Source organism: Miniopterus natalensis, chromosome 2 (assembly GCF_054644295.1).
Source record: "Miniopterus natalensis isolate mMinNat1 chromosome 2, mMinNat1.hap1, whole genome shotgun sequence".
In the NCBI taxonomy this organism is placed as follows: domain Eukaryota; kingdom Metazoa; phylum Chordata; class Mammalia; order Chiroptera; family Miniopteridae; genus Miniopterus; species Miniopterus natalensis.
In genome coordinates, this window is record NC_142082.1 from 27,323,130 (window position 1) to 27,395,218 (window position 72,089).

Genomic DNA, 72,089 nt, shown 5'->3' on the forward strand with positions numbered 1-72,089 from the left:
CTCATATCCACAGTTATCATGAGACATATCTTAGGGATCCATCATCATATACAGGGTGTCCCAAAAAAATGTATACACACTAACAGCTGATAGCTCAATTTTGAAAATGAAATGTATTTTAATAAACACTGCCTTTATAATTATTCAAAGTGTGTGTATACATTTTGGGGGAACACCCTATATATGTTGGTCTATTTTTCTACAGTTACTAAATGTATAGTCCAAGAACCCTCAAAAAAACCAGAAAGTGATATTAATTGAGAAAGAATGAACTCTAAGAATCCTATCACTCACTATAACCTACTTTACTTTCCTCTTCATGCGAAATAAATGCCAAGGTTAAAAAAATTTAACAGTGGGTTAGAAACTAGGTTTGGATATTATTCTAACTTCTGTTAGAGGAATGCAGGAACTTCACCCTTGGGCAAGTTCCTTAGCTTATCTGTGTCTCAGTTTCATTCTTTTCAGACTGCAGGGTAATAAAGAGTAATGCCTCCCTCGCCTTATCATGAATCAGAAGGCAGGCTTTTGTCCTTTTGCAAAATGGGGTGCCTCTTTCCTCAGAAGTGTGGGAGTCATTATCAGGGTGTATATCTTAAATAGATAATTTTATTAATATCAGCATATTGTATACAAAGAAAAATGATTAAATTCTGGAGTGGATCAATCTTGAAATGCATTTATAGCATATTTCTACCTTTTTGGTCCAAACAAAAAAGTACTGTTTGAACCACTGAAATATTATTTTTTGCCTCATCAGATTATAAACTCCTTGACAGAAGACAGATTCTAAATTTCATTCATATTTCTCATTCATTAGTAATTGCTCACTGAATTGAAACACTTGCCATTTTTTCTCACTTACTTTATCTAGAGCATTTCCCAATGTGTTTCATTCACCATTGTACTCAACACATTTGTTGTATGAATAGAAAGTTGGCATTCCCTTTGTTAGGCACTGTTTCTAATTTCTTGTTTTATTAACTAATGCTGCAATGTGCTATCTTATGCATCAATATTTTCCCAGACATGTGGCTACCTAGTTACAGTTTAATTACTATGATTAGAATTCTGAAAAAGAAAAAAAAGGAAAGCAATATATACAAGGAAAATGAATATATACAAATCAAACCATATGGTTAGAAAAGTACTATAAGTAAAATATCCATAAACGTTAATAGTGGTTATTCCTTGACAGTGAAATTATCGATAATTTTCACATATTACTCATTTTCAGAAAAAAACACACACCCTACTTAAAAAAAACCCCCACGATTCTCAATCCTTGAAAAAGAATCCAGTATTTCTTTGCATGCAGCAATGTTTCTTTCTCATTATTTTTTGCTGTCAATTCTCAAAAACCACCAGCAGGCGCCCTAATTAAGACAGAAAGAGGGGGAATTGGTCCTTCGCTCCCGGACTGGGGTCTCAGATCTTAAGGAGCAGTCATCGCCCCCATAGGATAAACTGGGCGAATTACAGGCGCACGGCCGAAACCTCCCGGGGACCCGGAATCCCGCTTGCGGGGAGGTCACAAAACCCCAAACCTGAGACTCCGGGCGCTTTTTATTAAGGAGGCCGGGCTTCTCCCCAGAGGGCCCGCTGCTGGGCCACCCCCCGCCCCCCGAGGGACGATCAGGACACGGCCTGGCCAGAGACCCGGGCAGGCGGCGCGGCCAAGAGCCCCGGGCCTGCGGGCCCAGGCGGCGGCCCCGGCAGCCCCACCCGCCCCCGCTCCGAGCCGGGTCCTCCGTGCAGGGTCTTCGGTGCCCGCAGCCCAAGGCGTCTGCCCAGTCCCAGGCCGCGCCAGGCCCCGCCCACTACTCCGGGCTCCACCCACTGCTACTGGCTCCACCCCAGCCTCCTCGGCGCTGCCTCCAGCTCCCAGCCCCTCCCGCGGTCCCCGCCGCCTCAGCCCCCGCCGCGGCGGGCGTCTGCAACTTCTCCTGCCCCGCCGGCTCCACCCCCCACTGTTCCAGGCCTCCCTACAGACTCGGCGCTTCCAGCCGCCAGCCCCGGCCCGGCCGCCGCAGGTCCCGCCCTCAGCCCCGCCCCCGTGCGCGCTCGGCTCGGCAGCCGGCGGGACGCAGCGGCAGCGGCGGCGGCGGCAGCGCTGCTCTCGCTTCTTTGTGCTCGTGTGGCGGCGCCTGCTTCTGAGGTCCTCACCGGCGCGTCTCCTCGGCCCGCCAGCGCAAGCTCTTCCGTGACTGACCATGGCGGCGGCGGGAGCGTGTCCGGGCGTGGAAGCGGGCTTTTCTAGCGAGGAGTTGCTGTCGCTCCGCTTCCCGCTGCACCGCGCCTGCCGCGACGGGGACCTGGCCGCGCTCTGCTCGCTGCTGCAGCAGACGCCGCGCGCCCACTTGGCCGCTGAGGACTCCTTCTACGGCTGGACGCCCGTGCACTGGGCCGCGCACTTCGGCAAGGTGGGCGCGGGCGCTTTAAGGCGCCATTTTCGCGGCTTTCCTGTGGGGGGTCGGGGAAGATGGGGGCTGAGGCGAAGCGCTGGGGGCGCGAGGCGTGCCGGGAGCGCGGGGAGGGGCGTGGTCGGCAGCTCCGGCGCCCCTAGGGCCCGGGGAGTGCTCCGAGCGCGGGGCGGAAGCGGGCCTGGAGGCGCCCGCGGCGCTCCGTTCGGCAGCGTAAGTTTCAACCCGGGGCGGCCTCCTGGAGGCGCCGGCTTCCCAGAGGCGCTGCCCCTGGCCGAGTAAGGATTTGTGCCTGCGGTTGCGAGGGAGATTCGGGCCCACCTCTGGTTGCCTGTGGTGAAGGCCCGGGCCTTTCGCTGCTGGCCAGCTTGGGTGTTGGTGAGGAGACGAGGCCCTCGTGGGGACTCGCGGGCTGCCCGAGTCCCGGTGCCTCTGGGGAGAACCGTGGGGCCGCCGGGGCGCGAGCGCTGTGTGACTGCGGGCCCTAGAGGTCTTCTCGCTCCGGCTCTGACCCAGGGGAGGGTTACAGGCTCCGGCAGCGAAACCGTGCGAAATGCGGCGGATCGGTGGGCCGGGTTAACCTCCTTAAATGCCAAGGGTCGTCGGCGCCGAGCTGCGTCCGCGGGAGTCGAAAGGAGCCTGCGGTCTGCGGCCGTCGGAGCTCTCGCCCCGCGTGCTGGGAGGCACACCTCCTCCCCTCCCCCTGCTCCTCGGCTCGGGTCTGCGCCCTGGCCCGCGTGAACGATCGTGTGCACGAATTATCTGGAGACATCTGTTAGCTGAAGGTTGTATTTCAGGTGATTTCGGTGGTGGGATAACCTGATTGAATTGTAAAGTCATCATACCGTTGTGTAAGGTGAATGGTGATACTCCTTGAAAAAATTGGTTTTAGGGTACAGTGTCCGTATGCTTCTGAGACTCTTAGCTTGTCCAGGTTTAGTAAAATCAGTGATGGTTGTATTATTTTGCATGTAAATTACTGTAAAGGTGTTAAGTTAGGTAAAATTATCTTCCTGTGATAACTTGAGAACAGATTGCTACTTTAAATTTTTTAAAGATTAGATAACACTTTCCTCGTCTGCGCTGTAAATGGGGTTATTTGATTAGAGAAGTAGTCATGAAGTGAAATTTTTCGGTGCATTTTAAAAGTAACTGATGAAGATTTACATGCCAAAATTCAGGGACATTTAAAAATGTTTCCCTCTGAAATGAGGTTAGATAGAAATGAACGTTTTTTGCAGAAATAGGTGCAAGATAATTCGAAATAAGTTATTTTATTTTAAGAGGACCTGAACATCTTAATACTTGCATTACCAGTTGCTGAATGGTGAAGTTGCTTTACTTTGCTCTTCTTGGTGCTGCATTCAGTAATACAGTTGTGTCTTTGGGGAACAGTTTCTGGTTCCTCTCATACATTGGAAAAGTCGGGGTTTTTTTATTGAAAGAAATGAAAGGGAGTTATGATTAGTGGGGCTATGAGGCAAGTAGCTTAATCACCAGTAAGATCCCATGGCACCAGTCTCTAAAGTTGTGTTACTATAGTACCAGTTGCTGAAAATGAGCACTTAAGGGAAATCAGCTTCTTAAACAGAAGCAATAGAACCCTCTTTCCTGCCCTTCTCTTTCTATCCTTGAATGTAGATTTCCCAAGGCACTCAGTAACCTGAGGCATTATCTCCCTCCTGAGTGCATCTTGCTCTGGTTTATTTTTACATTAAACTGTAGATAACTCTCAAAGCATTGGTTCTCGACATATTTTTGTCCCTCTGTGTTTTGGGGAAAGGCACACTTGTAACAGGCAAGGACAGCTTTTTCGAAAAGCCTTCCCTGTTGATGCCCATCCTCCTTACTCTGGTAAAGTGACGTAGTATTGTAGGACAACCCAGTACATTCTGTAGAGTGCCTAACCCTCATTAAAAATGGTCATTTAGAATACTTATTTACCAACCCAAGGGTGCCTTCAGTTATCTCTAGGGATTACTAATGGCCATAACTGCTTTAAAATGGTAAGTTTCATGTCATGTGTATTTTATGACAATAAAACCGACTTTTTGAAAGTGTCTACTTTTATAGAATATGAGTAGTAGATTAACCTCAGACAGCACATGTTGTGACTAGAGGCAGTTACTCTAGTGTTTTCACCCATCTTTAATCGTTATGACTGTATAGTCTTCAATACAGAAGGGCCATAGAAAGCAGCATTCAGTCTTTGAGAAAAAGCTGTTACAACATATTAGACCAGGATTTAGTGCTATAGGTTCCCAATCCAGTCCCCCCTAAACACCCCCACGCCACTTGAAAATAGCCCTCCTTTTTTATATACAGTTCTTGGCCCAAGCAAGAGCCAATTTAACATTTAGCATATTATGAAGTATTTCCAACTTTCAAGTTTGTTTTCCTAGAAATGTGCCAATTGTGCACAGGTTACCTAACCTTTTATGAGGCTTATTTGTTCCCAGAGCACTACACATTTAAAATCTCTAATTATACCTTGCTTTTACAAGCTTTATTATTGAACAGTACTTTTTCAGAATTCCAAATCCAGTTTCCTAAATTGAACTGATAGGTAACAGATCTAAGTCCAGGGAGCTCTCAATTGATGTTAAGATGAACTGCTTTTGGCATGCCAATTGAGAAGAAGGGAGATTGGGGGGGGTATATCCATGATGAGAGAGTTATTGATCAGCTGCCTCCTGCATGCCTCCCCCTCTGGGGATTGATTGAGCCTGCAACCTGGGCATGTGCCCTGACCAGGAATCATAGGTCGATGCTCAACCGCTGAGCCATGCCAGCCGGTCTTATCCTTATTTCATTTTTGTTGGATTTAACGGCTGTTCATTTTATCACTAGTATTGGCACTTTTCTTTTTTACTGAGTACATTAATAAAGGCAGTATATTAAAATATACCAAAGTTGTCTCTTTATCAGCCACAATTCCAATATTCAGGTTCCTTGAAGAGAGCGATCATATTTTAAATCAGTGAACTCCCGCCCGGCCGGGCGTGGCTCAGTGGTTAAGCATCAACCTAGGATCCAGGCGATCGGGGTTCGATTCCCTGTCAGGGCACATGCCCGGTTTGCCGGCTGCGGCCGATCAATGACTCTCTCATCATTGATGTTTCTATCTCTCTCTCTCCCTCTCCTCTCCTCTCTGAAATCAATAAAGATATATTAAAAAAAAAAAAAATCAGTGAACTCCTAACTGTAAGAGTTCATCTCACAAAAATGTTGATTTTGGTAATGGCTGAAAGAGGATAAGAGACATGGGGTGAGATGGGAATGTAGCTATTTGTTCTTCATTTGAGGTCTTTCCTCTGGAAGAGAAAGAATTTTGGCAGTTAGAGCTTTTTCACTAATTGTGCATGGTGCTTCCTGAGCGGAAATGGGGCAGTCTGGAGTCCAGCATCTGAGGACACACCAGGTGGAAGAGTGTAAGTCTTGAGAACAACAGGCCTTCTTGGGCAGTGCTTGGCATGTGGTAGTCATTTGTTAAATGTTGAGTGTGATGAATTCTTTACCCAGAGGATAGTATAATATGGAACCTGGCTGCAAAGTCTTAGCTTGACTGCTGTGTTCCTTTTAGTCACCTGCTAGATACAGAGCTCAACTGTGCTTTCCCTTTTTTGCATTGTTGTTTTTTGGGGGGTTTCCCCCCATACAATCAGTTTGAAAAGACAAGTCCTACCCTCTCACTTTCTCTGCACATCTTTTCCCTGAGAAAATAATCTGAAGGGTGGACCTCAATTGAGTATTTATCAAATGCTGCATTGTATAAAGGTGTACAGTTGTGCAGACTGCAGAAAACAGCCTTTGACTACGAAGAGTTTACTATGGCTACCTAAACTTTTTTTAACCTACCAATCACTAACATTTTTATTCTTTAGAATAGTTTGTGAAAGTGGCAAAACCTAGTTTTGAGTGAAGTCTGAATAATCTTATTTTGTCTTTTTTCAACTGTAGGAAAAACAAAATATTTAAGTTTGGGTAGTGTCAGTCCTTTTTACTTTATATTTCCATGTGCCAATTTTTTAATAAAGAAAAATGTTCTTTTAAATGCCTTTTAAAATTTGTGTAGTATTGGGAAGGAACGACTTACTTTGTTCCCTTGAACAAAAAAATATTGGCAACAAAAAATGCCACTTAATCTCCATTGTAGAATTAGATTATTTGTGTAACATTTAATAGTATACCGACATTTATGCATGTTTTATTTCTCCTGCTGTTTTCAAAGTTGGAGTGCTTAATACAGTTGGTGAGAGCTGGTGCTACACTTGATGTCTCCACTACTCGTTATGCACAGACCCCAGCCCACATTGCTGCTTTCGGGGGACATCCTCAGTGCCTCATCTGGTTGATTCAAGCAGGAGCCAGCATTAACAAACCGGTAAGGGAGTGCCAATGATTGACTTGGTTTGTTTTCTTTTTCCAGTTATAATTACATGATGTTGAGTTTTAAATTGAGGCCTTAATTAGAGTTTGATATTTTTACCTGTGGGCTAATTAGAATTTATGTTTATTGAGCTACTGGTGGATAATAGGCCTTTCATATAGCAATACTTTCTGTTTTATAGAGTACTCTCACCTGTTACATGACTTACTGTTGATCCGCAGTGACCCATAGTGATTTGCCCAAGGTTACAGCTGTGACTGAAGGAGTCTGGACTTAAGCCCAGCTTTCCTGGCTCTCCTGCTCACAGCTGCCTTAGCCTCATTTCCACTGATAACTGTGAAAACATATCCATGCTAGCAAAAAAATGGCTGTTAATTCATCTCTGCGGTTAAGTTAGCCTTAGCAGAATGACCAATATGAGTTAATGTTGCTTTAGATACAAGTTGGGGATGATGTTGATGGAGATAAGGAGTCATTAGGAAGTGATTCCTGAACACCAAATGCAAGGATTTTGTATGTAAGCTTACAAACACGAACATGAGAGTGCCAGTGTTTAATGGTGTGTTTTCAGTATTCTTTTTGCATGAGTGAGGGGGAAAAACACCCATAAGAAGAGTGCTTAGCTTATTGGGAACTCGCTTGAACCAGGCGTTTGGTTGTAGAATACTCCATGGTAGTCTGACAGGAGCGTCCCCAGTCTTAGCACCCTGCCCCAGGATGGATTTGTCGAAGGGACTTGTGCCACAGGCTTTGCAGCTATTCTGTATGTCTTCCTGGTTTTTTCCCCCTTTATCCTATTTTTATATTCTTTTCCTACTAATAATCATCAAGGGCCTACTGTGTGCAAAGGAACTTTCATTTCGTCTTTTCTGCTTTTTCTTTTCCTAAGTTCATCCCTTAATGATAACCAGATATAAAGTAGTTGTGAGCTCCTCTCCTAAAGATAACACAGCTACCCGACCTACAAAACAAGTAATTGAGGAGGTGTTTTAGCAGTGATTTAACACAAGGATCAATGGGAAAGGGGAGCAAGGAATAAAAGGGTAATTTTTTCTCTGCACTAGACTTTTAGTAGAGAGGACGGTAAAATCCTTTACCTGTTTCTGTTACTCAACTGGAACTCAGGAAGTGGCACAATTTTTAGGCTTACTGTGCTACCTACCCCTTTCTCTTCCTTCCATCTCTGCACATGGATGCCTTTATACAGACCTCTGTGCCACTTTGTAACTTTTTTTTGTTTTTTAAGAATTTTTAAAAATATGTTTTTATTGATTTTAGAGAGGGGAAGGGAGAAAAACATCAATATCGATTGGCTGCCTGCTGCACTGCACGCGCACGCGCACACACACACACACACACACACACACCCACACCCCCCCACACACACCCCCCCCTTTTTGCTGAAACCTAGGCAAATGCCTCGACTGGAATCAAACCAGCAACCTCCTGGTGCATGTGTCAACACTGAACCACAGTGAACCGCACTGGCAGGGCGACTCTGTTACTTTTATCCACCTATTCGGGCGTTATAAGTTGGCAACTGTACATCATTGCTATGGGCATTGCTTGTCTCTCCACTTGTTTCATTTCTGATCCTGCTTTCTCTTCTCCTCTCTCTTTCTCCCAGTAGAAGGGGCACTGGGGCTTGATTCCACCCTCTACTTCCTCATCTCTCTTGCCTAGGGCAAGTCATTTACTTTGTGGCTCAACCTTCTTGTCAATAAAATATGGACAATCCATGAATGGCAGTAATTAATGTTTAATATTAATATGGAATTTAAGTACAGAATATTCTGCATGTTAATTTTCATTAAATTGTTATGTCGCATCTAATTTACAGCTAAAGAAATTGTCTAACGCTGCTTTTCAAACCTTTTTAAAATAAACTTCCTGCCTGGCCGGGCGTGGCTCAGCGATTGAGCGTTGACCTAGGATCCAGGCGATCGGGGTTCGATTCCTGGTCAGGGCACATGCCCTGGTTGCAGGCTCGATCAATGACTCTCTCATCATTGATGTTTCTATCTCTCTCTCCCTCTCCTTTCCTCTTTCTGAAATCAATAAAGATATATTTAAAATAAAGTTCCTTTTCCTATAACTTTTTTAGCAGCTCAGTATTTGTCATGGGTAAAAGTTGATGCCCCTCACCCCCTCCTCTGAGCTGCTCTAGATAGTATTGTGTGGAAATAACTCCTGAACTTTATTCCCAGGGCTAGAGTCTCTAGATCCCACTCTCTCCTTCAGCCCTCCCTGTGTTTTCATTGTTCATGTGGCTCAATATCTCCAAGTCCTCTCATGCATGTGGGTGTCACTTGGATTTCTTAAGCATCCTGGCATTGCTCCTGAAAGGATCTCAATTGGCTGTGGTCTCCTGCTGAGCTTTGGTCTGAATCTCAGATGTCATCTTGATCTGTTAGGTAACAGTGGGACTGCTATGATAGGCACCTAGTGACCCTTGAGGTCCCAGTAGCCCTTTTGCTGGCTCCTCCAACACACTGTTGACTCACCTTGAGGTAGATAGTTTTTCTCATTTTCCAGATAAACTATTATAAAGTGAGATCCAGGTTTTCTTAGGCTTTTATTTGTTTGTGTGTGTGTAACTTTTTTGAACCTAGCATAGTATTAATAACATTTTGTTAGTTTTAACTCATCTTCTGGTTTTGATCTTTTGACATGTTAATGACTAACCATTTTCTCAAGTTTAGTAGGTAATAACTCAGCCATCTTTAAGGTCAGCATAAGGGGTTTCTGAAACTTAGATGTACTGTCTGGCGGCTTAGTGTTCTAAGTTTACATAAAGGAAGTGAAGTTAGTTTTCAAGTGATTTATTTTGTAAGTCTAGAGCAGCGATTTTCAACCATTTTCATCTCACAGCACACATAAACTAATTGGTAAAATTCTGCGGCACACCAAAAATTTTTTTTTGCCAATCTAACCAGATGGCTGTTTTCATTTTTTTACTTGACAATCTACGGGAAAAGAGGCTAGCCCCTCTGACTTGTCAGGTATTGCATATTTTAAAAATTCTTGTGGCACATAGGTTAAAAATCACTGGTCTATCATAACTACCCATGGTTGTCATTTTTTGTGTTTGCAAGTCATCTCTTTAATACCCCTTCTAGAATTTTGCTGGCATTTGCTTATATAATTTCTTGTAACTAGATTAGAAATAAGATTTTTCTTTATTAAAATTCAAGGTAACTTGTTTGTCTACAGATTTCTGGTAACCTCTCCCACTTTCCTTTATTACTCAGAGTTTGTTAACAATACTTTCAGAATCAGACTACAAACTATTTGGTATTTTTGAAATGTGACTGATCTGAAATGTAACCTTAAAATGGCTCTTTACTCTTACTCTCTTGGCTGCAGTTTTCTTTAAATAGTGTTTATTCTGCCCTTCCCACTTTAATGATGTTCTCCTTGTATAACACAGAACAGGGGCAGGGTAGTTTTGCTTTTTCTCTGTATTCTGTTACTGTCCCATCCCACCATTTTCTGAAAATAGTAGTGAAAACCCTTACTTCTCCTTCTTCTAAAGGTAGCTTTAAAAAAAAACACTTTATTTTTCTTGAGAGTTTTTGTTGTTTTGCTTTGTTGTTTGTTTGTTTGCAAAACCTTATCTAAATCTGAGTTCTACTTTTCCTGGCAATACTTGTCTGTAATTTTTATTTGTCCTTATGTACCCCCACCCACTTTGGGGGAGGATAGGGATATGTTTTTGTTCTTCAAAAATCTGAGTTCAGTCAATAGTTACTTTTATAACCACATGGTTTTCTGTGTTTCTTCAAAAACGGGATTATTCTGTTTAGTACTTTATGGCATTTTTGAGCATATTTTAAAATAAATGTGCACACTTTTTCCTCCACTAAACTATCAGGTCTTTTATATTATATTTTTCTGTAAAATAACGTACCACTCTTTTTTTTAATTTTAGCCCCCACCTCAGTTTTTCCCCCTGTGAATTAATATGCGTTGGTGAGGAGCTCAAATATTGACCGAATTTATGAATGAACTGTTTTTTAAGTACTGTACCAGATACTATGCACAGTTGCCCCACTCCTGGTTTATATCTTTATCCCTTGATTATGTGGTACGGTTTTTCTGCCAAGTTCAGCTTCCAGTGACATTGAAGTGTTATTGATTCAGGAACTGTTGTTCCTTAGCCACTTGGAATTTCCCAGGCAAAAAGTCCTCAATCAGTTTTTCTAGCAGAAATAACTTCTCTTGATTGCTGTATCTTTCTTTACCTCATTTATGTGAGAGCCTGTAAATGAAGTTGTGCTTCAGATTTTTCCATTCATGCACTGTAAACTAATTCATCTTTTTGAGGGGTGACTACATTAGTGTTCAGAGTTGTTTCCCAGAGTCTCCTCACTTCCTCTGCCTCTTCCAGCATTGTATTCTGCAGCATAAATCTGATTCAAATGCAGCCTTTCTAAAAGTCCTTGAACAGAGTTGCCCATCACAGACAGTCTGAGTTATATGCGAACTGTCTGTGTTTGACCCTCGTGTTCTCCCTTCCCATCATTTCTTGACCCTTTAACTTCAACCATGTTCTCTAAAGTGTAGTCCTAATTCAAGTTCAAGATTAAAAAAATCCAAGGGAGGAACTGGTGATGTCTTGAATCTAGCTAGTGTTGTGGTTAGTATTGATAAAGTAGACCAGACATTAGATATTGGTGCTATTTCTTGGCCTTGATAACTTTTTTGTGACTTGTCAGAAGATAATTATTTCGGATTTTATTTGCAACATATTTGTGCTGAGATCCAGCATGAAATGATTTCTAAACCATCATCTCGAGTGTACATGTTATCATACATGCTATCATTGCTGTAGAGTCCCCACAGATTTTTTTTGTTCTTGATCAAAGCATTCCCTTTCCGTGGGCTGCTTTTATTTTCTCCTCACGTCTACATTTCTTTGTGTTGTGCTTCAAATTTGGCTTACCATATTGTTTTATTTCAAAGATGAATGGGGTGGTGCTTGGTGCAGGGGAGCACATCTGCAGCTCACCCAGGCCCCCTGCTCCCTGGGAGATGTGGGTGAGCTGCTGTCGCCCCAGGCACTTGGTCTATGTTAATTATTTTTAAATGTGGAAATCTTGTTAGATCTGAATATTTGTGTGTGTTGCTTTTTGTGTTTTCAGGACTGTGAGGGCGAGACTCCCATTCACAAGGCGGCTCGCTCTGGGAGCCTAGACTGCATCAGTGCCCTGGTGGCTAACGGGGCTCACATCGAGTAAGTGTCTTTGTTTATTCTTCCCAACCAAGATGTAGTCAAGGGTGTTGTGTTTAGAAACAGAGTTTAGAGCAAGCAAACGTCCTGAACTTTGCTTTTAATGTTAGTAATATAATTTTGCTTTTTAGATCAGTTGGTGTTGGTGAGCAAAATTGTGTGGGTTAAATTGACCAACAGAAGGAGCCTTAGTTTCCACAGTACTATCAGAATCCTTGCCATGAGAGAGAACATATTAAGATGGAGAGAACAGTTAACTGATTAAATTTGGAACCTAGCATCATGGACTTTGCCACTCATTTGTATCACTGTGGGCAAGTCTTCAAACTTTTCTTAGCCAAGCTGTAATTTTGAAACAAAGGCCTTGGATTGGACTTGAATATTTTCAGGCCTCTTGGCTCAAAAAAATCTTGCAGACAATTCCCTTTTCTAAATTTTTATTTCCTCATCTTAGATGTGAGAACATTGTTTTAAAGCCTATTATAACTTTTGATGATTTATAACTCCTTGTAAAATGTAACTACTTACGTTAAAGACTTCAAACTCTCTCTGAGCTTTTGATATGATGGCATTATTTTAGAATATCCTTGTTTTAGCCCAGTTTACATCAACTAGCTTATTTATAGTTTGGTAAAACAATATTAATATTTGAGTGTATTAATTTTTAAATGTTATTTTGTATGCAAATCATTAGCTAGTCATGGCATACATTTATTTTAGGTAGTAAATTCATTTGTATTTACTTTCTCTTAAAGATTTATATTATAAAAATTTTTCTTCTGCAGTTCACAGCATTAACAAAATGGATGCGGTTTTCACCCTTAAATGTTGAGTGTAAGCTATAGAGCTGTAATAACCAAAATAACTATGATATATCAGCCTTTTTGTTTTACTTTTAGTTTCTTGACTATTTCATAAAAATTAATTATAAGCCACTTTATTCTAATTGGAAATGTGAAATTTTAGACTTTGGGAGAAGTAAAACCCACAAAACTAACTTAGTTTAACCCTTTGGTTTCCACTTCATTGTTTGACTCTGTATCATAATAAATATTGAAAATGTACCCTGGAGAGCAAAACCATATAGGTTAATGCAAGACCTGTGTAATACCAGGGGCTGTCATTAGGCTCTTAGTATCTTAGCTTCTGTTTCATTAAGTATTATTGTTAAGAATAGTCATTAGTTTGGGCTTGGATCATTTACTTATGTAGTGATTTATTTTTGTAAATATGACTTGTATTAACTGTTACATTGCAGGGAACCTTGTGATTTCATATGTAGTTATGACTTCAGGTAATGTAAAAACAATTAAATACATATTATACAATGTTAAAACATTGAGAATTCTCAATGGATTGCTTTAAAACAAAGATATATATGCAGTTTTCTTAGTTGTATTTAGATTAAAAACTCATCTTTAGTAACAGAAACTTTGCTTATAAAATACAGAGTCATATAAAATAATTGATTAAATTGCTTGTCATTTATTGAAATAATTAGAAGTTGATCTTTTTAATGACTTATTTTTCTAAACAATTTTCTTAATTGGTCCTGAACATTTTATTACTAAAATGTTAGTTTTATTCATTTTAATGACTAGCTTAATCCTTTAAGCCAATAAATATCTATTGCTATGTCCTTTTAATAGGTGTCTTTTAAAAATGAGATCATTTTATTTACAATTCTGTCCTTGGTTACAGGACCCTCGAGTATCTCTTTTCCACCAAGTGTGACTGAGCATGGCCTCAAGTGCCAGTCTGTTTTTTCTTCTCAGTATAAGAGCCACTCCCTCGAGACCCTGCATTATGGTGATTTCCCTTGACTGAACTTTCAGATATTTTTTAGAAGAAATATTTAGCCTGAGCCACCTAGCCAAAAGCAATTCTTAAAATTATAAGTCTTTGGCCTGGAGATGGAGCACAAGTAATCATTATTTATTGCAATTATATGTGGGGTTATTTAGTTTTAACACCTAGATAAAATGTCAGTTTTACTAGTAAGCTAAATTGTAAATTGCTTTTTGATATTTTTTTCGGCACATTTTTATAGTTTTAACAGTTTTAGTCTACCAACAGGTAATAGTTTGATTCCCCCAAATTATGATACTTAGATCTATTTTACTTGTTTCCTATAATACTGTTCATATGGTAAAGTGTAGTCCTAGCAAATAAAATGCCTTTTTCTATTTTAAGATCAAGGGATACATAATTAATTTACTTAAAGTTACTTTTCTTTTTTCAGCTCAGAACAGGCCAGATTATTACATTCCATAATACTTAGGAGATAATATAAATTTTTCCTTTTCCCATGAATAGATTAAAATTGTCTCATATCAGTATTTTATCACACTTGGTGGGATTTAATAATTTTGTTATTAATTTCTACTTTGCTTTTTATATATCAGCTGCATAAAGTGGCCAAAGTCTTAAGTTGCTGCTTTTTGGTCATTGGGTAGATAGTGGTTAGGGCAGCTGTACCACACATCTGTAGCTAGAATGGTTTGTTATGTAACTTAACTTGTCAATGTAGGCTGCATCTGTAAGATAACGCATGTGAACTGCTGTGCATCGTATTACATTTTCTAGCACCACACGTGAGTATATTGATGGAGTTTCTTTTTCTTCTCTTATTTTACATCTTGAGTTTTGGTGCCAAGTTTTCTTTTTCATGTGAGGTTTTGTTTCTACTTGTTATATATGATGGTCATTATTATTTGTCATTGTTTAGACCTAAAAATAAAAATACACAATATTAAACATTAGTTCTATGACCAGACTAAGTGTGTACTTTAAATGATCTACACTTGTACAGATGCTTCTCATTCTCATTTTTTCTCAAGTATGACAAGTATGGAGTTTTCATTAAGTTGGTAGTCATCCTTAATTTTGCTTGTATGGCAGTTCAGTTTTTCAGTGCAGCGAATAGTTGAATGCTGCCTGATCCATATTTAGGATTTTTTGAGTGAAACAAGGGCCTACACTTGGCATGGAAAAGTTATTGCCTCATTTTTCTTTTGTGATCAAATTAGTAACAATATAAGATTTTCTTAATGTGATTTCAGAAAGAGATGCTTGAAAACTTAATATCTGCTGATAATTAAGACCTTTTTACTAACAATTTAAAGTGCAGGTTTTGAGCCTTGTATTATCTTTTAGTATTTTTGCACCTATTAATTTTGGTTACTTTATATTTTCTTGAGAGATTGAAGTGGAGAATGTTTCCATATCAACCAGATATTAAAGTAGCTTTTCTTATGCCTTGGAGTAAAAAGAAGGGGGTGTGGGTTTAGCAGGATTTAGAGTAAAACCAGAATTACTTGCATTTCAGGCAAATTTGCTAGTCCATTTTAATACTACATTATACAGGTGCCAGTGTTTAGGTTATGACAAAGTCTCACAGCTTTTTGTAAGAGAGCATTTCTGTAGAAGCCATTGATTCTGTCATAACCAGATCTTCAAATGGGCTATGTATATTTTAACATAATTATTTTGATCCCAAGAAGAACTTAACTGTAATTATCAGATAACTGAAGAAGCTTCTATAGCCTTAAATAAACAAGTTTTCAGTGACTCACTCTAAAAAATCTTTCTTGCCTAATTTAGAAAACAGGCACAGTTCGCTGTAATAACAAAAATGATCGTAATAGACTTCAGTGTTGCCAAAAAAAGTATGTTGCTGAACTTTTAGGAATTTTTCATTGAAATACAGTTGGTTTAGTTTGGTTCATAGTTGGTGGCCATATTTTTATGACTCACATTTATTTATCCATAGAACCCTCTGGAAGCAAAATTTTTATTAGGGCAAATCATGTGATGAGTGCAAGAAATTTGTTCGCAACTTTTACCCTTGGCAAAATAATCCAGGTTTACTTTATTAGCCATTCATTCATGTTTGAAATTTGTGGGTTTTTGTTTTTTTTTGTACTTTTGGTGGTTTCTTTTGTTCACTTATTCTTCAGAATAATCCAACTATGAAATATATTAGAATTATAACTCTAATTAGTAGTTTCTGATTTTGGATCCTCTGCATTCCAGTCATTCTACCTAGTGTTGCGTCCCTTACCTATTTGTCGCTGTGGCAAACTTGTCTGATCTTACTATTTCCTAGGTCTTTTTTTCTTTTATTAAAGTGTTTCGAGCAAGGTGGAGGAATGAACTTGCTGAGCTAGCTATTAAAATTGTGCCTGCTGGGCAGGAGCAGTTGGTGGGCTGACAATATTGTAGAGTTGTTGACAAATTTAGTTTAGAATTTTGATTATTTTTCATGTTTGAGTAATATATAGGTTTTAGTAGTTGTTTAACCACTGCTTTTATAAATAGTGCTTTCACATAAAACCAAATTCAAAATATATTTCTAAATTCAAATATATTTTTCCGTTGCTAAAATATAGTGGGAGCATGTTAAATATTTCATCAGAGTATTTGAATAATACTCTTATATTTTAATGTATGCAAACATAATTGGGGTTCAGTTGCAGTGTAAAAACTGTCCTCAACAATGTTGAACTTAAAATGAAAACTTGGCACCAAATTAATTCAGGTAGAAACTTTAAAAAATAGTTTCTTCCTATTGTTACTTAAAGAATATATTTAAGAAAGTCTTCATAATTATTTAAGAGTTTGGATACCAAAGGGTTAAAAATACACATTTTTCTTTTACTGAAGAAATTTTATGATGTTTGCTAATGTTTTGTTTGTACAAATGGACATTTAGTAATGTTTTTAATCTTTTTTTTTTTAATGATTCCATGTATTTGCTTATTTCCATCTAGGAATAGTTACTAATGTATTTGAGATACAGCATACCAAATTTTAAAGTAACCAGAATCGTGAGTTAATGGTTTTTAGTCCATACTGTTAAATTTTGTTGAAATATTGACATAATTAAATTGGCTTCATGCTAAAAATTATTAGAAGTGATTGAGAAGGCAGTGTTATAGAACAATAGCTTTTGGTCAAGGAGGTCACATGACTGGCTTACGCTCAATAAATGTGCTTCTGCACTTCATGTATGTATATGTATTTTTAATCCAAATGTTGCCTGCAAATATGTGATCCCTTGTTATTTATAAGTTTCCTGTTTTATGAACCATTGCCCGTTTTAAATCACACAGAAGATTCTGAATCTGTAAAAACTACACATGTCAATGTTTTACAGCTACGTAATTCGAATTGACTTGATTTTTTCAAGTAATCCTAGAAAGGGGGAGCATTCCATATAGAAACTGCTGAAACTGCCACAGGTGCTTCTCCGAAAACCTTACAGTTGTGGCATTGAATGTTCAGTATGGCTTCCTTTCTCCACACGAGGCATACTGTTGAGGTATTTGTTGCGGTGATTGGTTTTAATGCTAATCTAGGAATTCAGATATAGATTCTTTAGATTTGCATGCTTTGCTTACCCTAATTTATGATATCTACCTTTTTATTTGTAAACTAACAATAGTTAAGTTGAGATCAGAATTTTAACAGAAATATTATTTATATAAAAATTGTGGTTATCTTTCATTGTCACATGGCATTAACAGAAAGAAAACATCCTGAAGGTGATGTGACAACTCAGATTCTAAAAATTATATTTCAGGTATTTCCTGATCCGTGGTTTTTCAAATTAAAAATAAAAACTGTTCTTATTAGAATGGCTTCTCATATATTCTAATTTTGTGACACTATAAGTGGAAAATAGATGGGGGATTGGCTGGCAGCAGAGTGGAATTTGTTTTAAAGTTCTTTGGAGAGGCATTCTTAGGTATAATAAACTTTATTCTATTTGGAATTTTATTACAGAAAATACAGTATTTTAGCATTTATGTTTTTTAACTTTATTAAAGTTTAAAAAATACCAGTTTGATTTTTTTTTCCAGTTATTTAGCAGAGCAAATAATTCATAGTTACAGACTCTTCCATGTCTTTCCATGTTTTCATATTCCAGTTTTGAAAGAATACTAGGAACCATTGGAAGAAAGTGGGTGGTCTACCCAAAGATAGCTTTTCATGTTCTTACTATTTCAGGAACTAGAACCTACAGATCACTTCCATAATAAATAGTAGCATATTGATTTTACTAGCCTAAAAAATCTGATCATGTCAACTTTCACTTACTTCAACAAATCGGACCTGATTGGAACATCAAGTTGACAAATACCTGATTTCTTTAAATCTCTGCCCATTTTCAAAGATTTTTAAAGTGAATATTAGGACCAGAGAGGGTGAACTAGAGCTGTAGAGCAACTTAGTCCCATGTGGGACATCTCTTGTTTTCAGAAACGGACAAAGGAAAATTTTAGATTAGGCATAGTCTGTGTGCCCAAGTGTGTCAATTAAAGGCACTAAATTCAAAAGTGTATGTTTTAAAAATATTTTGTCTAATGTGTACACTTTCATTACTACAATTTTCATGCAAAATAACGTTTTTTGAGAGTAATTTTGAACATTTTCTTCCAGATACTATAAATTTCTCCTTGGACTAGTGTGTGTCAAGACTGCAGTTCATGTTAACGTTTGTCTTTACCAGTACCTCACTTGAGGTTAATAGGAGTGGCCAGCAGTTAGTGCAGTGTGACCTTATCACACACACAGTGAACACCTATGGATTGATTGAAAGATAAAAGCTTGACTGTTTAAAAAGTTTCAGCAGAACTAAGTACCATATTTGAATGTGAAATTATCACAGAACCTGTAAATCCTAAATCAAATTCATGTGCCCAGCTCCTGTTGAATTTTAGGAAAATAACGAGATAGCTTAGGTTTAACACCTACTTAAACTGGGAACACTAAATAGAGCTTGAAGGGTTAATGAATTGATGATACATTTTAACCAGGATTACTGTTTCAGCTCTTAAAACAGAATTTTAAAACATCAACAATGAAACATGCTTATCAAATAGGATAGCTTATATGAAAAAAGAATTTGAAGATTTGAGCTGCTTTTGTTAAACAATAAAGTGTTTTGAGAATGCTACCATGTAATGATTATTCTAGTTTTTACCTGGAAATCCACGTGATTTTCAGGCTCTATAGTTCATATGAAAGTCCTCTCTACTTATTAAACTTTAAAAAGTGGCTTTTGAGGAATTAAGACCTATAAAGACAGTTTTTACATTATTCATATTAGAGACATTGCCTAACTGAATTGTAAGACACTTAGAATATTTAATAGGAAACACTCAAATGGAATAGAATAGTTATATTCTGCATGCTCTGTCAAGGTCTTTTAGTTTACATCCTTCTAAAGTTTGCCTTTAGATATTTTTCTTGGTATTTAACGTTTTGCTATTTAACAGATTCAACAACTTTTTAAAAGTTATCTTTTTGTTTGAATTGAATAGTTCATAAAAATACTAGAAAGACTTTTTCAAGAACTCATAGACAGCTGTTAATAGAGAGTACTAGTTACCAGTTTCGTCTATTGGCTGAATGTTAACAAACCCAGCCTGATGCTTGTTTTTGAATGGCCCATAAACTAAGAATGATTTTTACATATTTAAATGGTTGACCAGAAAACAAAAGAAGAATATTTTGTGGCTCATAAAGTCATACGAAATTCTAATTTCAATACTCACTAAGGTTTTTTATAGTACATGTGAAGCTCATTTGTTTATATATATTGTCTGAGGCTGCTTTCAGGCTACAATAACAGGGTAGTTATAATTGAAACTGTGGCTTCTAAGGCCTAAAATAATTATTTTCTAGCCCTTTACAGAAAAGGTTCTCCCTCTGAATTAGATGATGCCTAACATTCCTTTCCAGCCAATTTCTATACTGTCCATTCTGTGATTGAGCACCACTTGGAAGTTTTTAAATGTGAGCAGAGCAGAATTAGGGAGTTTAAACATTTCACCAGGGTAGAGAATGGAGGAATGAATGTAGGGAAGTAGGAGAGGAGATGGCAGGGAGAACATTTAGAGGCAGAAGAGGGGAATGGTAGTTTTGGTTGTTGTGTATCAGTGTTATTAACAGATCTTTTGCTTGAGAGGAATATAAAGGCTATTAAAGTAAACTATATAGTGTGTATATTCAGTCCTTAGTAACCTGGGAAATAATATACTATAGTTGAAATCTTCTATAGCTCCCTAGAAGTAGAGAAAGGATACTTCTATTCTGATAATACTATAGGAATATTGCCAATATTATTATCTCCTGATTAATTCTCCCACAGTCGTTGAATGTTCCAGATTCTGATATCTGTCCATATACTTTATAGAATGTTTAGTCTTCCCTTTTGGATCACTCTAATTTCCGGTACCCCAAAATTATGTAAAGAATCAGTTTGACTTGTGATTGTTCTCCCTTCCTTGGTTGGTCCATGCATAGGAAGTATATAGTATGAGTTGACTCTAGTTCTTTTGAATTTTGAAGATAATACCTCACACAACCTAGAAATTTGGTTGACTCTCAGATGAGTGACGTGCAAGTGTTTGACTACTTTTGGGAAGGAAGGAGGCAGGGTAAGGTGATGTCTGGGTCTTAGATCTAGGCAGATAATTCCACACTCTCTACAGTCTGTGGATATTGGCATTAATTTGTTGCTTATTTTTCTTTAAGGTTATATTTCCTTTGAAGAAAAGCAAACTGCTATTCTAACCCATATTCAGTCTACTGTTCAATTTCTGAATGAAGAGTAAAGGAATTGGGTGTATTTGAATGTTAATCTTTTCAATAACTTCAGAACGTTGCCATGCTCCTTAAACAAGTTTTCCATGGTGAACTGGCATTTATGGTGGTAAATGCCATTTAAAAAAAATCTGTGTGCTGTTCTTTTTTATTCTCTGATCCACTAAGGAGTAATCTTTACTGTCACCTTTATTTGTTTCAATTTTAAGCAACAACTTCTCATTTCTGTATTCTTTGATTTTGGAGAGCAAGACATATTTAGCTGTAGAAACGATCATTGTGTAAAGTTTGTTTATGTTCTGGGTCTTCATCTTTTCAAATTTTGAAGAGCTAGAATTTTTTTAAAAAATTTCAGGTGGCAACTTTTACTTTTGTGTCTTCATTCTTGAAAAAGACCTTTTTGGACCATCTTCACTTACGGTATCTTCTGAAAATGAAATTACACCATTTAAAAATCAGCCAGCTGTACACTCACTTTAATGTTACATTTGAATAACAAGCTGATATTAAAAATCAATGATCATTTTGTATACATGTAATTTGCTCTGCCCAAACTTTGGTGTTTGCTTTCCATTTAATTTATTATGTATTAAAATAAAAATATTAAGAATTCTAGAATAATCAGAATTCACACCCGTGAGGTAAAATTTAAATGTCAATTTTAGTCCTCAGTAGCTGCACACAACTGCCTTATATGTTTAAGAAAATATTGTTGGTTTCTGGGACTCTTAAATTTTGTCTTTTATATCTGATAAATTTTGTCTCTTTTATATCTGATAAAATTGAGTTTGGGCTTCTGCCTTTCTTCAAAATGTATGATATATTTCTTTATCTCATTTTCTAAGAAGTGAAGACACGTTTAGTGATTGTCCAAGAATATATATAGAGAGATTTTTCATTCCTGAGGTGGAGCTTTATGAGTATAATGGCTGGAAATATGAATTCAAGGCCTGTTATATTTAAAAATGAAAAATGCTTATTTGTCCCCAATTCTCCAGATTTCTCTCTGGGAAAAAAAATTATTTTCTTATTTATTTTTGTATTAATACTAACCTAGGAAACAAGAATCAAGGGTTCTGCATTGGTTATTTCACTTACACAAAATAAAGCCTTCTTTGGCCATTCCTTTGCTCTGTTCATAGCATAGCTTGCTGAGTAAGTATGGGAGGTATCTTTGCTGTTTGGTACTTCAGCAGTTTCAGTTTATCAACCTGTAGCTAACAACCTGTTCTGCTTTTTTTACAGATTTATTTCACAGAGCAGTGTATTTTCTTGTCCTCCAGGGGAACTTCAACATGGAATTGCTTTTGTTCTCTAAATTTTTATTGTTTTCGAATTATGATCTACAAGTTCAACTGGTTCTTTTATATTCATCTTACTCAGATCTTTCACTTAGGATCCGCCACCACTTCCTCCTTTAATTTGGATCTTAGCTACTATAGAAGGCATCAGACCTTTACTTGTTAGTGCTGTTAGCCACGCAAAATGTTGATTCTGTTCTGTAGTAGGGCTCTCAGCCTAGGCCATGAGTTCCTAGAATAGTATTTGGCTTTCACAGGAAACATCCACTCAAATGCTCTAGAATGCCAATTCCTGCAAATTTTCCTAAGTAAGGCCAAAAAAAAAAAAAAAAACTCCTCAGCTTTTCATATCTCCAGTCTAATGATAAATTATTTTAATGTCAGGACATCCTTCTAAACTTCCACTTATAGTGTCACATGTTAGCATAAAATCTGGCTTGTTGGTAAGCCATTGCACACCTTTGTTTTTAGGAAGCCAATTGTTATGAATGCCATGGACAATTTCAGTACATGTTTGTTTGTTAATGATTTTACTCAAGCTAAAGGAATGGATTATTAAAATTAAGTGCAGATAATATAGAATTCAGGTTAAGTCTGAAGTTAGCATAAATTTAAGTTCTTCAGACTAACAAAAAAATGATTTTGAGAAGTTAAATAGGAAGTTGCCTTTTTTTAAAGTTTACTATATTGATTTTTAAATTATCTCCCAAATCTTGCTTAGTAATCAAATGTGCATAAGAGAGAAGTTAGTTACAGAGCTAGGATGAGTAATTCCTTCTTTAATGAAGACTTGCTGTAAATCTGTATACTCTTTCATATCACCTTCAGATAGTTAGTCAGTTCGGCAGGAGCAGAGACCAGATGAAAATGCTAATGGGATGTAATTCAGTGTTTTTGTGTCATACAGCCTGAGAAATGCCAGTGGCCTGACAGCAGCAGACATTGCTCAAACCCAGGGTTTCCAAGAATGTACCCAGTTTCTCTTGAACCTCCAGAATTGTCATCTGAACCGTTTCTATAATAATGGCACCTTAAATGGGGGCCATCAGAATATATTTCCTAATCATGTTAGTGTGGGAACAAATCGCAAGAGATGCTTGGAAGATTCGGAACCCTTTGGAGTGAAGAAAGCTAGAACTGAAGGTGAGACCACTTTGTAGGGTGGGAAAGAGCAGACTTTTTTTTTTTAACGTGTTTTCTTTTTTATGGCTGAAAGCACCTCAAGATGGGACCTTCACTTAAGGTGGCACTGTGCCTGGAGGATTCTGGTGCAGTGATGGTGGAGTTTTTCCTGTGTTACTACTTTGAAGATTGGCCATTTACAGAAAGGGAGGATATCAGGGGGCATTGTTGACAGCTCACATGTGAACGTGTGTATATAACTGTTCTGCACACCGTGGTTTACCTGCCATGAATTAGAAAGAGTTTTCTTGTTTGTTGTACCTGTTGGAAATATAACTATTAAAAAAATTTTGCCCCTGTGCCTGATTTTTTTGTTTCATGTAAATGTCCCTGAGCTTACAACAATTGTTTGTCTGGTAGTAAAACATAGTTTCACATCTGGGAATGTAGGTGTTTGCTGTACTGTTCCACTTGCACTGTAATTTGGCCTCAGCTGGTCTCAGTGCCTGCCCCACAGTGTAGTGTGTATCGTAAGACCTGGTATGTCACTTTGACATTGAGGACTTAAATCTCTAAGGTAAGTCAAGTTCTAGGTGTTATTCTGTTTTTTTTTATCTTTAGTTTTGAAGTTTGCAAATAATCAAAATCAGCTAGTAACTCTAAGTTGGGGAAAAAACCTCCCTTTTATCTAGGAAAAAGTTATATATATGTATATCTCTGTGTAAAATATCTTAATAGCTTAGCAGGACAAATTAATAGCTTGGCAAGAATATTTAGCAAACTTAGAAGGAAATTTAGAGATGACAGTGAAAAGTAATTCTGAAGTTACACGCTCAGATAAGATTTGCTAAAAATACAAAGTTGTGCCCTTTGGCTTTAAAAAAAAAAAAATCAACTATGCAAGTATAGTATTAGAAAACCCTGGCTGGCTAGAGGTTTTAGCTGATTTTAAATTTGATGTGGGTCAACATCTCTCTTCAGTGCTTTGTCTCTCTTTTTTTTTTTTTTTAAATATATCTTTATTGATTTCAGAGAGAGGAAAGGAGAGGCAGAGAGAGAGATAGAAACATCAATGATGAGAGAGACTGATCGAGCCCACAACCCGGGCATGTGCCCTGACCGGGAATCGAACCCCAATCGCCTGGATCCTAGGTCGATGCTCATCCACTGAGCCACGCCTGGCCGAGCAGTGCTTTGTCTCTTTAACCAGAGTATATCCAGACAAAAACATTTTTGTTATGACAATAAAAATTATAGTATCTACGTAACTTAAAATCTTGGTCACTATAAAAACTTGTGATTATGTGACTTTTTTGTAGAAATGAATGTATAAACTTAAGTGTAATAGTTTATCAAATTCATAGTGTTCATAAGTTATGAGCCCAGTAATCTAGAAGGTGCTATAATAAAGCACATAAGGAGGTATGTCTACACTTTAAAAGTGGTGTTTTTTAATGAAGTGTTGCTCAGCATTATCATTTATTTGTAACATGTTTCAGTATATTTTTTTTAATGTATTTTAAAATCTCTTAAAAATATTTTAAAAAACAATTAGTTTTTGTTTAATGCCTGATTAATATTTTGGAGTGGTATTAAGTGTTAGCTTCATTGTGCCCTCATGCAAGAATTGTATGAGTCTGTGACCATGAGTGTAGGCTTGTAGGATAAATCTTAAATTCTGTTTGTTTTTAAAAGGATTGTCACTTAAATTCTAATAAGATGCAGAAATGTACCTAGAGAGTTTTTAAAACTAGTTTCTGAAGGTTTTACAGTGAGCTCATTTGGCTAGCATCTCTGTTTTAAGCATCCTAGGTTTCCTAAATCCTTTTACTATATAAATTTGATTTGAAGCATCATGCAGGTTTTCAGGGCATTTTATTTTCCTTCTCAAGATAAGGATTCATTTTGGTGAACCAGGGTTAGCGATTCACATCTTGCACACTAAACTCACCATGCAGCCTTCCCAAATTGCCATTCCTAACACTCGGCCTGAGGATGTCAGTTCAGAAGACAGTGTGCTTGACGCCTGGCATTTAAGTTTGCAGGTAATAATTATGCAAACCTAAGGATGAGCACTGTTCCACATGTACATGAAGTGATAATACTCGTCACCATCACCGGAGGAATCATTGCTTGACACCAGGTGAACTTTCATAGCTCCTCTTCCAGTGTTCATCATTTGTCTACTGAGCATTATTTTAATTATTTACTCCTTAAGTTTTATAATACTCCAGTTCTTGGCAGTGGTAGTCCTAAAATTGTTCTGCATGTCACTTAAGAGAGTGTGTGTATAAGTTCATATTTGTAAGCATAGATAAGCACACCTGTCGCCACTCCTCTCTTTGGGAAAGGAAGAATTGATTTTTTTCATTTTACCATTTACTTGCTGTAAACAGTGTATTGGGGCAGTAATTCTTAATCACTAAAACAAGATTCCCCCTTCCCCCCAACTACCTGAATGTTCTAAGTGAAGTTGTTCTTGGATTTAATAGCTCTAGTTATATCCATTCTTTGACCAGGTTTTTAGCATGTAATTTTAGATTGGTTGCCTTAGTTCATTTAATTTCTGGCATTTTGTTTTGATTTGCTATTTAAATATTTGAGCTTAAGTCTCTGCTCATTCTGAATTTTTTTTTTTTTTTTTAAATCCTCACCTGAGTATATACTTAGAGGAAGGGAGAAACACTGATCAATTGCCTTCCATAGGCTCCCTGACTAGGGATTGAAGTCTCAACCTACGTGCCCTGACCCGGAATCAAACTGGCAACTGTTCAGTACATGGGGCAGTGTTCAGCCAACTGAGCCATTCCAGCCAGGCCTCAATTCATTCTTTAGATAAGTTTTTGGTTCTCATGACAAAAGTATTTTTTCCCCTAATGTAACATGCATATAAAATATTTTTTAAAATAACTTCACATGTAAAAGTATTTGGAAGAGTTTAAAATAATTTCTTTTGAAGTACAGGTTTGGCTTTTTTTATGGGTTCCTGAAATAATATCTTGGCTACATAAATGCATAGTTTGAACCACCTCTTAGAGATGTTCCCTGTAAAATTCACTCTTTAATTTTTTTACTTTGGTACCATGAATCTGAAAGTTACCTATTCTCCACAGTAAGGAGTTCAAGAAACCATTTTCAAATATTTTAAGGTAATTGGAGTGATTTTCCCTTGGAAACTATATTGATGTAAAAGAACTAAAAGGAGTAGTAATTCCTTGTCCTTTTTGTACTGCTCAAATATAAACAGTCCTTTGGAAGCAAGTTGTACTACAAAAATTCATACCTTAAAAGATCTTTCATGCAGTCATGTTTATCAAAACACTTTGGTCAGAACATAGACATCGTAGATATGGCCTTAAACTCTGGAGGGTGAAATAAAATCCAAAGTTATTTGAGTGGCTGATTTTGATGAAAAGTGCTTTGGGGTAATATTTCTCAAAATGGGGTTTTGTTTATGATGGTACAAGGAAGTATCTATGTAATTAGGTTTAGGGGTTCCCCTCCCCATTTATAAACCATTTGCTCAATATGGAATAACAGGACTTCCGGACTTCAGCTGGAGCTGCTTTATAAAAATCATTTAGTTTTATTAGCATTGTCCTGGACACCTTCCTGAATGGAGCATCTTTCTTGTCTCTGGAGGTCAAGGATGAAGAAGGCTTGGGCAGTGATTCTGCCTGTGGGGGAAGGAAGCTGTTTATTTTGAGCCTATCTTAGGGGATTTTTCTGTCATAAAGGTGCAATTTAATGTACTAGAATCTCAACAAATACCTGCTTTGGCAGTCAAAAGGTAAGGGTATTTTACAAAATGTTCAGTAATTTTTCCTTTTAACTAGAAGTAAGGAAAGCAGGAAGGGAAGGTGCTTTTCCAAAACAATCAAAATTTACAATTTTGGAAGAAGACTTTCTGAAATGTTTACAAGCCACCTTTCTAAGATGCAACATGGGATATTTAAATGGTTCCTTTGGCAATGGTGATAGGTATATGTGGGAAGAAAATGCCACAGGTGACGTCTGTGGCTTTCAGAGAAAGGAGTTAAGTCCAGATCCAGTGTTCTTAATATTCTCCAACAGGTCAATTTTAATTTCATGACTTATGCAATTTTAACAGACAAATGCAACCTTAATGCCCCCATCTAACTGAGCACTCCCTATTTGCAAGTGTTGAGAATGAAGATGTGAGGGCATTCGAATGGAATCAATTACCCAGGGTTCTGGGGCAGCTGGATTATCAGCCAAAGTAGTGAAATGTCCTTGCAGATATTTTATGGGAACAACTCTCTAAAAGATTGTGTATCCCCAGGGAAATAATTAAATTCTAGGCTGGCTGAATTAGCATATGCTTACCACATTAAAGAATTTGACTACCCAAATATGAAAGCCTTTGTTCTTGTTTCACTTTTATTTGCTTAATGGAACAGTTTCAGAGGAGAATTCCTAGTGCACTGAATAATCCTCTAGTTAAGGTATTAATTTTTGCTTTAAAATAGGGTTTGTCCAGCTCTATATACATATTTTTTTGAATGTCCCCAAACTTCCTTTGCCTCCGATTCTCTGGCCCCCTAGTGGCAGATCTGCCTTCCTGTCCCACTTCCACTCTTATGAAAAGGACTGGAATTCTTTCGATTTTACTGGTTACTCTAGTTAATAATTTTTGCTTGCTTTCTGTGTTTGTGCTTTTTCTGTCTAGAGAGTAGGTTTCATTCATTGATATTGGTACTATTCTACGCATTGGGCTCAAAGAATGAGTTGACAAATACCCTTTTAGGAAGATTGTGGGGGTGGGGATGGTCTCTGTGTCTCTGTCAGGTTTTTTTAAACCTGCTTTTCACAGATCTGAAATTGCAGCTGTAACCTAGTTGCCACTTTCCCCAAGGAACACTGGCACCTGAATTCCAAAACAAAACCAGACACTTGAGTATAGCTACTTAAAGCTGCATTGTATCCCCAGTGATGTTTCTTTTGCAAGGACATTTGTGGTTTTGCCGTGAACGTCTGCACCAGTTCTCGGTATATTACCTGGTTTGGCTTATCAGGCATTGGAGAGTGCAGAAGGGGGGAAGCCAGACCCCATGCCGGCTGCGGGTTTATCTCTCAAAAGACTGGCTAAGAACTCCCTTAAGGTTGTGTGGAGTCTGTCAAAGTATCTGGGACACCCCTCACCAATCACCCCTCCCCCCTTTTAAGATCGCTTATTTTAACCACTGATCTCTCCAAAGGACTTCACTGTTTGATAGTGAAGATAGAACCTTGCCTATCACTGATTTGGGCCTGTGGAGGATTACAAAATCATTAAGTAGAAGGGACGGAAATCCGTGGTTTAATGCCTCTGACTTTAATGCCAAAGCACCTCTATTTGTAGAATTGTTTTTGGCCTCGTACCTGTGCAGACGTCTGTTTTTTCCCAGCTACACAAAATCACACTGTTCTGTTTTTCCCATATACTAATTCAGAATTTGTTTTTTTTTTTAAGACTACGTTATCATCTTTGGTTTCAACAGTTAAGGGAATAATCAGGAATATGCTCATTCCTATATTGAAAATGACTTGTATGCCTCTAAAACTGGAAGTAATTAAAGCTGCAAAGTTCAAATCTCTGCTTTTAAGTTATTTGAAAAATACTTAGTATTAAAAGTTGTTACTTATTTGTTGTATATATTCTTTGAGCCAAAAATAATGCTGGTTATTATCTGAATAAAGACTCATAAACATGCACAAAGGTGCCTTTACAAGGATGTTAACTTTAATTATGGTATTCACGATAGGAAAGAGAACTGAAGCAGCTCAGACAGCGGGGGAATTTAGTGGGGGTGGAATTACAATACAGCCATACAGTGGGTTTTCACTTTAAAGATTCTTTTGAACTTAGCTGATGGGGTGTATTCATGCCATTGTAAACGAATAAAAGCAAAGCATAAAAGTGATTTTTAGGGTATGGTTTTGAAGAAAATACATGCGTAAGACTAGATTTGTCTATCAAAGGAGAGTGGCTGCTCCTGAGAAGTGGGGATTACTAGGGTTTATGGGGAGAAGTGTTTCCGCACAGAGTATGTAATACTTGGAAGAAAAGTGTTTAAATGTGCATATTAGCTTTCCTCCAAGATACAAAGAATGATAATTTCATAAGAAATGTACATATAGCTCCATCTCCAAATGTCTTGGAACTAAGACTTCCATGATTTGTTTTTCCATTTTTATTGTGTCTTGAAGCACAGGAGCTAGTGCCACATGGGGACAGTATTGACAGGCCTGGCCTGTCTTGATTCTTGGCTTTTACCTTATTTCTGTTTCTGAAGTCAATGATTTTTTTAAAATTTGAGATTCATTTTCATGGTTTTTATGTTACTCAAGAATTCTCGTAGTATTTCTTTATGAAAAACAATTGAATGAACATTTCGAGGCATAGTATAGAATATGCTGAATTTTTTAAAAAATGTTTGTAAATATGTCCAGATTTTAATTTATGTTGTCCAGAGAACAGCCTTAAATGAGAATTTATGCCATCGGGTAAACCTAGAATAGCTATCTTAAATTCCATGACTTTTCATTGAAACTGCACACTTTGGGAAATACTTTATACTGTGGAAAAGTTTCTCAGTGTACTAAGTTCATTCGTCATCTAGATTATGAAATTGATTATTTTGGAATGTTCAGTGCTCTGACAAAAAGAAGTGAGAAACATTTGTCTGAAAGTCTTTTTGTATGTACAGGGAATCTAAAATTGCCTTTGTTTCCTGTGCAGCTCAAAGCTCGGACTACTCCATGCCACTAGTGAACGGCGAGGCAGAAGACGATGCTGACAAAATGCACGTCGATAGAGAGTTTGCTGTTGTAACAGGTGGGAGTGGACAGTTTCCTGTTAGCTGCAACAACAATCCAATGGTCGAAGACACCACACAGCAGGAGGGTGGTTCTGTTGGACCAAAAGAAATAGAAATATATACTGTTTCAGCAATGCAGACCCCTTGTCGTTGCAAGAATCAGTATGCATATTATTTCTAACAGCTGCTTTCAAACGAGTTTTGCACTTTGTTGTCTAGTGTTTCAAAGAATGTTATACATAATTTGCGTATATTGGGCAAGTTTGTAGATACAAGGATAAGTGTTTTTGGTGCATTCTATGGATATGAAAAATATAAGTGCAATCTTTCTATTTTGATTTTAAACTTGCTTAATGTGCCTTGTTTAATTTTAATAAGGTTTTGCATTTTCAATTTCCTGATGGAGGACTTTGAGCAAATATACCGAGTGAACATCTATTGCTAGTAATTTCAAAGTGATAAACAGCAAGAAGGATGACTCGCCATAAACATTGAGAACTAGTTAACATTGTGATTTTGACTTGTAACCGGTCGTGCCAGTACGGACTCTGTCACTCGACACTCAGTGGTTGCTCTGGTTTCTGTGCCATGCACTCTGGGTCTAGTAAAGTGCTGACCACATGTCTCGCAACACACATTCTATACGCTAACATTAAAATTTTAGTATTGATAGTCATCAGTTTTTAAAAGGCAAAGGCTCAGTTCTTTTAGCTTACAGAATAAAGTTTATCCATTTAGTTAATGCTTTTTTCCTACTGTTCTCTGATTTAAGTGACCATGAAAACATTTTAGGCATTCTTTTGCCATATTAATATATTCAGAAATAGATACTGGCTTTTTAAAAGTTTTATTAGTATGTCTTTATGCTAAATTCTTCACTGGGGATAAAAGATTACATATTTTGTTTCCCAGACTTACATAAAAAAATAATTTCTGTTCAATAAAATGAAATGTGTACATCTTTCCAGAAGCTACAGAATTGTTGTGGGTGGAGTCACCTTTTTGCCAAATAATTAAATGAAACAAAACCCAAAGGCAGCTTTTTAAAAAAATGGCATTGGTACATGCTTTTGAAATGGCAGAAGTAATCACTCTTTAATCTTCAAATGTTAATTCCCTGGGTTTTCAGGTTAAATTTAATACCAAGCTTGAACATAACATTAAAAAAGCCCAGCTCATCCCATATACAGGTACCAAGTGAGCATTCCCATATTTTCCATCATTTCATTTATAACATTATCTGACTGAATAAACAAAAATTTTAAATTGCTAGAGATTACTTGCAGTAGATAAGTAAATGAGTGAGCGGGAAGTGTGAGTCCTGAAAGGCACTTTGGAGCAGAATAAAGGACAGTATTGGAGGTGGCCAGTGATGTGTGAGTCCCGGCCAAGCGTGGTTATGTTTTAGCCAGTCTCTAGCATGTCTGCTATTTTCATGCTCAGTTTTATTAGATTTTTCACAATGATATAAGGTTACCAACTAACCTTGATTTTGACATTGCATAATGGAACTAATTAACTGGGCACTAAAGGAAAGCAGTACACACACAGTGAACATTAAACAAAAAATAAGCCTCAACTCAGATTTCTGAGGAGGTATTCATTTTACCTTTATAGACCCAGTCACCTGAAAATAGAATTTTCATCTTTGTTAGTAGTATACCAGTTATTAATAACTATCAAACTTGCCACCATATCCATGAGTTTTATCACCCAGGAACAGTTTATACTTTTTAAAAAAAAATTAATATAAATATTTTCCGGGAACAACTTTTTTTCTTTTTATTTCATTTCATGTTTAGTTCTTGAAACACTTGTTCTCTAGCTTTGAGTTTTGACTAAATAGAAAAGCTGTCATTTAATTTTTTAAAAAAATTCATAATCCTCTGAAGAATTTATAGCAGTTATTAAACTGTGATTGTCACTTAAATTGCCAGAAAATTGATGATTAATGAAATGTGTAGAAGATATTTTTGTTCATTGAACAAGCTATGATTTTTTGTTGGCAGGGAGATTTTCAGGACACAGAATGCCTGTGTTCGAGTGCAAAGTCAGAGGTCTCTAGATGACAAGCCTGAAAGTAGGCCCTTCGCAGGGAGAATCGCCCCATGTGAGATGTTTAGGTGACTGGATGAGCAGAGTGGGTCCTCATCTCAGAACTCGGCTCTTCAGTGTTTATCATCCATCATACCATGCTTTAATAGGGCAGGAGATTGGGATAAAATTTAATACTATCAAGCAAGACATAAATTTAGATCATTATACTGTGCTGTGAATTCCTGTGAACGTGAATATTAACTCTCTAGTTTCATTATACAGAAAAATACCTTGTAATTGCCTATTCCCATGTGCCCAAATGTTTTGTGATTGATTTTTTTTTGGTAAGACATCCTTCTCAATGGATGCAGATTAAACTATCAACATTTTCCAACATAAGTTGTTTTTGAAAGTGGAACCTTGGATGTCATAATCACCTTACTTGCTGAACTCAGAAGAAACCTCAGAACTGCTAGTGGCCCAGGACTGTGTGCACGAGAACCATTAGTTCCTTCCTGTAGTCGCTGTGTTCTGTGCTCTGCGGAGATGCCATGTGGCATTTGGCAGAAGTACTGTGTAGATGTGAGTGTTACAAGGAAAAGCGGTTCCTTTCATATTCCTGTGTGTGCTTTCCTGACTTGCGAGGTGTGACACTGTCTCACCTCGTCCGAGGAGCTGCCTTAATTCACCTGCTTCACAACCACTTTCCTCCTCTTAAGAGCTGGAGAAGTGTGTGTTTTACTTCCGCCCTTTGTGGGAATCCTAACACTGAGTTCTGCTGGACTTTTTCAGGGTTGATTTTAAAAACCATTCTCTGAAAATAGTCTTAAAATGGGAAGTTTTTTGATGGCTTTTTGGTACCATTGGTATTTTTCATGTAGAATATTTGTCAACTTAAGTTTTTTTATTTTTGACTCCCCAACACTGCTGAAATTTATAAATGTTTCCTTTCTTACCAGGAAAATGCTACTGTTGTGTTTTGTTTTTAAATCTATGTACAGATTTTTCTTTGCAAAAGGAACTGGTTTGTTTAAAAGAAAAGAAACTAAGTCCTTTAAAATTGTAGCAGCAATGCAGCAATTTATAGTTTCTCCTCCCTTCTGGTTCTGAATTTTGGTGACAGGTGTATTTCTCAATGCAGATATGAAAAACAGTAGCTCCGTATCGAATACATTGACAAACGGATGTGTCATCAATGGACATTTGGACTTCCCTTCCACGACTCAGCTCAATGGGATGGAAAGCAGGAATGACCAGTGCTTAACAGGATCTAATGGAATTAGCAATGGATTAGTTCCAGGACGGCCATTTCCAAGTAGCCAGGGTTCTCTCTATGTTAATGGGACCGAGGAGCCAGAAAAGACCATGAGCATTAACCCTGAGATGTGCGGTTCTCTGCACCTGAATGGCAGTCCAAGTAGCTGCATAGCTAATAGACCTTCCTGGGTGGAAGATATTGGGGAAAATTTGCACTATGGACATTACCACGGGTTTGGGGACACTGCTGAAAGCATCCCTGAGCTTAATAGTGTAATAGAGCATTCCAATTCTGTGAAGGTGGAAGAAAGATACGACAGTGCCGTCTTGGGTACCATGAACCTCTACCATGGCTCTTAAAGACAAGTGGTCTGGCTCTGTCTGGAAGCATTAATTCTTCCTAGAAACCAACTCAGAATACTAATGTAGCATCCACTTAAAGGAATGCCATAATTTGTCCTATTTTTTTATACTTTAACTTTCTGAAAAAGTAAACTTGTATTTGACGAATTCCTCGTGAGTCCTAGTGAATGCACGAGTGGAGCTTATTTAGTGCATAGGTGTTTCTTGGATAGCAGACCTCTTAAAAGATGCACTTTGAGAATTTAATTTTTCTGCTGCCAGTCTCAGTATTTCTTCTGAATACTGTCACCATAAATTGGCATTTTTCCTTTTGTCAAATTAAATTGTATCTGATGAAGATAAATTGGAGGCAGTCAGTGAGGTGCTTGGTGATTTAACCCTTTGCACACGGGCATCATTTTGAAAGTTTGCTTTTCCTCCTTCCTGCAGAATTTTTGACAGAACACAGCTCTTTCCCTATGCAAGGTCCAGCCTTACAAAGATGACTTGGAGTGATTTGTATGAAGAAAAGAATATTTGTGCTTTTCGAAGTCCTTTCATTGAAACTTTGCAGCTTGCCTTGTGAAGGTTTACTTGTAGACACACACAGTGGTTTGGATGCATAAGTTATGTCCCTTCTTTCATGATGTAACTCACTCCCTGGATTTCATTGAAAATACACGCACAGGGACTGACTTCCGATTGTTTTTATTACACATTTCCTACTTTGTCTCTAGAATTTTTACCACAGATAACGGTTTCCTTTATATGTAGTGGAAGTTACTATTTGTAGGAACTGTCAGGTCAAAATATTTAACTGACTATTCTGACTTATATTTTCTTTTTTCCTTGTTTTTGTTTTTTGGGGGGTTTCTGCTTTACAATATATACCACTATGTATATTCAGTAAACTGAGAGAATTTTGAACCTCTCTTAATAAAACTGTTAAGTTTATGGTTTTATAGAAATTAGCTTTTGTTTCAGTGACACTGTGGTTACACTGTGCAAATATTGTAATGAGTTTTTACTTTTCTGATTTTTGTAATAAAAATTGGTGAAAATAGAGAAGATGTCAAATGAACAGGCCAATGTTCTAGAGTGTTACTAACATTTTGTTTTTAAACTGTCCTTTACAAATTGAATAAAAAAAAAACCTCTCACACTCGATTTGTTCCTAGGGTGTGGTTTCTTTCCAGGTGGTGGGGGGGGTGTCCGTGGAAGGAGTGGGAAGGGGGAGGTAGAAGTTTATTATTGCCTTTCATTTTGCTTGTGAGATTTTACATTACTTTTCTGATTCCCACCGTATAGTACTTTTTACCACCTTTGGTTTATACTGCAGTTTTATGGACACTTTGTCTTCCTGGATGCGGGCTGAGGGAAGGGCAGGTAATAAAGTGCTGTCAGCTAACAGTATTGTCCTTGCGTTATTTTCATAAGTGACAGCAACCACACTTAACTTACTTGGGTCAGCAGATATTATGAATATAAGCCTTTTTAAAATTTAACTTACAGTTAATAGCCATTCTGGCATGTGTATACATGTTATTTAAAACACTTGTTATTGTATGCGTATTATTGTAAAACTTGAGAGGCCAAAATGAAAAAGCATTAGGCTCTGGAAGTGTCACAAAAATGACTCTCATGAGAACAGGAAAATCTGCTGTGTCACCACTGCCTTCTCCCATGCCCACGGTGGGCGTCAGTAGTCAAGCTCCAAACCCAGATGCCTGGGAAACCTTTTTAACAGACTGACCCGAGAAGCCCCCCAAACAAGAGAGATGAAACCTAATGTCTTTTATTCCCTCTTGACAATTTTGTATTTCAGAGACTTCCTAGGTGGTATTTGCTGGTGAGTGAATCTCTTAAAAAATATGCTGAAGGTCAGAACATTTGGTTTGCTTTGGAAGTTGAACAATGACTGCTTCTTGGGGGTAAAAATATTGCGTGGAATCTATAGTAGGGCAATATCCACACTTCGGTGGGTATTATGCAAAGTTTGTCATATTGTAGTTGAGTCATTGACACTAGTACATTCAGTTCTTGTTGAGAGATACATAAGGAAATTATGATGGAATTATATCATGCCTGGAATTTGCTTCTTCATAATGGAGGAAAGTGAGTGGAGACAAAGCTCAAACGAGATTGGGTGTGAGCTGATGTTGACACTAGGGACATGAAGGCTCTTTCTACTTCGTATATATTGGGCGGGGGGATTTTAGATAGGACTTTAAGAAGAAGAAAAAATGTTCTATATTTTAAAAAATTGTGGACATCATTTTAACACTGATTAAAAATAAGCTTATATTTTGCAATGTTTAACTCACCAAAACTAAGTTCATGCTGAAATACTACAATAGTTCACTGATTCCTAACTTTTTGGTCTGAAGACCCTTTTAGATATGTTTTTGTTTTTGCTTTCTAATTCTCCCCCGAGGATATGTTTCTGTTTATTTTAGAGAGAGAGACAAACATCAATGTGAGAGGGAAACATAAATCGGTTGCCTCGTACAGTGCCCCAACCAGGGATCGAACCTGCAACCTAGGTGTACACCCTGACTGGGAATTGAACCTGCAACCTTTTGGTGTTCTGGACGACTCTCCAGCCAGCTGAGCCACCTGGCCGGGGCAGATGCTTGTATTCTTAAATACTAGTGGCAAACAGTTGGAAAATGAGATTAAAAGTCCATTTATGTAACTCCCAAACTGAAATACCTAGGAATATATCTTCAGAGGTGTTTAAGACCACTACACTAAAAACTAAAACATTGCTGAGAGAAAAAAGGCCCAAATAAATGTTCTGGTTGAGGTCCTTAAAGAAAATCTGGCCTCACCTGGCTGGCATGGCTCAGTGGTTGAATGTCAACCATGATTCAATTCCTGGTCAGGGCACATGTCTGGGTTGCAGGCTCATCCCCAGTAAGGCTCGAGCAGGAGGCAGCTGATTAATTATGACTCATCATTGATGTTTCTATTTCTCTCCTTTTCTCTCTGAAATCAAAAACATTTTAAAAATGTAAGAAAGAAAATCTGGCCTCATAGAGATAATTGAGAAAAGGAGGGATATTTTAATAGCTTTTGGAATTAGTTAATCATAGGTATTTGATGAAACACCAAAACCACAGTGGTAGTTCCTTAAAGTTAATTGCAAAGTTGAATCAGAAGCCAGTGTCAATGAATGTGCTGTACTCAGTTACGTAGAATCTGTGTATCTTGCACTTTGAATGGACTGCTACCCCATGCTTGTTTTTTTTTTTTTTTTTCCATTGCTTTTCAGAGAGAGAGAGAAACATTGATGTGAGAGACATCAATTGGTTGCCACCTGCACAAGCCCCAGCTGGGGCTGAGAATCAAGCCTGGAACTGAGGTACGTGCCCTTAACCGGAATCGAACCCGAGACCCTTTAGTCCAAGGGCCAGCACTCTCACCGCTGAGAAAACTGGTGAGGGCCCATGCTTGATTTTATAACATTATGCATTAGCTATTTGGAAAATATTCTTTGAGTTCTGCAGATCTTCCAAAGGTTGAAACATCCCATTTATTTAATATTAAAAATCACATACCACTGACAATCTCATAAAAATCAGACGTTCTTGAGCACATGGTGGTGGATACAAGTTTTGCAACACTCTAATTTTTGCTTGAAAGCTCAAGTTTTATCAAAGACCACAAATACTGTCAGTTGCTTTCCTTGAAGTGGCAGGCTCACTTGGCTAGTCTTTTAAAATCATATCTGCAAAACACTCAAATCTTAATAAGCATAGTTTGTCAATCATTCTTTCAAATAAAAATGATGCTTTCAGGAAAGAAAACTAGTTACATTGTAGCACAACAGCCAGACAAGTGTTTATCCTGGAGACAACCATTGAACTTGGGTGTTCAACAGAAGCCTTTCAGTGTACTTCCCATTTATCACACAGAATGTACTCAGTGGCTGAGATTTAATACAATTATTTTTACTGCATCAAGGACGTTATTAAGCGAAAAAAATCTTTTACTGCACAGCAGAGGGAGGAATATCGTGGTAACCAGGACAGTTGTTGCTAAGGTTTTGAGCCATCAGTGCAAGTGTCAACATAGGGAAGAAGGCAAATCGCATATTGGTGATATACTTGTAACCTGTTGGGTCCCCTGAAACGTCCCGAGACCCCAAGGGTCTGCAGATCACAATTGAGAACTTGAATAACTGCCTTTAGTGTTTGGAGCAATGAGAGCTCAGTGATGGATAAATGCTGGGACTCTAGAGGGGTGTTCATTGAAATACTCTTTCAGCTTTTCTCTAGATTGATTTTTTTTTATTTTTATGAAGACAGGTTCCTCCCTGTCTATAACAGTTTATATTAAACTATAGGTATGTATGATGATAGATAGAGGACCAGTCCCAGATTCTTTTAGGCAGAGGAAGATGAAAGTTTCTTCCTGAGTCTTGTTTCTTAAAAATAACCACCTTAAAACAATATCCCCAAAAGGTATTTTGGGGGGATGGCAAACTGGTTCCCCCAAATGAATGAAATTGACTCAGGCATGTAGGATGTTTATGGCATCTTTTCCCCTGTTACAAATAATGCAGGAATGAACATCTCTGTGCAAACCTCTCTTTGGTTTTATAGGGTGCGGAAGTAAGATTTGATTAGGTCTTAAAAACCCAGGTTTTAAAAAGTTAGACTAACTGCTTTGGTGGATACTCCTGCAGTTAGGAGTTCAAAATTTAGATGGTGATTTTATAAGTGAGAATGAGATTAAGAAGAGAAGCTGCAAAGACTGAATGGGGTAAAGAGGCTTAAAGGCGCAGACAAGGAAGGAGAAATGGCATCCTTGGGACATCTGTATCCCTCTGGGAGCCATCAGCAGACAAACCACACAGTAATTTAGAGGGAAGTTTAATGTAAAAAGACAAACTATGATGGGAGGATAATTAGATACCTGGGAAGAAAATTCTGAATGTGCCAGGGCTGAGGGTGAGGACTTGGGAAGTGTAACCTTAGAAAGGGGTCCCTTGACCAAGCTGCAGTCTGAGCCTCAAGGGGGAGCTGTGGTCACAGCCCAGTGGATGGCGAAGTGCCCTGAGTGCCTGGACCGGGGTGGGTCCACAGACCCAGCAAGCAGGGAGCACGTTTCTGTGATGAAGTCAAGCTGAGGCTGGTGGGGGCACCCAGAGGTCACTACTGTCAGCATGAGGTTCACAGCGAGGTGGTCACCAGGCCCTGGCTTCAGTATCCCTGAGGGGGTGACTGTGAGTCAGAACACCCCCTGACTCACAGATGACTGTGGCAGATGACTGCCACAGTGCTATCACCAGTGAATTTTACTTGAATGTTTTTAGAAACGTCTACAAAAATTGCAGCTCAGATACATGAGTGAGTAGGACCCATTCCCTTTCTGGGATATCCCACCACCACCACCAGCACCGAGTGTGCAATAGGGGCGAGAAAGTGCAAACCACATCCCGCCCAGGAAGAGACCCCGCGCTCCTGCTGTGCCCCCTCAGTGCCCTCCATGCCCACGGTGAAGAAGGAATGCTTAGAGTTCAACCCGTTGTCACAGAGCAGTGCCGAAGGGTGAATTTGGATTTAAGAAGCCATGAGTTGCCCGGCCGGGTGTGGCTCAGCGGTTAAGCATCCACCTAGGATCCAGGTGATCAGGGTTCAATTCCCAGTCAGGGCACATGCCCAGGTTGCGGGCTCAATCAATGACTCTCTCATTACTGATGTTTCTATCTCTCTCTCTCTCCCTCTCCTTTCCTCTCTCTGAAATCAATAAAGATATATTTAAAAAAAAAAAAAAAGCCATGAGTTAACAACTGGCACAGCATCCACCCTGGACATGCCTTTGTCAATTCTTTGCAAACAATTGTTTCTTTGTTTAAAAAGTATAAGAGCTGCCTGCTTTGGTCATTTCTTTGAGTCTCTTATTTCTATGAATTTCATGTGTACAAAATTAAATTTATTTTTTCTCTTGTTAATCTTAGGTTGATTTAATTATTAGGCCAAAGAATCTAGAAGGAAAGAAGGAAACACTTCCCTCCCCCTATGGATGCTGGCACCTTTAGGATAGGTCGCCCCTGGGAAAGGGGGGGGGGGGGGCAGTGGGTGGGGGAAGGGCACAAAGGAAACATCAGTGTGTGTGTTCATTTTATTGCTGGGGTGTTTTTTAAGGAAGACCTGAAACAAATACATTTAAATAAAAACATTTTAAGGACAAAATAAGAAAGATTGGATTAGAACAACTCTGGTTCATCTAAGTCCCTCCCAGCTTTCTACAATTCCACTCCCCCAGCACCTCCCTGAGCTTCAAGATTACGATGCAGTCAGAAAACAACTCTGGTTTTTCTGTTTCACCATTTATGACTGCCACGGTGCTATCACCAGTGAATTTTACTTGAATGTTTTTAGAAACATCTACAAAAATTGCAGCTCAGATGCATGAGTGAGTCGGACCCATTCCCTTTCTGCTAAAAAAATTTCATTACCGTCATTTGCTGGTACGGCTTTTCTGACAGTTCATATACTTCAAGATAATCTAGCCAATTTTGCAAGCAAAACAGCATGGACCGCTACGTCAAATAGCACATTAAGTCTCCAATACATAACAGTGGCATTATTTCCTCATTGCAGTGGTTTTGCAATTCTCTCCAGAAGAGAAAGGGCCGAGAGTGCCGGGCCTCCAGCAGAACAAGACCTCTTCATTCCGGGCCGAATGGGATCCTCCCACCACGGGCCGGGAACCAGGATTGAAATTGCAGCTATTGAGTGTGCCCGCCAGGTTCCATAACAAGAACAAAAATGTTAATATATGTGCCGGTAATGACACCCATTAGCAATCTCTACCTGCTGTGAGCATCTGGGTATGACAATGGCGCGATCCCACCACAAAGGGAATGGATGTGGCATTTTCTACATCGAAGGCCAGCCCCCGTAAGGAACAGAGGTAATGCCAGACCCGAGGTCAGGTGACTAGACTGGAGACGCAGGGACACACTCAGTGAGACTCTCATCTTGGATGGTGAGGCGAATAGACATTAGCCACACGAGCCCCAGCAAATTCTCGCAGCGACAACATGAAGGAAACATCGCCAGGCTGACGGCCACCAGCGGGCAGTCTGGCCAGAGCCTCGCCCCGGGCACTGCCTGCTCATCCGGTGGACAGCCCCGCCTGGTGCACGTGCCTCGCGTTAATTTTTGCCGTTACAGTCACTGGCGTGGTGGCTGTGCCCCGCGAGCCGACCGGCGCACTGGGTGAGGCCCTCACCTGCACTCGACCCTGACCGCCCAGAAACGGGCGATCCCCCCCGAGCGTCCCAGCCCGTCGGCCAGAACAAGCCCCTCTGGGTCTCAGATGGATTTTAATTTGAGACACAGATTTATTGAGGTGACATCTGCCGAGTATAGTGTTTGTGTAGAAACCGCTCTGCCGCATGCGATGAGGGCCCGGGAGGCCTCTCCGAGACGGGGGCTCATGAACCCCTGGTTGCTCTCGGGGCCCCTGGGACAGGGAGGTGTGCGGCCGTCACCCCCCGGAGCTCCAGCCGAGAGCGGCACAGAACTTCGTTGCCTCGAGCAGGAGGGATTGGTACCGGCATCGGTGGCTAACGGCCGGGTCTGTACCCACAGGAGGAGGCAGAGGAATATGCTGGGGAGACAGACAAGCCCAGGGGAGTTTATTTTGTCCTGATCGAGGGAAAACATTTTCTACCTAAGAGTCACCTGTGCGAGTCTGGCGGCTGCCAGGCTTGCTAAGGGACTTCTCGGTGTCAGATTTTGTGGCTTAGGTGACATCACTGGGCTAATAGGCAGGAGGTAGTGCCAGGTCGCCAAGCACCAGCAGGTGCACTAATGGGAATGGGGCTGTTGAGGTTGTCAAAACAAAGACAGTCTGATAAACCCACAGCCGGGAGTCTAGGGAGGCATGTAATGTGTGTGGTGCCTAGAACAGAAAACAGACATTAGCTAAAAATTAAGAAAATCTGAATAAAGTGTGGACCTTCGTTATAACACGCATAAGCATTGGCTCCTTCATTGTGGCACATGTACCATCCTAATGTAAGATGTTAATAATAGTGGTGTATGTGGGAACTCAGCACTATCTCTGCAATTTTTCTGTAAATGTAAAACTTTTCTAAAAGACTATTTTAAGTGGGTTCTGTAAAAATTGGCAACATTTGCATGACATGCCCCAGATGTCACTGAACTAACCCTCGGGGAGAAGGGTTCGAGGTGTGGGACTCTACCTTGTGGACCCTGTTATGTAGGGGGAAGTAAAAAGTAGGAATGATTATAAGACACCTGGAAAGTGGAACTAAGGATGGCGGGTCTGTGCACTTTACCTGGTCACCGGGTGCATGCATAAATTTGTTAAACATAAAAAATTGTTAGCTACATCGCTTCTTGGCCTTTTGGCTAAGGTCAAGTGTAAAAATTGTTAGATATGTGTTTAGAAGTTTGCTGACATGTGGCATTGACAAGTGTGCAACATGGGCAGTTGAGGGGGCCTGGGAAGTTTTATTACTTCAAGGCGGCATATCGCCAATTAACATGTTCAGAACCTTCTACGGCAGTCCACCTCCAGGAAGAATTTTCTGCAGAAATATTCACTATTACATACACAATATGAAATGACGGAGACCTTGGCCACAGTATTTGTTGTTACAAAACTTTGGAAGCAACCTAAATGTCATCAGTGGGGAACGGTTCAACTGTTTCGATGGCACAGGATATGGGAAACCAAGGAGAAGAAACACAGGACAACCCCCAAGTTCTGACAGGCAGACACCTCCGGCAGCTCAGCAGGTGAAAGGACCATGACTGTAGCAGAATCCCATATGTGTTTTATTGATTTATTGATTTATTGATTTATTTTCCATTGCTTTTTTCAGAGAGAGTGGAATGGGGAGAGAGAGGGAGAGAAACATCGATGTGAGAGGGACACATCGATTGGTCGCCTCCTGCACTTGCCCCACCCGGGGCTGGGGGGCGAGCCTGCAACCGAGGTATGTGCCCTTGGCCAGAATTGAACATGGGACCTTTCAGTCCTCGGGCCGACGTTATAACCACTGAGCCAAACTGGCTAGGGCCCCGTATGTGTTTTAAAAGAAAAAAGACCAACTCCCAAGCTCTATATCTATGTATGAATGTGTACGAGAGGTGTAGACACCACTCCGCCGGGAGGGGTTAGCTCCGGGGCGAGGGGTACCGGTGGAGAGAGGGTGAAGAAGGACTTTCATTTGGGAGCTAGACTGCCTAGGTTCAGATGCTGCTCCTCCTCAGTACTGTGCAACCCGGGCAAAATACCTAGCCCTCTCTGTGCCTCCATTTCCACATCTGTAACACGGGATCTATCACAGTACCTACCTCACAATTATAGGATTGCAGTGAGGATTAAATGAACTCATCCTTGTAAATAATTCCCAGTCCCTCCCATGCCCTGGGAAGAAAATGGACCAGGGAGTGAGAGGGGGGCAGGTAGATGGTTGGGCAGCCCCGTGACAGAATCATTAGGTCACTGAGACAGTGTAACTCAGGGGGACGTGTGCTAGGGATGATCCAGGTCACTCAATCAACCTGGATTATTTGAGGTCCAAATATTGTTTCTGTTTTAATGTGTGAAAAGAGAACCTGAATTACTCAGTAATGTAAGTCAGAACCTTGCCAAATTTCCACTACTTTACACCCATTAGAAGTAGCCCCTGAGATGAGAGCCCAACAAGGCAGAGGCTCTGCAGTGGGAGCAGCAGCAGGCCTGGGCCTCACGGTCACTCCTGCCGTTAATACGGCCAAACCCAGCAAGACGGAAACCCCACTCCCATCACCACCTGGTGAAGAAAGCGGAAAATTGGTTTTAACAAATACAGTTTAAACTATTTGATCCAAACAATTTCTATTGAAGATGAACTGAACAGCATTCATTTTGACATAGGTATTTCATCTTTCTATCGCTATATGGAGTGTCCACATAAAAGAAAGAAGCCCGGCTGGCTGCTCCCCTGCTGGGACGCTGAATGAGAGAGCTCCAACACGAGGGCTACATTTTTTAAAGTATAGAGTTCAGATCAGAATAGAAAAATCAAAAACAACCCTATGGTGTTGAACTGGACTTGGAGACATTGGTGTGAACTCAGGTTTTTCAATATAGATAGATACAAAAACAAATCTAGATGTAAACGTGTGCGCACACACATGCACACGCACACACACACATGCACACGCACACACGATGGGGTACACAGAAACGGTGGGTCCCCTGGTAGGACGCAAGTGGGAGGAAGGAAAGAAAACATGGTTCAAACAGATCGCTCGAAGAAACCGGCACAAATGCTGGCTTTGGCACTCTCTGGGCAACCCCTGTTTTCTGTCATGACTAATAATAGTCCCATTGTTGCAAAGCCAGTCCAAATCCTACCAAGTTAAAAAGGGGCCCTCACCAACTTGATGGGCGTAGGTGGTGGCCCAAGTCCGCCCGCACCAAGGGATCAGCTCGGGCAGGAAAGCCCCTGCGTGCCTCGGTGGCCTCGTGGGCAGGGTGCTCAGGCCAGGCGTCCCGGCGACGTCCTGCTGCTGAGACAAGGCGGAGGCGACGGGCCTTGGCCCCGTTTTGCCCTCTCCCAGGGCCCTTTGTGTTGTTCTCCCCCTTGGTCCCTGACTGAGGCTCAGCCCGAGCTTTTCTGTCCGTAAGGGGGAGGCCTCAAGTCCTTTAAGGCCTCACCTAAGAGGGGGAAAGGAAAACACACTTCCCCTCAGGATGGGATGTCGCCAAACCGTGAAATCGCCTCTGGCGTGTTGTGCTAGCCAGGTTCTGTGGCTTCTCTCTTTTTTTCAAAAGACCTAATTTTATTATACTTTTTTGGTTCGATCTGGATCCCTAGCAGAGGGATGGGCTCGTGCTCTGCCTCAGAAAGGGAAGGAGGGCAGATAATCCCATTTACTGCATAAATAATGAAGCTATTTATATCGTTGAGTGTCTGGCTTTTCCCATATTTGGTATTATTTCCTGGGGAAGGGAAACATAATTTTCCTCCTACCTTCTAAATTATTCTAGCTGGATTAATCATCAAATGAACGCAAGACAGAGTAACAGGAGTGACCAAATGTATTAAGTATATACATGGGAGGGAGGATGGTTCCATAAGAACCTGAGACCCAAAGACAGATCAAGCAGTTGAGGCTTATAGGCCACCTTGGGCTAAGGCCAAAGTGGGGGGGTGAAGGACTTCAAAGGGCAAGAGGACAATTCACATGCAGATGGAAAAGCAAATGTTTGGTAAGTGACTGTTTGCAGGGCGATCTTGAAGAAAGGGACACAGCAAGCTCTTCGATCAAATGGGCCTTGCCAGGCCCTCCCTGTCTATCACTCTAGTTCATACTGACCTATAGTTATCTATGATGATAGCTCCCTTCCTGGAGCAATTCCTCTATCTGAATTATTTTAGGCAATTAGGGGGAAGGTCAAAGTTTCTTTCTGAGTCTTTTGTTTCTTAAAAATAACTAACTTGCCCGGCTCAGCGGTTGAGCATCGACCTAGGATCCAGGAGATTGCGGTTTGATTCCCAGTTGGGGCGCATGCCGGGGATGCGGGCTCCATCCCCAGTTCGGGGCCTACAGGGCGCAGTCAATCAATGACGACTCTCCCATCATTGATGTTTCTCTCTCTCTCTCCCTCTCCCTTTCTCTCTCTGAAATCAATAAAGATGTATTTTTAAAAAATAATAATAACAAACTTAAAATAATCTATATCCCCCAAAATAATCTATATCACCCTATATTTTAGGGTGGCAAACTCTGGTTCTTCTCATCTCCAAAAGAAAGACAGCATTTAAATTTCAGCACACTCATTTTTTAAAATGTCTGTGTGGAAGGGGTGAGGAACGGCAGGGGGAGGGGAGTAATTTTGGTTGAAACTGTAGAAAGCTGTGATAAGCAAAGGCTAGTTTTGTGCTTGTAGGTTCTCAAAGAGCGTGGAACTGATCCTTCCTTTCTTAGCTACCAGTAGACTGAATATTCTACCATGCACCTGTTTGGCATTTGCTGTTGAAAATTAAGTGACACAGGTAATGTGTATATCACAAATATTTAAGTCTTAAAAGATGCTAATGCCCTGGCCGGTTTGGCTCCGTGGTTAGAGCATCAGCCATCTGACTGAAGGGTCTTGGGTTCGATTCTGGCCAAGGGCACGTACCTTGGTTGCAGGCGTGATCCCCAGTTCTGTTGGGGCACCTGCCGGAGACAACCAAGTGATATTTCTCTCTCTCTTGCGCTCTCTCTCTCTCCCTCCCACTCTCTCTGGAAGCAATAGGAAAAAGTCCTCGGGCGAGGCAAGGACTGAAAAAAAAAAAAGGCTAAGGAGTTTCCTCATTCCTCCCCAAACACATAAGGGCTCACCTGTCTAGTTGAAAAAAATATATGGCCAAGTCACAAAAGAGACCCCTTTTAAAGAGATGCTGAAAACCGGCACAGAGAGAGAGGGAACAAGATGACAGGAAAATTAGCATTCCATAGGAAGTCTGGGACCAGAGGAGCCAGGAGCAGTTTTGCCTCCAGGAGCAGAGTCAAGGGCAGACCCAGCAGCTGGGGTGTCCTCAGACCCGGCAGCCGGGGTGTCCTCAGACCCGGCAGCTGGGTGTCCTCAGACCCGGCAGCTGGGTGTCCTCAGACCCAGCAGCTGGGGTGAACGGTGCTGCCCGGGAAGCCTCGGGGAAACTGCGTTCTCCACTTTATCCCAAATGCCCACCGCGGCCCAGTTTGCCTTTAATAGCATCATTTTATTCAAATTACTTTAGCTATCAATCTTGGAAACCAACTTCGATTAAGTTGGCTCCTTGACTGTGTGTGCATTTTGAAAGTTGAAATGGTGATATTTTAAGTATTAGTGGCTATTTTTGAAACGGGAAAGGCAGTAATTCATTTCACCTTGAGAGAGACAGCTCATGGAGAAGAAGTCGAAACATGCTAGAAGGGAATTTAAAGTGCGCTTAAAATGGAACCATCAGATCTGCCCAGGTTACATACGTTGTCATACAGGAAGCCGTCGGCTACGTTCCTCCCACCCAGGTTTAATCTCTGTACCTTGTGAAGGATGGGAAAAATTCTCTGAGACTGATTTTATTTATGGACTGTGACAGTGTGTTTCTGCCAAAATCAGGAGTGCATCCTTAAAACGATAAGACAACTCAATTGATCAATCTGCATAGTGAATAAAAGTATGTAAATTTTTAAAAAGCAAGAACTGTCGGTAGGTCCTGCCAGATTTGGCCAAAATGAGAAGATCAGATAACGTGGGGTGGGAGTAAGCGAGAGGCCATCTGTAGAATGCAAGAAAGTATTTTCAAACCATGTACCTGATAAAGGTTTCATTTCCAAAATATGTAAGGAACTCCTACAACTCAATAGTCAAAAAATAATAATGATAAATTTTAAAAACAGGTAAAGGACCTGAATAGACATTTCTCCGGGGAAGACATACACATGGCCAACAGGTACATGAAAAGATGCGCAACTTTTTTCACTAATCGTCAGGGAAATGTAAATCAAAACCCCACTGAGGTATCACCTCACACCATTAGGATGACTATTATAAAAAAAAGAAAAAAGGTAATTGTTGGCAAGGATGTGGGGAAGTTGGAGCCCTCTACACTGCTGACAGGAATGTAAATTGACGCGGGTACTATAAAAAACAGTATGGAGGGCCTACAAAAAATTAAAAATAGAACTACCTTATGATCCAGCAATCCTACTTCCCAGCTATTCAAAGGAAAGGAAATTAATTTCAAAAAGATATCTGCACTCCATATTCATTTCAGCGGCAGCCAAATGTTCAACAAGTGAATGGGTTAAAAAATGTGGCATGTAAATACAAAGAAACGCTCTTCGGCCTTACAGAAGAAGGAAATCCTACCATTGCGACCATATAGATGGACCCGGGGGACGTCATGCGAAGTGAAATAAGCCGGTCACAAGAGGACAAATACTGCATGTTGTTTCTCTTATATGAGGCCCCTAAAATAGTCAAACATATAGAAATAGACAATAGGATTACCAGGGGATAGGAGAAAGAGAGTAACAGGGAGTGGCTGGTCAATGGGTATGCAATTAGTTATACAAGGTAAGCAATTTCCATAGTGCCTACAGTTAACAGTAAGGTATTGTGCACCTTAAAAAGGAGCTCTCACGTTACGTGTTATTACCAAAAACAACAACAAAGACACACAAGGAAACTTTTTGAGATGACAGATGTGTTTATTACCTTGGTTGTGGTGATGGTAACACAAGTGTATATATGTATGTGTCCAAACTCACCAAATTTATATATTAATTATGTGCAGTTTTTTAATACTACATACCTCAATAAAGCTGTAAAAAATAAAGTTAACTTTTAGCCATTTAAAAAAACAAAACTAATGCTCACTTGGCTTTTCTTTGGCAATATTTACATACACAATTCTCTCGCTTAATTGCTTTGCTTTGTCTGAAGCAATATTACGTATTGGGCATTTCTAAATTGTTTCTGCCTTTGACGCCTTCAGTATTTCATCACTTAGGGTCATATTTGTTGTTGGTTCGTGGAAAATGCTTTTCATTATATTATGTAAGTTCAATTTCTATTTACATCAAGTTGTGATTAGGAAATCTATTGAATTTTATCAGGTGCATTTTGGTCCCAGAGTGATAAAATCAGGTGGTTTTTCCTCTTTGGTATGTTGTATGGAATGAATTGTGTTGATGGATCTCTTAATGATAAAGCTTCCCCATGTTCTTAGAATAAGCCCTACTTCACCACAGTGCACGTTTTAATATATTGCTGGGTACAGTGTGCTAATATTTTATTTGGTATGTTCGTATCTGTCCTCATAAGAGAGGACTGTCTGTAACTGTGCATATGGGAAGAGCCATCTTTATTAGGTTTCTCGTGAAGGTTTTATGAAATGATTAATTCTTTATATTCCCCTCTGTTCTAGAAGAGTTTGTGTAAATAAGAATCACATGTGCCCTGGATATTGGGTAAAATTACTTGAAAAGTCATCTGGTTTTGGCAGCTTTTTACCTTTTTAAGTAGCGAGCGTGCAAGTCACAGGATTGGTTTATCCAGACTTACTCTCGCTTTGTGGGTGAATTTACCTACAAAATCATCCACTTCATTTAAGCTTTTTAATTTACTAACAAAACTCATGGATAGTTCTCACAACTCTTTTCCTCTCCTTCGTCGCCGTCACTCCACCTCCTTTCTCGTTCTGAAATCTGTCTACATCCCCTCACCTTCCCTGACCATAGGGCTTGCCAGGAGCTTGTCTTCCCTAAATATGTCTTTAAAATACCAGCTTTTGGTGTTTATTAGTTCAAGTTCCTGTGTTCTACTTTATTAACTGTGTCACTTTTGACTCTACCCTTCTCTGCTTGTTCTTTGGTTTCTTATATTGAACATTTAACTTATTTCAAACTTTCTTGCTCAACAATAAAAGCAGTTAAGGGTAGAGCTATAACGTTTTCTCTTACTATGTCTTTAACTTCATTATAAAGGTTTGAAGATGAAATACACTTATTTTATTGATTTCTGTGTAACTCTAGTCACCTGTAAGTCATTTGCCTTTTGATCTGGGCTTCATTTTCTAAAGCGCTTTTCAAATTTCCAAGTGAATAAATGTTTTGGCTTCTTATTGTCAGTTTCCAGATGAGTGTGCTAAGAGCTCTGTTTTTCACAATGTATGAAAAACTTCTTTGGTATAAAATAAAGATAAAATTGGGGGGAAATTTTATTGTCATAAGGAAAAAAGATATAATATACACATTCATGTACACATATGCACACGCACACACACAAGCACACACATGCACACATGCACACACATTACTTCTCATTTGACTCCTGAATGTCTGTTGATTCGCTTCCTTCTTGACCGGTCAGTTCCTGGGAGAGGGGTATTAAAGCTTTTCTCTGGGACCGGGATTGTAACAAACGCTCCTTGTATGTTGGGGGGTGCTTCATGTATGTATGTGGCTTGGTACATTGACTGTTCACCTTTTTTGTTGCTGTTGTTAAGCCTCACCTGAGGATATTTTTTACCATTGCTTTTCAGAGAGAATGGAAGGGAGAGAGAGAGAGAGAGAGAGAGAGGGAGAGAGAGAGAGAAACACCAATGTGAGAGAGACACATCAATCACTTGCCTCCTCCATGTGCCCTGGCCGGGGTGGGGAGCGAACCCGCACTGAGGTACATGCCCTTGACCTGGAATTGAACCAATGACCCTTCCATACATCGGTGGACGTTCTAATCACTGAGCCACACCAGCCAGGGCGACTGTTCACCTTTTTAAGTGGATCATTCATTTTAACTTTGCGACATACCCCTTTGCCCAGGTGATGCCTGGGTGCTACATGATTCTCTCCAGATCCCTGTCCCCTGTCCCCTGCTCACTGCCCTGGAAGGCTCTGACCCGCCATGGACATCCTCCTCAGGCTCCTGAACCCTGGCCAGCGGTCCATCTCAGAGGGTGGAGGGCCTAGCAGACTGGAGGGAGGAGGCCCATCTTTATTCCCAGCTCCTTTCCTCTAGGTTTGCCTTGGGTTAGCTCTACTCATGGTGACCTTTTCCACTGACTCTCTCCCTCTGAACGTGGTAATGCTTCCTTCCCCACCCTTTTGAAACTAGAACAGTCCTGCGGTTGCCAGCCACCGAGTGCTACCTGTGGGTACTCAAGACCCTGCCACCCCTTTGGAAACTGTCATCTTCCTAAGCCCTCCCCCAGCTACCCAAAGGTACCATCTATTTCCTCTTCCCTCTTCTTTGGGCCTTAAATTTCACTTTGTCTGCTTTTCTGTTATTTTGCATGTGCCTGTTCTTTTTTTAAAAACATATGTTTTTGAAATTTTTCTTGGTTGTTTCATAAAAATAATATAATTGAGTTTCATTTTTTTAAACTCTAATCTGAGTGATTGGGAGGGAGCACCAGGGTCATGTTCTATTTCTTGAGCAGGACTATGGTTTCACAAGTACGTTCACTTTTTAATTGTTCTTCAAACTGCTATATAATAGTGATCAGTGCACTTTCCTGTGTATGTTCTAACTCAATGAAAACATAAAAACAGAACAAAGCCGGTGCAGTTTTTCCCTGATGTTGACCTGTCCCCAGAGAGAGCAGCAAAAAAGCTCAATCCTTCTTGGTGTTATAATAGGGTCCCATTGTTTCCTCAGTGTGAGGACAGAATGCTGCTCATAGAAGAAATACTCTTTCTTCATAAAGGTACAAACAGCACTTGTGAAATGTCTTTATTTCATCACTTAGTGGAAGAGCCAGCAGGCCCTTAGACAGAGCTGGAGTGAAGGCAGAGGTGGAACTGGAGAACCCGTCTTCTCTTCATGAGACCAGACCCAACCTGCTCCCACTGTGCCTGGAAGAGCAGACCGCCAAGGTGCAACGGAAGCCTGAGTGGAATATCAAGGTGCATCCAGGGAAGCCTAGCTGGACAGCAGGCTCCATGCAACACAAGTCAGACCTGAGCATCAGGGTCCGTCCAATGGAAGCCCGAGGGCTCCTTGAAGTGGCATGACATGGAGAAGGTCCAAGCAAGGTGACAGTGCTCCTTGTGAAGTTTCCTGAGGGGAGGAATGGAGCTGTTGGCCTGAGAGACTTGTAATGTGGGGCCTAGGTATGAACCCAATGGCAGAGGAGCCAGCTTGGTATGGAGGGAGCATCCCTGGTTCCATATATATATATTTTTAATATATCTTTATTGATTTCAGAGAGAGGAAAGGAGAGGCAGAGAGAGAGATAGAAACATCAATGATGAGAGAGTCATTGATCAGCTGCCTCCTACAGGCCCCGCACTGGGGATCGAGCCCGCAACCCGGGCATGTGCCCTGACCAGGAATCGAACCCTGATCGCCTGGATCCTAGGTCGATGCTCAACTGCTGAGCCACACCTGGCCGGGCAACCTGGTTCCATATCTTGAGGTGGATCTCCCACCCTGCGCAGAACAGAAATAGTCTTTCTTCGTGAGGCTCTGGGAATCAGCAGACTTCACCAGAGGTGTCTCCCTTCACGCCAATGGACTCATAAGCTTCCTTCTCTTCTCTACATGGAAAAAGTGGGGCACCTAAGTCACCATGTATCAGGAGCACCCCCAGTGACCCCCCCAGAAGCCAAAGCCTCAGGTGCTAGTGGGATCTTCTCTAAGCTGAGGCGGTAGGTCAGCCTTTTCCTTCCCTAAAGTAACTGTTCACTCCTCAACAAGCTGGGTGGGAAAAGGTGAGAGAAGCGGTAACAAATCCAAGGGAAATCTTTCCAGGACCCCCTTTATCCCATGTCTGTGAGCACCAGTTATCTGCTTAGGATTCTGAATTGTTTACCAGCCCCAAACCCCTTCCTGAGCTTCAGATCCAAATATTCATCTCTTTTCTAGAAGACTCCACTTGGGTAACTCTTTTCACCCTCAAAACCAGTCATTCTCCTCTATCCCCTATCCTGGCCAGTGAGAACCCCAGCCACCCAGCTCCCAAAGCTGGAGGATGTGAGTAGCCCTACTCCTCCCTCTTCCTCAACTCCAAGAGCCACAGGCCAAATCACAGTGACTGTAACTCAAGTGCACCTGAAATCTGTCCTCTCTCCATCCCCACTAATGCTGCCTCCATTCAGGCTTTTATTTCCTCTTCTTGGACTGGAACTATCTCTTTTGTTTGTATACTTCTCATTTCCACACCATTGACAGATTTCTTTCTAAAACACAAGTCTGGCTGTAATAGTAGTAGATTAAGACATTTTCATGAAAACTGGATTCAGATCCCCTTACTGTGAAACCTGAGGGGATGTGTTGTCCTGACTCACCTCTGCTTCACCCAGGGAAGGGTGAGGAAGGGACATGAGAAGGAGAGGGCCTCAGAGCTGCCTAGATAGGTTGGACAGCAGAAAGGCTATGGCTCAGGCTTTGAGAGCCACATTGCCTGGGCTCACATCTCAGTCTTCCCAGCTGTGAAATGGGGAAACAGTATCTACTTCACAGATTAGTGTAAGAATTAAATTAGTCAATGCATAGAATATCCTTAAAAGGTTCTAGGCCCATGGAAAGCACTACATAGGTATTAGTTATTAGCACCTGTATCAGTTTCCTGGGGCCACCATAACAAATATAAACTGAGAGCTAAAAAAACAGAAACTATTGACTCATAGTTCTGGAGACCAAAAGCCTGAGATGGAGATGTTGGCAGGGTTGGCACCTTGTGAGGACTGTGAGGGAAGAATCTGTTCCAGGCCTCTCTTTGGCTTATAAATCTCTGCCTTCATTTTCACATGGTGTTCTTCCTCTGTGTATGTACCTAACTATGTGTCCAAGCTTCCCCTTTTTATAAGGACACAGCTGTAATGGATTTTGGCCCACCCTAATGACCTCATCTTAACTCAGTCATGTTCAGAGACTCTATTTCCAAATAAGGTTACTTTCACAGGTTCCAGTGGGTTAGGACATCAGCCTCTTTTAGGTGGGACATAATTTAGCCCCTAATAAGCAGACATGAGAATATCTGGTTGGCAGTGAATAAATGAGTATTCTAGTCTAGGATTCAAGAATATCTAAAAAGATAGGTAGATTTAGATGTATTAGATTCTAGGCAATAATGGGAGTGATTTTTATCTAGGGAGGTTGTGTAGAAAAAAATAGGAAAAGTTGTCATTTGAAGGATGGCCAGAGAAAGAGGAGCCTGAGGAGAAGACTGACAAGCTGTGTGCATACGTGTTGGATGAAAACTGAGGGCAGGATGGACTAGAAACTGTGGAAGAGAGATTTCAAGAAGGACGGTGTGCTCGACAATGCCCAAAGCTTCTGAGAGATCAGGTAGGATAAGAGCTGGGAAAGTGTCCAACTCAACTTGGAAGCAAAGAGAACACTTGTGAGAACGGGGCTGCAGAAGGATGGTGGCCAAGGCCAGGGAGCAAGGTTGATGAGCCCATGCAGGGAAACAGGCGATGCGTCAGGCGGTTCCCGCTAATATTAGTTCTAGGGGAGGTGGGTGGAATCACCGGGGTGAGGGCGATGGAGGAGTTGGTGTTTCAGGATGGGAGGGACCTGGGCATGCTTTTCTCCTGAGGGGAAAGGCAGAAGGGAGGAAGGACTCCAAGCCACAGGAGACAAAAAGAACAACTGACGGATTGGAGTCCTTAGAAAAAACAAACATAGATCTAAGTCCAATAAGCATTGTTTTTAATGAGGTACCCAATGTTTTGATGCAAAGAAATAAAACTAAGAGAAATGGAATGAATAGAAATTTAGTACCCATGCAGTTATGGAGATATTTTGGCTGGAGGCACTCTCAAATTACTTCAAGGTTATACTGAAGCCGAACATAGATATTATTTAAATTTACAGTAGGTCGCTAAATTAGCCAAAGGTATTGTGTTGGAGAGGGAGATGTGTTGGAATGAGAACCTCAGTGCCTTGTGCCCCGTGGACATGAGATAAATACTGGCTCCTGGCTGGTCCGTTTAAAAAACTTGCTAGTGTTTGGTATGCAGCATGACCACATTTGTGGGTGCAATCCTAAAATATAACTTCCTGTATATTTTATAACCAAAATCCCATCTTGCTTTGGAGGTCCCATTCTGCAATGAAGCATAAGGATGAATGAATGGATGGATGGATGGATAGATAGATGATAGATAGATGATAGATAGATAGATAGATAGATAGATAGATAGATAGATAGATAGATAGATAGATAGATAGATAGATATAGATAAATAGGGAATTAGGTATATAGAAATACATAGAGTTAGATAGACTTAACATAAAGCCTGTTATAGTTTGTGGATTGAGTGAAATATGGCCTGCAAGTTTAATTTTTCTTACTGAAGTTCAAAGTGCTCTCTTGTAAGAATGATAGACTCTTTAATTGTCCCTGTGTTTGGTGTCCCAGATATTTGTATTTTACATTTTATGTCTGTTTTTCTATCTACCTATCTTTCTTCTGAAGCACTGGAGAGTGAGTTGCAGACATGGCTTATCCCTGAATTCGGACTTTCTTTTATGTAACCTCAGCATAATTATCAAAGTCAGGAAGTTTAACACTGACATAAAACTATTACCTAATATGTAGTTCATATTGCTATAAAGAACATATGGGGACAACTGGGCTCAAAAAAACTGAAAGGGAGGTAGCAATTTTGAAAATGGCCTAATCCAGGATTATGCATTGTTAATTGCTGAGTTTTGTGTTGTTTGTTGCTGTTTTGCTGTGTGTTTTAGTCACTGTCAATCTGGAATGTCCTTCAGCCTTTCTTTGTCCCTAAGACATTGATATTTTTCATGAATACAGACCAATTATTTTGTAGAAGGTTCCTAAATTTGGGTTTGTCTGATTTCCCTCATGATTAGGTTCAGGTTATGTATTTTGGGCTGAAATGCCCCAAAAAGGATACTGTGTTCTTCTCAGTACATTGTTATCAAGAGACATCAGTGATGTTGACCTGCTCGTTACCGGTGATCTTAACTTTGACCACTTGGTTAAGATGACGTTGGCTGATTATTTCCACTGTAGAGTTACTGCTTTTCCCTTTGTGATTAGTGAATAACTTGTGGGTGTGGAAGGGATTCCTGTGGAACCGTGTAAACATATTGTTCCTCATCACACTTCATGGAGTAGTTTTAGCATCTATTGATGATTCTTGCCTGCGTTAAATATCCACATGATGTTTGCAAAACAGTGATTTCTAACTTTATCAGTTCTTCTAAATGTATTAGTTGGCATTTTACTGTAAGTAATCTCCCTCCCTCCCTCCCTCCCTCCCTCCCTCCCTCCCTCCTTCCTTTCATTTCCTTCCTTTTTTTCTTTCTTTCTTGACCTTTATCTTTCTTTTTAAGGTAGACTCATGGATTCTTATTTTATTCAATAGGTTATAATCCATTACTGTTACTGTTCATTTTTATGTAGCTAATTGTTCCAGCTTTTGCGAGTAACAGCCTCTTTAGGCTGACCTTTGTGCCCTTTTTAAATATCCCTTTCATTTTTTGGAACACTTTCTTCACTTTTTTGCTTAATTCGTTCTAGGCTTATCTTGTGCTTTTCCTGTCCCTTCCCTGGAATCTGCCATTTCTCCAAGGAGAAATGAATACCATTCAGCATGGAATGGTATTTAGAACTCAAGATCTTCATGAGAAGTATATGTGTTGCTTCTGGGCTGTCATTGTTTCTAGGCCCTTTCACTGGAAAATGCTCCTTCTGATTCGTATTCTAAGGGCTCGTAATGAATTCCCATGAACTAGGATACAGGTTCTTTCTTGCTTTCTCCCATCCCATAATTTTATCTCCCTCTCTAACACTTAGAACATTGGCTTCTAATAAAATCAATATGTTTGCTCATTTGTTTGATCCTACGACATACCCAAAGCGGTCTCAGAACCACCACACCCACTTGTCCCATGAGAAACGAACCCGCGAAGCCTTCACGGTTTGCTTCAGCTCTTTCCCCCTTCAGACTAAGACTCTGAAGGTAGGTAGGTTGGCTGTTTTCCTGTCACTGTGTACTCACTTGGAGTACAGTAAGGCTTACTGCTTCTGTTCGCGCTCAGCCTAGTGTTTTACCCCCATCCTTGACTATTTTATTTTATTTTCTTGAGCATATATATCATTAACTATAATTCAAAATTTAAAACTGGATAAGAAGATATATTCCTCTATCCCTTCCGCCCCCTTCCCACCCACCTCTACATGTAAATGATTTCCCTTGTTTTGGTTTGTCCACCCCATGTTTCTTTCTGCCAAAAACCAGCAGGCTTTTAAACTCCAGAGTGGCAGCTCCAACAAAGGAATGAGTTTGTGCCCCTATGGACATGGCTGCTCCCATCCGCACTGCTGTTAGGTAGGATACATTCACTCCTTCATCTGCCACAACAAACACTGCTTTTATGATGATTAAAAATCTTCTTAAGTTTCTGCCTTTTCCCCAATAATGGATAGATTAAACAGCATCTCCCTAGGGCAGAAGGGCAGGTGTTCAGTGGACGCCTGATATGGTTGTGGAAATGACTCTTCACTGAGCTTTCTAAAGGCGCCCTCTACCCGGGGGCCCCTAACCTGGAAGATAGCATGTGCACACATACATGCAACACACACAATGCACTATGAAGACACACACAACACACAATACACACACAATACACAGACACACACCACACATGCCACACACCACACACACAAACACAACATACACAACACAAGGCACACCACACACAAACACAGCATACACAACACACAAGACACAACATACACAGAGACACACACAAACACATCATACAAATACACACATAACACACAAGACATGTAACACATAAGACATACAGTACACACACAATACATAACACAAATGCAGCACACAAATATACACATCACACACAGGCACAAACAGACACACAACACACATACACTAAAGAAGCAGTTGTTTCCATCTGGTGCTACCAGCTGGGAGGCTTCTGAGAGCCCGCAATCATGACAGTGATTAGTTGAAATGGCATCAACATTATCTTGAATTACCTTGTCTTCAAAAGTAAATGTCCTATTAAGCTCTTGATCCACATGGAGGACCTATAATTTGGAACAAGTAAATTTATCTGTCTTTTTCTACAAATCATTATTTCTGTTCTTCATTGTAAGGCTAACAACGTAATTGAGCTGTCAATGTTCCAACTTAGGTAATAGATGTTTCTGGAAAAATGCTTCAAACGTACTATGAAACAGAAGGTGAATCTGAGCCACACTTACCATGTGGTGCTTGGACTCGAAACATGATGTCGCTGGAGCTGTATCTTTGCACTTGGACCTGAGATGAAAATTAGTTTTTAAGTAAATGTTCTTACCTTTTCCCCATCATTTCAGTTCTTGAATCCACCATCAAACAATTCAAGAGCCTTACCTAAAAGTAGACAAAAGTATCGTTTGGTAAATAGCAGTATCTTTGTGTCTGTTATATCTCATCTTAGCCAAATGAACCACTTCGTGCCAGGCTGCCTCCCCAAACACCGTGTGAAATTATTTGTGTGCCTTTAACATTACCAGGTGGAAAATCACTGAGTGATCTGGAGATCTATGCCAATCAAATGTCCTCTGGTGTGATCTGTGGGGCTGGGCCATGTCCTACTTGTGGGTTGGAGCAGGGACTGGGGTGAGGCAAGAAGCTCTAGATTCTTCCAATTATTCCTAGCTTGTGCCTGAAATAGGTATTTCTTTGTTTTGGTTTAGTATGAAGCTCAAAAGCCAGGATTTTGACACTTTTTTCTCTGATTTAGGTGTGACAAAATGCCTGGTGGCATTGGAGGTTTCTTTTATTGTGGCTTAAATATGGGGAGAAAAGGCAAGGAGAAAAGGGAGAGGGAGCTACCTCAATTGATACTTAATTCTGAGATCCTCCACACCAATTTGGGTAGAATCCTTCCAGCTTCTGCTGGGGGTTGGCGACCTTCAGGGTTCTTTGGCTTGTAGATGCATCTCCACAATATCTTCCTCCATCTTCTTAGGGCATTCTCTCCACGTCTCTGATTTTCCTCTTCTTACAAAGACACCAGTCATATTGGAATAATAGCCCATCCTGTTGACCGCATCTTAACTTAATCACATCTGCCAAGACCCTATTCCCGAAAAAGGTCACACCCATGGGCACAGGGTTTAGGACTTCAGCACATCCCTTTGAGGGCATGAGTCAACCCACAACAAGTACCAACTGTGGGCTTTTTCAAGTTGTAAGTGAGACACATGAAGTCGAGCTGACCTCAGCTGCAGTTCCACATGGGGTTGTGTTCATAGCAATGATAGCCCGGTGCCCCAGAGTGACTGCTGCCTTCATGGGGTCTCTGCAGAGAATGACAGAGGGGAGTTGTTTCTTGACTATGACCAGCCTTCCCTGCATTCAGACACATCCTTGGACAGAAAATCTTCTCTTTCCCCAAACCCAGCATCATTGCCACATCTGCCTCGTCTTTTCTCCTCCAGAACCCGCTTTGTCTTCTTGCCCCAGACATTCTCCTGCCATGTCAACATAAATCTGCTTATCTTTTGACTCCTCCAGGCCCTGCCTTGCCCTTGGTCTCCCACCCTCCTTGGCCCTGAGGTGGCGAAAAGGAGAAGTCCCACCACGTAGGCCAGATTTTCGGTGTGGGCACGGGATCATGAGGAGCAGGTGGCTGTGACTATTCGGGCACCCTTTTGCATCCCTGTCACTCAAGCCACAGAGCCAAATTCCAGTTTGTTTAGTGGGGAGGAGACGTTCTCCATGAGGACAGCCCCTTGGGGAGGCCAACATCCATCACTCCTCAGCTGTGGGATGACCGCCCTTCTCTCCTTGCTCTGTCCAAAGAACGGCTCAGCTGTCATCTCGCTTCCTGCTCCCTCTCTCTGGGCTCAAAGTGACCAGCTGGTCCCTTCCTGGCCAGAATGGCCCTGACACCAGGTTCTCCCCTGGGTCCTGTGAGCCTTGGGAGAAGCTGGACATGGCTCAGGGGCAATCACAATTCAGGTCCAGTCGCCACAGATGAAGAGGGCAAAGTCACAGGGAGGCACCCCGTAGGGGCTGGTAGCCCCCGAGGTCATGGGGAAGGGAAGACACCAGGGAGCACCTGCTGTCCCAGCGGAGAGGTCGGTGGCCTCCAGGGAGGTGCGAGTGAACAGCAGGGGTGGGGTGGGGGGCAAAGCTTGGTCATGTGAAGGGCTGGGCTGCCTCGGGCTGTAGGGTGAGGGAGACCATATAGGGCTACAGCAGGGGTGCGAGGTGGGGAGCACAGCAGGGGGCCCACCGGAAGTGAGGACATCAGGGACAGTATTCCCATGTGCATGCCATATACAGTTCAGGAGGTGCCTAAGCCCTAATCCAGCTCAGCAGATGGTAACTGGATGCTTTACGCTGTTTGAGACCCATTCTGGGTACGTGGAGAAAGGGGCTGGGATACCAACATGAACAAGAAACACTTCTGTCCTCAAGAAGTTCCTGCAGCAGGGCCTGGGGCCTGGGGGTGGAGAGCCTGGCAGGGCTCTAAGTGTGCTGTGTCCTTTCTGCTTGCCTGGTCCCTTGCTCCTAGCAGGAGACACTGAGTAACCATCCCTGGATTGATTGATTTTACCCACAGTGAGATGAATTCTCCTTAAGCAATTTGTGCCTGTCAGTGGATCAGCTGTGGGCCATGAAAACTCGATTTGCTAAACCTTTCTTTGAAAGAAATAAAACTGTCTGGCATCGCAGGGTTTGACAAATGACAGAGCAGCCGTGGTGCACTGCTATGCGGTCACAGGGGAGAGGGGACTTTTGTAAGCGAACGCCTGCATCCTCGCTAACCCAGCGGGACTGGCATAAGATGAGGGTTCTGGGCGGCAGAGCCCGCAGCAAGTCCTGGCGGCTCCCCAGAGGGCCCTGCAGGTGCGCACCCTGAACCCCGGTGGCCGGTAACCCGTCCCAGACTTGTGATGAGACTTAGAGAAGATGACACGGCGGAGGTCCCAGCTCAGGGCCTGGAGGACAAGGGGGTGTCAATTCCCTTCCCTTTCTTTCAGCTCGGTCTTCTTTGCCCAGAGTTTTTGATTCTTATAAGAACTGTCAGGTCTATGTGGTGAGAAATTTGGATTTGGGGAAGGTAATTCTCCCTCTAACCTGTAATAAATATATGAAGAAGAGTTGGACCATTCATCCATGCAACCATTAAAAATGCTGAGGGCCAACTTTGTTTAAGGCACAGTGCAGGAATCCCAAAGATTCGGAATCTAGAGGATTCAATGGGCCCAGCATCTAGGGAGCCTACAATTTATCAGGGAGGCCAAAAGGCAGACACCCCTGTAACAGGAGCAGTATGGTGGGAAGAAACCCCTCTGCCTGGAGGGTGGGCACAGCATGGAAAGAAGAATGGGAGGGCTGGTTGGATGGTAACGCTCATTCCAACACAGCTGGGTGTTCCTACAGCTCCTCAGACCCCTGGACAGATGCCCCACCATCACTAGACACAGCTCCCGTCCATCAGGAGACCCGCATACTAGGCACAACACCTGTCCTTGCAGGCCTCTCAGGGGCCCAGAAGAACCGGTTCCTTTTTTTGTAAGCAGCAGACCGGCCTTGGGACTCAGGGAGTAAAAGGCAGGTGACCAGAGGTAAGCCTCGCTGGGCTAATTTCTGTTCCCAACTGCGATGGCTCTGTGGATGGTGACAGCAGTAAGAAAGGACATCATGCTGAGCTGTCACTGTCTAAAGCTTTCATCCTCAGACAGTGTATTTTCGACTGCGTTTAATTTTTAATGAGGTGTTGAGTGAGATTCATGTTTGATCAGTGAATTGGCTTGAAGTATAAATATGTTTATGCAATTAGTCATAAGCTATCAAACCTGCTCCTGCTCCCTCTCAACCTGAAAGTTTTCCTTCAGGAAACTACCAGGAAAAAATCCAAAGGTCTGGGGACCCTGAAGTTCTCTGTGACATCCTCCTATGGAGCCTTCATGATGCTGACCGGAGGGCGAGCTTGGCAGGACCCTTCAAGGTTATGGCAGATGAGAAGGGAGCCTAAGGCATGCACATGACTTCATGTTTTCCCAGACTTAGCGTGGATCCTGAAATATTTACCCAACACCTTGAGTCCCCACTGCCCCAAGTATGGGGAACAGCAGAACGCAGGAGCTGGAATGCCCCTGTGGAGCTCACAGTCTAGGAGGCCCTTGCAAAATGTCCCATCAGTGTACATACAGGGAGTATCTTCGAACCAGGGCCCTGAAGCATTTACGAAAAGAAGCTACTATGTCTCTTACCTGAGGCCGGCTTCCCTTTGTGCAGTGGGGAGAGGAACAATCTGGGAAGCCCTCAAGCAGAGAGGAGTGACCTGTTGGAGGGCAGGACTATTAGCTGAAGTCTCCTTCCTGGAGGCCTCCTGGAGGGAGGGCCGGGGCGGCCTTGATGGCTGTTGGTTAATCTTCTACCAGCTGGGAACTGTTGTAAACGGAGAGAAACGGACGCCTGGAGGAGGAGCTGGCCCTGTGTCCCTCCAGCACGTACTGAACGAAGTAGCTTCATGCTGGTGAGGAATCTCGTCCCCAGGCCTGTCTGCCTGGAGGGGTGTGATGAACGCCTGCACTTGAGCCTTTAGCAATTGACTCCCCGGGTTGCTCCCAGGGCCTTTGCATTTTCTAAGAGGCCATGTTAACCCAACACAACTGCAGGTGGTGAATTGCCAGGGCTGGGCCACCTGGACACAGGAGAGATGTTGATGGGGACCTCCTTGGAGGAGAGGGCAGTTTAAGACGCAAGTGAGGGGAGGACATATCAGCCTGGCCGCCTTTGGTTAGTTTCCACCCCCTCGATGTGCTCAACGAGCCTCAGGATTTCAGTCACCTCCCTTTAAATAGATTCATCAGTAAACCCCACATTGCCAAATTCACCATCTGCAAATTGAACCCTTATTTTCTATTGGGGGGCATAATATGAGGAGGCTATTGGTTAATTTTTGTAGATAGCTGATTGCTTCTACAAGTAGCCAATTTCGAAAGCCATTGTCCTGTGTCGTACATTAAGCTTGCCCGTCAACGTCTGGCCCAAAAGACTGAACCTCCATTGGCTGGGGCCTCGCGGTCATAGGGATGAGTAACTGGAGGCAATCCCAGCTGGCACAAAGATTCATTTAGGAGAACCAACCACTTGAAAACAGCTCGGCACACTGGGAGCCCCCCTTCAGGTGGCTGAGATTGGAAAATCCCAAATGTCCCTTCGCCTCACGCATTATTGCTAAAGAGCATGGATTTTCCCCCACCCCCACCCCCACCCTCACAAAAGAGCGTGGATCCCACACTGGATGGGGCTGCCTTCAATCTGAGCTCCATCCCTCACCACTGCAGCTGGTGTCTCAGAATCCAGGGCTCAGCTTCCTAGTCCTGACATGGAGAAAATAATACTCACCCACCACAACTGTTGGTGGGTTACATTGCTCAACAAATGCTGGTCTCCACCCCGCTATCATAATCAGCCTGTTGGAGGAAATTATCCTGCTAACTTCAGGTAATCCCCCCCTTTAAATGGATTAATCAATAGACACCACTTTGTGGCACTCGCCGTCAACAAACCGGACCCTCAAACTGAACGCCCAAAATGCAGGCAGATGCAACAGTTGTGACAATGAGGGCTTAGAAGGAAGATGCACGATCCCCCCATGTCCTTTTACAGTCCTCATAATAAATATCTTTATACATCTATCCTGTTGGTTTTGTTTCCGTAGATAAACCTGACTGATATGGTTCCCAAGAAGCAGGCCTCCTGGTCAACTGTGACTTAACCTCAGCCTGGAACCGGATGGGGCCTTGAGTACGTGATTCAGGTGATTTTGAATGGAAAGTCAGTCATTCGTTCTGTTTTTAGCACCTTGTATATGTAGGCACACAAGCACGAGAGTAAGTAATGCAGACCTGTCCCATACCTCACGGAGCTTACCTTCCTGCTGGGACACATAGCAAACGGGGTTACAATTCGGTGCTAAGAGGGCAGAGTACAGGGCGCGCGTGGGGTGGAGTTGTCAGGGGAGATTTTCTGGAGGAGGGAGATCCCCGCAGAGGTAATCTGGGCTGGACTCAATTTCCTTTCCTGTGCTTCCTTTGCTGGCCAACCCATCTTCTAAATGAGACCATAATTCCTTCAGTTACTGTAATGCCACTTCTCTTGTGTTAGAAAACAACCAATCCAAGGTTCCAGAATCTATTCCCCTTACAGTGACACTGCCCCATTAATGCTAGATTCAATGGATGGAGGTTTGGTGCTTAGTTTTCAAATTATGATAAATGATCATCTATTATTAAATAACCTTTGATATCTAATAATAGCCGCTGACAGTGTTTAAACCAGCAGATTCCTTACACAGGGCACATTTCTTACAACAACAAACAGATATGCATCACCCACCGTATTCATTCATAATCGTGGGTTTTAAGAAATGCAAACAGACTCAGGCTGGCCGAAGCAAGAAAAGGAAACAATGACATTTAGTACAAGGGCTGTTTCATGAACACAAAAGCTGGAATGCACCGAGGCCTCAGGAACCACCTCAAACGAGAAAGTGCAGAAACCACAAAGTTCTGTTTCTCTGTGTTCATCTCGGCCTTTCTCTGTGCAAATGCTGGCCTTAATCTCTCTCTCCCCATTGACTTTCACTGATCTCTGATTTACATGGACCAGTTCCAACTGCATGTAGAGATCAACAGGCAAAAGGTGAAGTCCTGTCCCAAATTCCCAGCAGCGTACACATTGGCCCAGTTCCCTGAAGTGGGCATGATCCAGGGCCCACAGGGCTCAGGGACAGAGCTTTCCTACAACAGAAGAAACTCTGGGCAAGGAAGCCGTTCCCCACAGTCCACCACGCTTGAGAAAAAACGTAACTGCATCCCTAGGCAGACCCCACTTTGTAAAGGCGCTTCGCACACCTCTGTTCCTGTTCAGTGTGTATTTACCTCCTACTTAAACGGTTAACCTCTCAGCAACAACAATCCCTTTTTTCCTAAGATTTGTTAGGTGGATGGTGGGATGGAGAGGGGGGCCAACTCAGTGTAAACTTTTAAATATAGAGGGGGGCAGTCCTTAAAAGCTACTGAGTCACCAAGGTCATTTACAATCCCATCATTCAGTCATCATTCATCTCCCCACAATAACAACCCTGCGGGCAGCAGCTGGACTTTCCAGGCCAGCCTACCATTATCTAAAGTATTTTGTTTGGCATTTCAGACATGCTGCTAACCCTACAAGTACATTTTTGAAAAACAAAATCTTAAGCATTTTTTTACCATTTATGTATTGAAAGCTGTTTTCAAGTGGCATTATAGCTGTAAACATACATAAATAAAGTTATACTGTACATTAGGATCCAGTTGAGATAATACATTTTAGATGTGTGGTAATTTTTTACCACACCTGAAAAAGAAAATAGAAAGCCACATAGCTAAAAAGAAATATCTTGTATTTGTAAATACTGTTATATAGAATGCAACTGAGCATAGCAAACTTATTAGTAAGTTTACAAATATTTCATATACCATAGAAGAGCCAACACGGAAACTGTATTTCAAGAAATACTAGTAAGCAAAAAGCAAGCCACAGCCCGGCCGGTGTGGCTTAGTAGTTGAGCGTTGACCTAGGATCCAGGAGACCGAGGTTCAATTCCTGGTCAGGGCACATACCCGGGTTGCGGGCTCGATCCCCAGTGGGGGACGTGCAGGAGGCAGCCAATTAATGACTCTCATCATTGATGTTTCTATCTCTCTCTCCCTCTCCCTTCCTCTCTGAAATCAATAAAAACATATTTTTTTTAAAAAAGAATAAGCCACAATATAAAATAATTTAATGTGAAATTCACTTGACAAAGCAAATGTATTAGTAAAAACTGGTACAAAGTATAAAGCAAAATAAAGTAAACTTGAATGATTCTTAGAAAAGGTATCCACAGTACATGTAAACAAGAACATACTCTAATAAAAGTGAATATACACTGTACAACAAAATATCACTTTTGAAAGAAGTACACTGTCAGGTATCCAGCCAAAGCAAAATTTTCACTAAATACAATACCTGGTGAACAGTAGGGAAAAAGGAGAATTTTGCTTGAAACTAGCCTGAGTCTAGAAGCAATACCACCGTTGCTTTGGAGTCATGTATCCAGGTATTATTCTTAGATGTAGGAAAATCCCAGAGTTTGCTTCTGAATAGCTGCGTGGCCTGTGGGATAAAGGTGCCCATAGATTGTCTTTGCTCTGATGTTTTACAGTGTCTACCTCCACCAGTAGGGGGCAGCAGGACTATCCATATCACCTTCCTGGCCATCTGTTAACCCCCACTGAACTCACATACCAAAAGAAGGGAATTGGAGGCAAAGTGAGTTTATATTTTTGAGAAAAAAAAATAGATATGGTTCTTAAGACACAATATCAAACTTCAATTAATCTGGGCATAATAATTAGGGGATGTCGCTAATAACTCCATAAAACAAAAACACAGCTAATTCTCAATTACTTAGGGGAGATTAAGGGGTTTCCAGGCTCTCTCCCTACTGTGAACCAGGCAGTTCAGCAGAATGGATCACCTCCTCCCCTCTCCCCCAAACCCCCACTCCCAGTATGTGCTGGCCCTAGTGTTAATCAGTGCTAAGCTGTGTTAATGAACTATACCAACACAGACAATCTATATGGTGCTTTAGAAAATCAGAGATATCCCACCGTCCTATGTACAGTTAAGAGGAAAAGAAACTATTCACAATTAAATTAATAAACATTGTTTTCTCAATATTCAGAATTGTTATTTCATACTTGTCAAAAGAGCTCTTTTTGACTTATTTAGAAATAGGTTTTTATCAAATATCATTTCTTTGGATATATAAATGGGAAAACAAAGAAAAACAATTGGTTGAAATTCCTTTTGCTTTGTCAAGTTCAGAGTGTGTCTTCTAAATCACATCCTACCCAGGGATGCGCATGTCCAGCTCCTCACACCACATCTCCACCAGCAGGAGCCCTGTCGAGCACTTATGAAATGAAGGGTGCTCCACCCCGGGCTCCACAGAGGCTCTGTCCTGCAAGATTCTATGTGGATGAGTGGCCAATGCAGTGAGTCCAGACTTCTGCCTGGCCCAGAGTGACTAGACGAAGTGTCCTAAATCCAGAAGTGGTAAGATGCAAAAAAGTGAACATCTTAGAACTGATACCATATAATCTGTAGCACATATCAATATTATGGATATATACACACGCTCTACATGTATATTTACTCAATTTTACATATAATAGAATGTATATAAAAAGATGATAAAAATTACATTAAAATGTTAGTAGTGCTGCTCAGTGGTGTGGCTCAGCAGTTGAGGGTCAACCTATGATCCAGAAGATCACGGTTCGATTCCCGGTCAGGGCACATGCCCAGGTTGCAGGCTCCATCCCCAGTGGGGGGCGTGCAGGAGGCAGCCCATCAATCACTTTCTCATCATTGATGTTTCTCTCTGTCTCTCCCTTCCTTTCTCTGAAATCAATAAAGAGATATATATATTTTTAAATGTTAGCAGTGCTTATCTCTAGTGGTGGAATTTGAGTTGATTTAGTGATTTTTTCCCCCTTCCCGTTTTACTGTTTCTCAGTTTTCTACATGAAGCCTGAATATTGTTTTTGAGTAAAAATGTTACTTTAAGAAAATAATAAAAAAGTAAAAAACTCTTGTAGATTCAATAGCATTTCACTTAAAATACAATGAAGTTTTGTTTTTCTTGTGGAACTTGAAAAGCTGATTCTGAAATTTATTTGGAGATAATGAAGGGCTAAGTGTAATAACTGAGACCCTCTGAAAGAAGACTAAGGTCGTATTATCATCGTAATTAGCTAGTTAATATTAATAAAGGAAAGAAAGCAAAGGGGGGTCAGGCATTGTAAGCACGGGCACCCGGGAAGCTCCACCAGGAAGCTGCAGCTCCACGCGGCACTGCTCCTCCAAGGGGGTTCACCCCCTCCCCTGGACTCGACCTTCATATGGAGCAGAAACTATGGGCAGTGGCCTTTATTCTGCTGAAGACAAGATTGGACTTCTTCCACGGCCAGGAGGAAGGAAACGGGACATTGGGAACTCAGGGGCTTATTTCCACACCAATAAATACTACTCATCCTCCCATGCGAGTCTCGGAAAATTGATCATTAAGGTCTTTTTGGTTCTGCGAATATTTTATTCCAGAGGTAAGAACATTGGGAATTAAAGGAAATCCACAGTCAAGAAGAAGCACTGGAGAGCTGGGGAGACTTGGTAAGGGGAGCACGTCTTTCTCTCTGGGGCTCCTGATCTCTCAGCCCCGTTTTACTCAGTGGGGCCTCGCTGCCCCTTCAGTTCCCGGGCTGTCGCAGGTCTTCCCCCAGGTGGACCCACCCATCCTCCCCCCACCTCCCGCCTAATCCCCACCTGAGGCTGCCCCTCCCCTCGGCCCTGCCCCTTTTTGCCCCTGATTCTAGAGATTCCCCTTGATCTGCTCCTTTTGCACCTGCCCTTGAACTGCCTTCGCTTCTGCAGGACTGTCAGGCAGCGTGTGTGCTGCTGAGAAGAGCACCGTCTGCAGGGAGCCAGCTGCCTCCGCAAAAGACCCAGCAAACTCCGGGAGGCGGGCTGAGAGAACAGGACGCAGAGCGAGGGCCGAGGAGCTCCCTACCTGACAGAGGAAGAGAGTCACAGTGAGTTTTACCAAAACAGAAATGAGAAAAGCATAGCAATAGTGTGGAATGACAGGGGACGGGCGGATGGGACTGGAATAGGGAAGAAATGGACAGATGTAAGCGTGGGGGGGATCTCTGGGCAAATAAGAATGAAGATCTCAACAGGCCAGCTAGGTTTAAGCCCACAGGCTCAGGCTCTTCCGAGAGGGGGTACCAACCAGACGCTGGTGGCCTGCTGCGCTTAGTCCCCATGTGGGGCATGAGTGACTCTGAGCTGACTCTTGGCTGAGGCAGCAATGACCTCTGACGCCCCTGCTTGGCAGGAGGCCCAGGATGCAGGGGTCTCTGCTCAGCGGAGATCCCTGTATTTATTCAAACACCAGGGATGTATAGCTGGACTTTGCTATGGTTTGCTGGAGGCCCCGGTATTTACACCAATGTCATGGGCCGTGGAGGGGAAGGTTGTGACGGTCTGTCTCATGAAAAGTGTGAAAGTGTGTTTCCTTCAACACCTTTAGTGTGCAGTGGCCCCATTTATCTGTAAGCAGCTCAGTGAGGCACAGGGTGGAACTCCTGAGGTCTCTGGCCTCCAACAACTTGGGTCAAATGTAAGCTCCACAGCTTTTCAGCTGTGTGGCCTTAGACACAGGTGCAACCTTCCTTCCTGAGTTATTTCTTTCACCTGTAACAGGAAGGAAATTATAACACCCACTTCTAAGGATTGTTGTGGGGATTAAAAGTATTTTCGGAACACTAAGTAAATGTACTTAGCATTCCTAACGCGAGTCACTACCCGGCTAAGTAGAGACGAAGGCCTGCTTTCCTGATGCTGTGTAGTATTTATGTTACTCTTGGTGCTGAGAGCACTTTGTAATTAAAGCACTTAATTAACTAATATCTGTGAGGCAACTGTGATGAATACTATTCCATAGGGTAGATTCAAAGAGAGAGTCAAAGGAGTTACTAGCTTCTTGGGAAGCCGACTGTTAATCACGAAGATATTGCCAGGGTGCATTCAGCTGGTTGTCCTCTGGTTACATGGGTGGATCCCCCGAGCACCCCGCAGCTCAAGGCCAGGATGGAGACCTGCTTCCTTTCACTTCAGAGCAGGGCTTGGAAACCATGACCCACTCACACAAGTCCAGTTCGGGGATCCAAGATTCAGGGCTTTTTAAATTAATGACCTGCTGCTGGCTTACCCTGGGGGATGTCCATCACTTTGGCAGTGTTCGAAATCTGAGACAAGGAAACCTGCCCATGTCTTGGTTACCAAGAGAGGCCCCAGGTACAGGGCCACTCCCTGAGATGTGTAATCGGGGATACAGAGGCAGGGCACCCCATTTCCTGACAAATGTTTAATTACACTAGCTTTTGGTTACTCATAAAGCCATAATAGGTTTCTAACAATGACCCTGAGGCACGAAGGTGTCTTCTTAGTCATCAAAGCAAGATGAAATTTTATGGAGCTAAGGCCCTTTGTCACCCTCTTTGCAAATTGGCAATGAATGCATGCAATGAAAGCCTTTCTCTTAACTAGAATATTCTATTCGTCCTCATGACACACTCCCCCAGCCATCCTGCACTGTATCAGACAAACACGAGACCAGCCAACCACTGGCACATTCAGGCAAGGCAGCCTGTCCTTTCCAGGCTGTGAAAACGGCTTCTCTTTAACTGGGTGCCAGAATCTAAGCTCCCTGCAGGCAGAGATGTGGTGGCAACGCCTCCCTGGGCACCTGGTCTGTGGACAGCGGTGTGGGCCCTAGGGGTGCCAGGATCCCGGGGTGAGACTCCTACGAGTGCAGAGAACCCCCAGCCAGCCCGGTGCTTCCAGACAGGGAGCCAGATACAACTGCCGGCCTGCCAGGCCTCTCAGGCAGCTTTCCGACGGGGAGCCGAGCCCCCCCTCCCCGTGGCGCCCCCCCGCCCTGCACCCATCCCAGAACTACGATGCTGCCCTGCTGCCCTGGACTGAGCTCTAGGCGTCACATGCAGTAAAACTTTCCCACCCAGGACTCAGTGTTTGGTCTTCTAGTCATATTTCTGCTTTAAACCTGGTGTAAACCTCTCCGTCTATCCTATCACTTACTGCAAGGTAAGCAGCAGGGTTGCTTAGTAAACATTGTTGAAAGAATAAGTAAAATGTTTATTTTACTCTTTGTTGTTATCATTCTTTAATGTGTAACATGCGAGCCGGCACCACCTCTGTTCCTCAGGCTCTTATTTTTTCTTTCCAGAGATAAGCACTGTTACCAGTTTTTTTTGACAATGCAAGTGTTTATGTAATGCATTATCTATGTATATTTATATAGATATCCAATATGCATACACATATGCAATATTTATATACAAATGAGAGCGCACTATGCTTATTTCCTCATGTTGTTTTTATTGGTTTATTTTTTATTTTGTTATTATAAATTTGAACCTAATCATGTTTTTTTCTCACTATATCCAGAGTTCAGTAATGAGAAAATTTTTCGGGGCACACAGGGGTCATTTAAATAGCTCCCTCTGTATGCTGAGCACCCCTAATTTGATAGGTTTGAAATGAGCAAAGGGGTTTGCATTTTACCAAACAGCTCTGCTACTTTATTTGTTATTATTATCATTTTTTAATCCTCACTCGAGGCTATTTTTCCCATTGCTTTTTCAGAGAGAGTGGAAGGGAGAGAGAGAAACATCTCACCTTGATTGGTTGCCTCCTGCACACCCGGCCAGTTCAGGACGCGAGCCTGCAATTGAGGTTCGTGCCCTCGGCCGGAATTGAACCCGGGACCCTTGCGTCTGCTGGACGACGCTCTGACTAGTGAGCTAAACCAGCCAGGGCTTTATCATTTTTTAAATATATATTTTTATTGATTTCAGAGAGAGGAAGGGAGAGGGAAAGAGATAGAAACATCAATCATGAGCCATTGATCGGCTGCCTCCTGCTGGGGATCGAGCCCCAAACCCAGACACTGTGCCCTCAGCGGGAATCGAACCTGGATCTCCTGGTTCACAGGTCGGTGCTCAACCACTGAGCCACTCCAGCTGGGCTGTTTTTATTGTTTTAATTTATGTATTGGAAATTGTTTAATTTCAGTATATAGAGCACCCTCATTCTTTGGAATGGTTTCATATATTTTATTGTATGGCTGTACCAACTTTCATTTAACCAGCCCACTGACAGGCCTTAAACTATTTCCATTGTTTTGCTTTTACAAACAACACAAACACCGTGACTAGAAGTCAGGGTTTTTCATGCTGTCCTTGCAGGTAGACGTCCCTTCACCAGAGGTTCCACGCTGCACAGGGGAACTAGGTTCGACTGGCCAGGGCACGTCCCTCTTTCCCTGCTGTTCCCTCAGGCTCACTGGGCTTGCGTGTGACCAGATGACAGCAACAGCAGCGGTCCACGCGAGCTCAGAGCCCTCGAGCTCAGCATCCCAGAGGTGCCAAGCAGCCTGTGTTGCAAACTACCGGGAAAGCTCTACAGTGATCATAGCAAGGCTTGAGACAAAAGAGAAACAGGACTCATTTTGGAAACAGCTTACCTGAACCCTCAATCTCTTTTCCTGGAAAGACCTTTAAAAAATCAATAGAGATTCCAAATCACACTTTTGGGTTACTTCCAGTTGGAAAAGCAGGTACTTTTTCTGGGCTATGCCACTGCTTTATTTTTATGGCACGTTTTCTTTTGTTTCTCTAGCTGAGCCAGGCCCAGCCCACCAGGCACCACTGCATCCAATGCACATTTGGAAGATCCTGCAGTTTAGACAATACCATACGGCTGTTCCTTGGAAAGAATATTGTGGCTTCTGCCTAAAAGTAACTTTAAGGTGGGAAAACTCAAGCATATAGCTTGTCGTTGGCATGAATTTCTTTGGTCATGGTCTAACGCAGACATACCTGGAAATTCCCCAAGTTAATAACTCTGTTTGGTCACCCTCAAATGCTGGATTTAATGAGGTCTTTTAGTGGCAAAACTGCCAACAGAAGTGACAGCTATTCCCGCTCCCTGACCATGACTGGTCCTCTTTGCCCCAGTAGAAGCCCCAGGAGAGGCTTCAGTCGCAGAGGAGGGGAGGGCGGTGGGCACCAGCCCTGGTAGTGCCTGTGCTTGCGAGTGGAGTTGAAAGCTCAGGCTGCTGTTGTGAGAGCGGTCGTCAGTCTGTGCCACATGCTCACAGCCGGTTAGCCCGTTCCCCATCCTGCGGGGGCCCCGGGTCCCAGGTTCCATGCCAGGTCCTCAGGGACCTCAGGGGCAGCCTTCCCAGGACTGAAGGGGGCGTCACATGTCTTCTGGAGCCACAGCCACCTGCCTTCCTGGATGGAGCTAGGCTGGTGTGTAAAAGTGCATGGGCAGGTTTATCTGTGCACCTGGGTGGACACTTGCATTAGAATCTCTAAGCAGTCCACACCCCCAAAATGCT

General features: G+C 41.6%; 1 protein-coding gene across 1 annotated transcript; it reads left to right on the top strand.

The window, feature by feature from the left end:
- The first annotated feature begins 2,100 nt into the window (after nt 1–2,100).
- ANKRD10 (ankyrin repeat domain 10) lies at nt 2,101–34,706 on the top strand. Its single transcript, XM_016204153.2, has 6 exons — nt 2,101–2,423; nt 6,655–6,807; nt 11,958–12,049; nt 22,868–23,103; nt 29,825–29,920; nt 33,082–34,706. Exons 1-6 carry the CDS (start codon nt 2,214–2,216, stop codon nt 33,555–33,557), a joined length of 1,263 nt encoding a protein of 420 aa, XP_016059639.1. The 5' UTR covers nt 2,101–2,213; the 3' UTR covers nt 33,558–34,706.
- Nucleotides 34,707–72,089: the final 37,383 nt, after the last annotated feature.

What these genes read in the sequence shown, in the direction of transcription:
- ANKRD10 (XM_016204153.2), top strand. Translation starts at nt 2,214, where the DNA reads ATGGCGGCGGCGGGAGCGTGTCCGGGCGTGGAAGCGGGCTTTTCTAGC. An exon ending in GAGCCAGCATTAACAAACCG is followed by an intron (nt 6,808 to 11,957) that starts GTAAGGGAGTGC and finishes TTGTGTTTTCAG; the next exon opens with GACTGTGAGGGCGAGACTCC. An exon ending in AGAGTTTGCTGTTGTAACAG is followed by an intron (nt 29,921 to 33,081) that starts GTGGGAGTGGAC and finishes TTCTCAATGCAG; the next exon opens with ATATGAAAAACAGTAGCTCC.